This window comes from Salvelinus alpinus, chromosome 19 (genome assembly GCF_045679555.1).
Source record: "Salvelinus alpinus chromosome 19, SLU_Salpinus.1, whole genome shotgun sequence".
NCBI lineage: Eukaryota > Metazoa > Chordata > Actinopteri > Salmoniformes > Salmonidae > Salvelinus > Salvelinus alpinus.
The window spans coordinates 1,258,653-1,330,741 of record NC_092104.1 but is presented as its reverse complement, the minus strand read 5'-3'; the positions used below and the strand labels follow the sequence as shown (position 1 = coordinate 1,330,741).

At 44.9% G+C, this 72,089-nt stretch overlaps 1 protein-coding gene across 10 annotated transcripts; it reads left to right on the top strand.

The window, feature by feature from the left end:
• Window positions 1–15,296: 15,296 nt before the first annotated feature.
• On the top strand, window positions 15,297–66,548 carry rufy3 (RUN and FYVE domain containing 3). Of its 10 annotated transcripts, none has more exons than XM_071352007.1 (17): window positions 15,298–15,593; window positions 30,016–30,189; window positions 32,384–32,501; window positions 37,258–37,359; window positions 37,567–37,690; window positions 40,069–40,133; window positions 41,181–41,319; window positions 41,464–41,556; window positions 44,824–44,910; window positions 45,346–45,513; window positions 45,646–45,743; window positions 55,773–55,892; window positions 58,131–58,257; window positions 58,333–58,409; window positions 58,582–58,609; window positions 61,503–61,580; window positions 65,401–66,548. In XM_071352007.1, exons 1-17 carry the CDS (start codon window positions 15,308–15,310, stop codon window positions 65,542–65,544), a joined length of 2,028 nt encoding a protein of 675 aa, XP_071208108.1. In that variant the 5' UTR covers window positions 15,298–15,307; the 3' UTR covers window positions 65,545–66,548. The 10 variants fall into 10 exon arrangements, with proteins under 10 accessions (XP_071208114.1, XP_071208108.1, XP_071208113.1 ...); XM_071352008.1 differs by having other exon boundaries at window positions 15,299–15,593; window positions 41,181–41,316; XM_071352009.1 differs by lacking the exon at window positions 15,298–15,593 and adding an exon at window positions 26,175–26,868.
• Window positions 66,549–72,089: the final 5,541 nt, after the last annotated feature.

The following is a 72,089-nucleotide window of genomic DNA, read 5'->3' as shown; positions in this document are numbered from 1 at the left end:
GAGTCAATGAGGAGGCTATATACAGGGGGTACCGGTACAGAGTCAATGTGGAGACTATATACAGGGGGTACCGGTACAGAGTCAATGTGGAGGCTATATACAGGGGGTACCGGTACAGAGTCAATGTGGAGGCTATATACAGGGGGTACCGGTACAGAGTCAATGTGGAGGCTATATACAGGGGGTACCGGTACAGAGTCAATGTGGAGACTATATACAGGGGGTACCGGTACAGAGTCAATGTGAAGGCTATATACAGGGGGTACCGGTACAGAGTCAATGTGGAGGCTATATACAGGGTGTACCGGTATAGAGTCAATGTGGAGGCTATATACAGGGGGTACCGGTACAGAGTCAATGTGGAGGCTATATACAGGGGGGTACCGGTACAGAGTCAGTGTGGAGACTATATACAGGGGGTACCGGTACAGAGTCAATGTGGAGGCTATATACAGGGGGTACCGGTACAGAGTCAATGTGGAGGTTATATACAGGGGGTACCGGTACAGAGTCAATGTGGAGGCTATATACAGGGGGTACCGGTACAGAGTCAATGTGGAGGCTATTTACAGGGGGTACCGGTACATAGTCAATGTGGAGGTTATATACAGGGGGTACCGGTACAGAGTCAATGTGGAGGTTATATACAGGGGGTACCGGTACAGAGTCAATGTGGAGGCTATATACAGGGGGTACCGGTACAGATTCAATGTAGAGGCTATATACAGGGTGTTACGGTACAGAGTCAATGTGGAGGCTATATACAGGGGGTACTGGTACAGAGTCAATGTGGAGGCTATATACAGGGGGTACCGGTACAGAGTCAATGTGGAGGCTATATACAGGGGGTACCGGTACAGAGTCAATGTGGAGGCTATATACAGGGTGTACCGGTATAGAGTCAATGTGGAGGCTATATACAGGGGGTACCGGTACAGAGTCAATGTGGAGGCTATATACAGGGGGTACCGGTACAGAGTCAATGTGGAGGCTATTTACAGGGGGTACCGGTACAGAGTCAATGTGGAGGTTATATACAGGGGGTACCGGTACAGAGTCAATGTGGAGGTTATATACAGGGGGTACCGGTACAGAGTCAATGTGGAGGCTATTTACAGGGGGTACCGGTACATAGTCAATGTGGAGGTTATATACAGGGGGTACCGGTACAGAGTCAATGTGGAGGCTATATACAGGGGGTACCGGTACAGAGTCAATGTGGAGGCTATATACAGGGGGTACCGGTACAGATTCAATGTAGAGGCTATATACAGGGTGTTACGGTACAGAGTCAATGTGGAGGCTATATACAGGGGGTACTGGTACAGAGTCAATGTGGAGGCTATATACAGGGGGTACCGGTACAGAGTCAATGTGGAGGCTATATACAGGGGGTACCGGTACAGAGTCAATGTGGAGGCTATATACAGGGTGTACCGGTACAGAGTCAATGTGGAGGCTATATACAGGGGGTACCGGTACAGAGTCAATGTGGAGGCTATATACAGGGGGTACCGGTACAGAGTCAATGTGGAGGCTATATACAGGGGGTACCGGTACAGAGTCAATGTGGAGGTTATATACAGGGGGTACCGGTACAGAGTCAATGTGGAGGCTATATACAGGGGGTACCGGTACAGAGTCAATGTGGAGGCTATATACAGGGGGTACCGGTACAGATTCAATGTAGAGGCTATATACAGGGTGTTACGGTACAGAGTCAATGTGGAGGCTATATACAGGGGGTACTGGTACAGAGTCAATGTGGAGGCTATATACAGGGGGTACCGGTACAGAGTCAATGTGGAGGCTATATACAGGGGGTACCGGTACAGAGTCAATGTGGAGGCTATATACAGGGGGTACCGGTACAGAGTCAATGTGTAGGCTATATACAGGGGGTACCGGTACAGAGTCAATGTGGAGGCTATATACAGGGGGTACCGATACACAGTCAATGTGGAGGCTATATACAGGGGGTACCGGTACAGAGTCAATGTGGAGGCTATATACAGGGGGTACCGGTACAGAGTCAATGTGGAGGCTATATACAGGGGGGTACCGGTACAGAGTCAATGTGGAGGCTATATACAGGGTGTTACGGTACAGAGTCAATGTGGAGGCTATATACAGGGGGTACCGGTACAGAGTCAATGTGGAGGCTATATACAGGGGGTACCGGTACAGAGTCAATGTGGAGGCTATATACAGGGGGTACCGGTAGAGAGTCAATGTGCTGGGGTACAGGTTAGTTGAGGTAATATGTACATGTAGGTAGAGGTAAAGTGACTATGCATAGATAATAAACAGAGAGTAGCAGCAGTGTAAGAGAGGAGTCTGGTAAGCCCTTTGATTAGCTGTTCAGGAGTCTTACGGCTTGGGGGTAGAAGCTGTTAAGAAGCTTTTTTGACCTCGACTTGGCACTCCGGTACCGCTTGCCGTGCGGTAGCAGAGAGAACAGTCTATGACTTTAGTGGCTGGAGTCTTCGACAATTTTCAGGGCCTTCCTCTGACACCCCCTGGTATAGAGGTCCTGGATGGCAGGAAGCTTAGCCGCAGTGATGTACTGGGCCGTACGCATTACCCTCTGTAGTGCCTTGCGGTCGGAGGCCGAGCAGTTGCCACCAAACCAGACAGTGATGCAACCAGTCAGAATGCTCTCGATGGTGCAGCTGTAGAACCTTTTGAGGATCTGAGGATCCATGACAAATATTTTCAGTCTCTTGAGGGGGAATAGGCTTTGTCGTGCCCTTTTCACAACTTTTTCAGTGTGCTTGGACATTGATAGTTTGTTGCAACTTGAAGCTCTCAACATGCTCCACGACAGCCCTGTCGATGAGAATGGGGGCGTGCTCGGTCCTCCTTTTCCTGTAGTCCACGATCGTCTCTTTTGTCTTGCTCACATTGAGGGAGAGGTTGTTGTCCTAGCACCACACGACCAGGTCTCTGACCTCCTCCCTATATGCGGTCTCATCGTTGTCGGTGATCAGGCCTGGTACAAATCATTCCCTAAATTCTAGACCTCAGCTGAATCTGGTAATGAATGGTGTGGCTGTTGAACAAGTTGAGACTAAATTACTTGGCGTTACCTTAGATTGTAAACTGTCATGGTCAAAACATATAGATTCAATGGTTGTAAAGATGGGGAGAGGTCTGTCCATAATAAAGAGATGCTCTATTTTTTTGACACCACAGTCCAAAATGGAAGTTCTGCAGGCTCTAGTTTGATATAATCTTGATTATTGTCCAGTCTTGTGGTCCAGTGCTATGTAGTTCTGCCCTTTTTGGGGTTTGAACCGATTCATAACATTATTTTGCTGGCCAACAACTGACAAGTGTGTAAAGTAACACAAATGTAGACAAGAATGTAACTTTCTCCAGGGAAACAACCCAGGACTTTTATTCGGGGAAAGAAACAGAATGCACCACCGTGATAACAGCAAAACCAAAACAAAGCCTAGCTCAGTCTTTGAGCCTTTCTACACGGGTCTTCCCGTCCCTCTCTGCTACCGGACAGCTAAGCTGTTTACCGGAGTATCTGGCAAAAGAAAGCAGAAATTCAACAGGCATGTCCTTACTTGGGTAAGGACAAGACCCCAAAATATCTCTGGCCAAAGCCAGGTTAAAATAGCCACCACACAAGCTCCAAACGAATTAAATTGTTATTAGGCTCTTACCCTTCTGGGCCTTTCTCTCTCCTGGCCAACAGATGTAGCCAACGAGCAGGAATATACCGCCCTGTATATTCCTGTGTTGCTACCATGTTGTTGTCATGTTGTGTTTCTACCATGCTGTGTTGTCATGTTTTGCTGCCTTGCTATGTTGTTGTCTTAGGTCTCTCTTTATGTAGTGTTGTCTCTCTTGTTGTGATGCGTGTTTTGTCCTATATTTTTTTAATCTCAGCACCCTTTTGCCTTTTGGTAGGCCGTCATTGTAAACAATAACTTGTTCTTAAAACTTCTTATGGCTCAAATCCCGTTAACGGGATCGATTCGACAACATCCGGTAAAATAGCAGAGCGCCAAATTGAAAAAAAATATATACAAAATATTTAACTGCAATAAACCAAATTACAGCTGAACTTCTTGTTAATCTAGCCACCATGTCAGATTTCAAAAAGGCTTTACGGCGAAAGCAAACATGCTAGCATGCTATTATCTAAGGACAGCACCCCATCAAACAAACACAGACAATCATATTTCATCCCGCCAGGCGCGACACAAAAGTCAGAAATAACTTACCTTTGAAGAACTTCTTCTGTTGGCACTCCAATATGTCCCATAAACATCAGAAATGGTCCTTTTGTTCGATTAATTCCGTCGTTATATCTCCAAAATGTCCATTTATTTGGCGCGTCTAATTAAAAAAAACACAGGTTCCAACTCGCGCAACATGACCTGATTAAAGTTACCTGTAATCTTGATCCAAACATTTCAAACAACTTTCCTATTACAACTTTAGGTATTTTATAACGTAAATAATCGATAAAATTTAAGACGGGATAAAATGTGTTCAATACCGAAGGAAAACAAAGAAAGTGCATTCCAGGTCGCGCGCATCAAAACATTAGAGAGCTGGACCCTCGTTCTGGACAGCCGTACTTCTTCATTTCTCTAAAGAAAAACATGAACAAATTTCTAAAGACTGTTGACATCTAGTGGAAGCTATAGGAACTGCAAGCATATTTCTCTTAAAACGGGTTTACCATAGAAAACCAATGGAAAACAGATTGACCTCAAAAAATATTTTCCCTGGATGGATTGTGCTCGGGGTTTTGCCTGCCAAATCAGTTCTGTTATACTCACAGACATTATTCAAACTGTTTTAGAAACTTTAGAGTGTTTCTATCCAAATCTACCAATTATATGCATATCCTAGCTTCTGGGCCTGAGTAGCAGGCAGTTTACTTTGGGCACACTTTTCATCCAGACGTGAAAATAGCGCCCCTAAGCCTGGAGAAGTTTTAACTGTCTTGCCTAGTTAAATAAATAAAAATAGGCTTGATGTGCATTCCTGGTAATTCACCCGTGTCCCCCGCAGACCGTTTCGTACATAAGGCATCCTCCATTCAGGCTGCAGAAGCATAATTTTCCTCCTCGACTAGCTTCAACGGTGAGAAGGCCGGAGAATAACAGGGAAAATATGCATAATTTCTTCATGAAACACTATTTTCCACCACCATTGTTGTATTTTTGGACAATGTAGGATGTTGCACACGCTTGGCTGAATGCACTAAGTGTAAATGTGAAGGAGATGTGTCACGCTGCATGAGGCAAACGGTGGTCACACCAGATACTGACTGGTTTTCTGATCCACGCCCCTACCTGTTTATAAAGGTATCTGTGACCAACAGATGCATATCTGTATTTCCAGTAAAGGAAATTGTGGCTTTACTTGCAAACATTTTTCTGTTAATCTCTCTTTACCTACCATCAACACCAACTTCTCTGCAATCCTCCTCCGTGCCATTGACCTCCATTGACCTTCTGATTTTGTCTCTGTATTCTTCATTCGTTCTCAGTAAATAAACAAGGTAGAATTACAGTGCTCCCTACACCACATTATTTCCCTTTTTGATATTTATAATTAGCCAACACATTGCCAGCTGATTGTTTTCATGTACAGTACTGTATCTAGACAGTGGTGTAAAGTACTTAAGTAAAACTACTTTAAAGTACTACTTAAGTATTGTTTTGGGGTATCTGTACTTTACTTTACTCTTTATATTTTTGACCTTTTTTTTTTTTTTTACTTCGCTAGATTCCTAACGAAAATAATGTACTTTCTATTCCATATATTTGCCCAACATTTTCTAAAAATCTGTTTTTGCTTTGTCATTATGGGGTATTGTGATGTCATTATGGGGTATTGTGATGTCATTATGGGGTATTGTGATGTCATTGTGGGGTATTGTGTGTAAATTGATGAGGACATTTAAAAAATATATATACATTTTAGAATAAGGCTGTAATGTAACAAAATGTGGAATAAGTCAAGGGGTCTGAATACTTTCTGAATGCACTGTATCATGGCAGAGATGAAAAGGGCAATAGGTAAGGCTGGGTTAACTTTACCTGGGAAAGATGAGGTGTGCTATGTTATGTTGACCCATCTTAGTGATGAGGCACTGGATAAGGTATTGGTGTTGAACAACAGAGTGTGGGAGGAGGGGAAACTACCAGACAGCTGGAAGGAGACAGTAGTGGGACCAATCAACTACCAGACAGCTGGAAGGAGTGGGACCAATCAACTACCAGACAGTTGGAAGGAGACAGTAGTGGGACCAATCTACTACCAGACAGCTGGAAGGAGACCAATCAACTACCAGACAGTTGGAAGGAGACAGCAGTGGGACCAATCAACTACCAGACAGCTGGAAGAAGACAGTAGTGGGACCAATCAACTACCAGACAGATGGACGGAGACAGTAGTGGGACCAATCAACTACCAGACAGCTGGATGGAGACCAATCAACTACCAGACAGCTGGAAGGAGACAGTAGTGGGACCAATCAACTACCAGACAGCTGGATGGAGACCAATCAACTACCAGACAGCTGGAAGGAGACAGTAGTGGGACCAATCAACTACCAGACAGCTGGAAGGAGACAGTAGTGGGACCAATCAACTACCAGACAGATGGAAGGAGACAGTAGTGGGACCAATCAACTACCAGACAGCTGGATGGAGACAGTAGTGGGACCAATCAACTACCAGACAGCTGGAAGGAGACAGTAGTGGGACCAATCAACTACCAGACAGCTGGATGGAGACCAATCAACTACCAGACAGATGGAAGGAGACATTAGTGGGACCAATCAACTACCAGACAGATGGAAGGAGACAGTAGTGGGTCCAATCAACTACCAGACAGCTGGAAGGAGACAGTAGTGGGACCAATCAACTACCAGACAGCTGGAAGGAGACAGTAGTGGGACCAATCAACTACCAGACAGATGGAAGGAGACAGTAGTGGGTCCAATCAACTACCAGACAGCTGGAAGGAGACAGTAGTGGGACCAATCAACTACCAGACAGCTGGAAGGAGACAGTAGTGGGACCAATCCGGAAGCCAGGGAATGATGCAACGAGGCCAACTGCTTAGAAGCAGAGGTCAGGAAGGCGGTGAACAAGGAGACTGTTGTAGCTGTATTTTTTTGATGTGGAGAAGGCGTAGGATATGATGTGGAAGGAGGGGTTGTTAATCAAGCTTGATATTATGGGGGGTAGGAGGAAGAACATACAACTGGATAAAGGATTCCCTGTTTGGAAGGTCTGTCCAGGTGAGGGTGGGGAAGGTCTCTATCAGGCATCTACCTGGTGGATTACGGTACACCACAGGGGAGCCTGATTAGTCCTCTGTTGTTCTCAATCATGATCAATGATGTTTACTCTCAGATGCATCTGGATATTAGGAGGTCATTATTTGCAGATGATAGGGCCTTATGGAAGAGGTGAAGAAATGTGCCATATATATAGTCAGCAAGGTACAGGAAGCAATTAATGAGGTAGAGCAATGGGCATTAATGTGGGGATTCAGGATCTCTGTAGAGACAACTCAGACGGGAGGAAGGTGGGAGATGAGGTACGCTTGAGGTTCTATGGGAGACGCTTGGAGAGGGTGGGGGCCTTCAGGTTCCTTGGGGTAGAGTTTGACCCCAGACTGACCTGGGCAGAACACATTGAGAGGGTGGGGGCCTTCAGGTTACTTGGGGTATACTTTGACTCTTGTTTGATCTGGGCAGAACACATTGAGAGGGTGGGGGCCTTCAGGTTCCTTGGGGTAAACTTTGACTCTTGTTTGATCTGGGCAGAACACATTGAGAGAGTGGGGGCCTTCAGGTTCCTTGGGGTAAACTTTGACTCTTGTTTGATCTGGGCAGAACACATTGAGAGAGTGGGGGCCTTCAGGTTCCTTGGGGTGTACTTTGACTCTTGTTTGATCTGGGCAGAACACATTGCAAGAGTGGTGGGAAAGAGTAAGAAGGTACTAAATGTGATGCTCTGTCTGACGGGGAAGGAGTGGGAGGCTGGGCGTTCCTCATTGAGGACCATGTATGTTGCATTGATCCGGTCTGACGGGGAAGGAGTGGGAGGCTGGGCGTTCCTCATTGAGGACCATGTATGTTGCATTGATCCGGTCTGACGGGGAAGGAGTGGGAGGCTGGGCGTTCCTCATTGAGGACCATGTATGTTGCATTGATCCTGTCTGACGGGGAAGGAGTGGGGGGCTGGGCGTTCCTCATTCAGGACCATGTATGTTGCATTGATCCTGTCTGACAGGGAAGGAGTGGGAGGCTGGGCGTTCCTCATTGAGGACCATGTATGTTGCATTGATCCTGTCTGAGGGGGAAGGAGTGGGAGGCTGGGCGTTCCTCATTGAGGACCATGTATGTTGTATTGATCCTGTCTGACAGGGAAGGACTGGGGAGGCTGGGCGTTCCTCATTGAGGACCATGTATGTTGTATTGATCCTGTCTGGCGGGGAAGGAGAGGGGGGCTGGGCGTTCCTCATTGAGGACCATGTATGTTGCATTGATCCGGTCTGAGGGGGAAGGAGTGGGAGGCTGGGCGTTCCTCATTCAGGACCATGTATGTTGCATTGATCCTGTCTGACAGGGAAGGAGTGGGAGGCTGGGCGTTCCTCATTGAGGACCATGTATGTTGCATTGATCCTGTCTGACGGGGAAGGAGTGGGAGGCTGGGCGTTCCTCATTGAGGACCATGTATGTTGTATTGATCCTGTCTGGCGGGGAAGGAGTGGGGGGCTGGGCGTTCCTCATTGAGGACCATGTATGTTGCATTGATCCTGTCTGACGGGGAAGGAGTGGGGGGGCTGGGCGTTCCTCATTGAGGACCATGTATGTTGTATTGATCCTGTCTGACGGGGGAGGAGTGGGGGGGCTGGGCGTTCCTTATTGAGGACCATGTATGTTACATTGATCCTGTCTGACGGGGAAGGAGTGGGGAGGCTGGGCGTTCCTCATTGAGGACCATGTATGTTGCATTGATCCGGTCTGACGGGGAAGGAGTGGGAGGCTGGGCGTTCCTCATTGAGGACCATGTATGTTGCATTGATCCTGTCTGACAGGGATGGAGTGGGAGGCTGGGCGTTCCTCATTCAGGACCATGTATGTTGCATTGATCCGGTCTGAGGAGTGGGAGGCTGGGCGTTCCTCATTCAGGACCATGTATGTTGCATTGATCCGGTCTGACGGGGAAGGAGTGGGGAGGCTGGGCGTTCCTCATTCAGGACCATGTATGTTGCATTGATCCTGTCTGACAGGGAAGGAGTGGGAGGCTGGGCGTTCCTCATTCAGGACCATGTATGTTGCATTGATCCTGTCTGACGGGGAAGGAGTGGGAGGCTGGGCGTTCCTCATTCAGGACCATGTATGTTGCATTGATCCTGTCTGACGGGGAAGGAGTGGGGAGGCTGGACGTTCCTCATTGAGGACCATGTATGTTGCATTGATCTGATCTGTAATAGACTACGGTAGTAAAGCGTATGGTTCAGCAGCCCGGACCTCATCTGTAATAGACTACGGCAGTAAAGCGTATGGTTCAGCAGCCCGGACCTCATCTGTAATAGACTACGGCAGTATAGCGTATGGTTCGGCAGCCCGGACCTCATCTGTAATAGACTACGGCAGTATAGCGTATGGTTCGGCAGGCCGGACCTCATTGGAAAGGATAGATGTCATACAGGGACTCAGAATATGTAGTGGGGTGTTTCAGACCTCCCAAGTGGCTGCACTACAGGTGGAGATGGGGGATATGCCTTTGCAGATTAGGAGACAGCAGCTGGAAATTAATTATTGGGTCACCCTACAGGGACACGGGGTGTCTCATCCTACGAAAGAGATTTTACAGGCATATTGGAAACATGAGCGAGGACAGAACACGAGCTTTGGGTGAGTGGGGTAATACCCGGGCGAAGGAGATGGGACTGTATGGAAGGGAGTTTAGTCCAACGCCAGCTTTTCCTGTAAACCCACCATGACTACTCCCACCTCCAGTAGTTGATCTAGAAGTGTTGGAGAGTCTACAGAAAGATAGGGAGGGTGTTGATCCATCTGATTGGTTTAAGAGACGTCTGGATACTGTGTACCAGGATGTTGTGGCCATTTACACAGATGGTTCAAAAGATCTGAGGACAGGAAGTACTGAGTCAGCATTTTGTAGTGCCGGAATGTGGAGTTGCAGCCAGGAAATGTATTACAGAACATCTTGCTGTATATATATATATGGCTGATGGCCATACTTTTGGCCTTGCAGTGGGTGGAAGAAGTTATTATTTGCTATGATTCATATGCAGTGTTAATGAGTCTGCAGTCCTTTAGCTCACGTAACAGACAAGACCTGCTTTATGATGTACTACAAACCCATGGCAGGATGAGACAGATGGTTATACAGATAAGAGTTACTTGGGTCCCTCTGTGGGGGTGGAGGGGAACGAGGCAGTTGATGTACTGGGTTAACAAGCACTAAGTAGTGGGGATGTTGATGTACTGGCTAAACAAGCACTAAGTAGTGGGGATGTTGATGTACTGGCTAAACAAGCACTTAGTAGTGGGGATGTTGATGTACTGGGTTAACAAGCACTAAGTAGTGGGGATGTTGATGTACTGGCTAAACAAGCACTAAGTAGTGGGGATGTTGATGTACTGGCTAAACAAGCACTTAGTAGTGGGGATGTTGATGTACTGGCTAAACAAGCACTAAGTAGTGGGGATGTTGATGTACTGGCTAAACAAGCACTAAGTAGTGGGGATGTTGATGTACTGGCTAAACAAGCACTAAGTAGTGGGGATGTTGATGTACTGGCTAAACAAGCACTAAGTAGTGGGGATGTTGATGTACTGGCTAAACAAGCACTAAGTAGTGGGGATGTTGATGTACTGACTAAACAAGCACTAAGTAGAGGGGATGTTGATGTACTGGCTGAACAAGCACTATGTAGTGGGGATGTTGATGTACTGGCTAAACAAGCACTATGTAGTGGGGATGTTGATGTACTGGCTAAACAAGCACTATGTAGTGGGGATGTTGATGTACTGGCTAAACAAGCACTATGTAGTGGGGATGTTGATGTACTGGCTAAACAAGCACTATGTAGTGGGGATGTTGATGTACTGGCTAAACAAGCACTAAGTAGAGGGGATGTTGATGTACTGGCTAAACAAGCACTAAGTAGTGGGGATGTTGATGTACTGACTAAACAAGCACTAAGTAGTGGGGATGTTGATGTACTGGCTGAACAAGCACTAAGTAGAGGGGATGTTGATGTACTGGGTTAACAAGCACTAAGTAGTGGGGATGTTGATGTACTGGCTAAACAAGCACTAAGTAGTGGGGATGTTGATGTACTGGCTAAACAAGCACTAAGTAGTGGGGATGTTGATGTACTGACTAAACAAGCACTAAGTAGTGGGGATGTTGATGTACTGGCTGAACAAGCACTAAGTAGAGGGGATGTTGATGTACTGGGTTAACAAGCACTAAGTAGTGGGGATGTTGATGTACTGGCTAAACAAGCACTAAGTAGTGGGGATGTTGATGTACTGGCTAAACAACCACTAAGTAGTGGGGATGTTGATGTACTGGCTAAACAAGCACTAAGTAGTGGGGATGTTGATGTACTGGCTAAACAACCACTAAGTAGTGGGGATGTTGATGTACTGGCTAAACAAGCACTAAGTAGTGGGGATGTTGATGTACTGGCTAAACAAGCACTAAGTAGTGGGGATGTTGATGTACTGGCTAAACAAGCACTTAGTAGTGGGGATGTTGATGTACTGGCTAAACAAGCACTAAGTAGTGGGGATGTTGATGTACTGGCTGAACAAGCACTTAGTAGTGGGGATGTTGATGTACTGGCTAAACAAGCACTAAGTAGTGGGGATGTTGATGTACTGGCTAAACAAGCACTAAGTAGTGGGGATGTTGATGTACTGGGTTAACAAGCACTAAGTAGTGGGGATGTTGATGTACTGGCTAAACAAGCACTAAGTAGTGGGGATGTTGATGTACTGGCTAAACAAGCACTAAGTAGTGGGGATGTTGATGTACTGGCTAAACAAGCACTTAGTAGTGGGGATGTTGATGTACTGGCTAAACAAGCACTTAGTAGTGGGGATGTTGATGTACCGGCTAAACAAGCACTAAGTAGAGGGGATGTTGATGTACTGGCTAAACAAGCACTAAGTAGTGGGGATGTTGATGTACTGGCTAAACAAGCACTAAGTAGAGGGGATGTTGATGTACTGGCTAAACAAGCACTTAGTAGTGGGGATGTTGATGTACTGGCTAAACAAGCACTAAGTAGAGGGGATGTTGATGTACTGGCTAAACAAGCACTTAGTAGTGGGGATGTTGATGTACTGGCTAAACAAGCACTAAGTAGAGGGGATGTTGATGTACTGGCTAAACAAGCACTTAGTAGTGGGGATGTTGATGTACTGGCTAAACAAGTACTAAGTAGTGGGGATGTTGATGTACTGGCTAAACAAGTACTTAGTAGTGGGGATGTTGATGTACTGGCTAAACAAGCACTAAGTAGTGGGGATGTTGATGTACTGGCTAAACAAGCACTAAGTAGAGGGGATGTTGATGTACTGGCTAAACAAGCACTTAGTAGTGGGGATGTTGATGTACTGGCTAAACAAGCACTAAGTAGAGGGGATGTTGATGTACTGGCTAAACAAGCACTTAGTAGTGGGGATGTTGATGTACTGGCTAAACAAGCACTAAGTAGAGGGGATGTTGATGTACTGGCTAAACAAGCACTAAGTAGTGGGGATGTTGATGTACTGGCTAAACAAGCACTTAGTAGTGGGGATGTTGATGTACTGGCTAAACAAGCACTAAGTAGAGGGGATGTTGATGTACTGGCTAAACAAGCACTAAGTAGTGGGGATGTTGATGTACTGGCTAAACAAGCACTAAGTAGTGGGGATGTTGATGTACTGGCTAAACAAGCACTAAGTAGTGGGGATGTTGATGTACTGACTAAACAAGCACTAAGTAGTGGGGATGTTGATGTACTGGCTAAACAAGCACTAAGTAGTGGGGATGTTGATGTACTGGCTAAACAAGCACTAAGTAGTGGGGATGTTGATGTACTGGCTAAACAAGCACTAAGTAGTGGGGATGTTGATGTACTGGCTAAACAAGCACTAAGTAGTGGGGATGTTGATGTACTGGCTAAACAAGCACTAAGTAGTGGGGATGTTGATGTACTGGCTAAACAAGCACTAAGTAGTGGGGATGTTGATGTACTGGCTAAACAAGCACTAAGTAGTGGGGATGTTGATGTACTGGCTGAACAAGCACTAAGTAGTGGGGATGTTGATGTACTGGCTGAACAAGCACTAAGTAGTGGGGATGTTGATGTACTGGCTAAACAAGCACTAAGTAGTGGGGATGTTGATGTACTGGCTAAACAAGCACTTAGTAGTGGGGATGTTGATGTACTGGCTAAACAAGCACTAAGTAGTGGGGATGTTGATGTACTGGCTAAACAAGCACTAAGTAGTGGGGGATGTTGATGTACTGGCTAAACAAGCACTAAGTAGTGGGGATGTTGATGTACTGGCTAAACAAGCACTTAGTAGTGGGGATGTTGATGTACTGACTAAACAAGCACTAAGTAGTGGGGATGTTGATGTACTGGCTAAACAAGCACTAAGTAGTGGGGATGTTGATGTACTGGCTGAACAAGCACTAAGTAGTGGGGATGTTGATGTACTGGCTGAACAAGCACTAAGTAGTGGGGATGTTGATGTACTGGCTAAACAAGCACTATGTAGTGGGGATGTTGATGTACTGGCTAAACAAGCACTAAGTAGTGGGGATGTTGATGTACTGGCTAAACAAGCACTAAGTAGTGGGGATGTTGATGTACTGGCTAAACAAGCACTAAGTAGTGGGGATGTTGATGTACTGGCTAAACAAGCACTAAGTAGTGGGGATGTTGATGTACTGGCTGAACAAGCACTAAGTAGTGGGGATGTTGATGTGGTAGTTTCAATGAGCAAGGCAGAGGCAAACAGCCTGATGTGGACAGTGATGGTGCAGAGATGGCAGGCTAACAGCCTGATGTGGACAGTGATGGTGCAGAGATGGCAGGCTAACAGCCTGATGTGGACAGTGATGGTGCAGAGATGGCAGTCTAACAAGCCTGATGTGGACAGTGATGGTGCAGAGATGGCAGGCTAACAGCCTGATGTGGACAGTGATGGTGCAGAGATGGCAGGCTAACAGCCTGATGTGGACAGTGATGGTGCAGAGATGGCAGGCTAACAGCCTGATGTGGACAGTGATGGTGCAGAGATGGCAGGCTAACAGCCTGATGTGGACAGTGATGGTGCAGAGATGGCAGGCTAACAGCCTGATGTGGACAGTGATGGTGCAGAGATGGCAGGCTAACAGCTTGATATGGACAGTGATGGTGCGGAGATGGCAGGCTAACAGCCTGATGTGACAGTGATGGTGCAGAGATGGCAGGCTAACAGCCTGATGTGGACAGTGATGGTGCAGAGATGGCAGGCTAACAGCCTGATGTGGATAGTGATGGTGCAGAGATGGCTAGCTAACAGCCTGATGTGACAGTGATGGTGCAGAGATGGCAGGCTAACAGCCTGATGTGGACAGTGATGGTGCAGAGATGGCAGGCTAACAGCCTGATATGGACAGTGATGGTGCAGAGATGGCAGGCTAACAGCCTGATGTGGACAGTGATGGTGCAGAGATGGCAGGCTAACAGCCTGATGTGGACAGTGATGGTGCAGAGATGGCAGGAGCAGTGATACTAAGGGCAGGCATTTATTTCAAGTACAGGGGAAAGTCAGGGAGGGGAGAACAGCGGGAAGAGAGAAGAGAGGAGGCAATTTTTTTACAAGATGAAGGGTGGGACACAGCCAGATAAATATGACTTTAAATGTAATAGGAAAGCATCCAACAGAAAAGCGGGATTATTACCAGGAAACAGAGCATGTATTGATACATTGTGGGCAGTATCAGCGGGAAAGAGAGAGGATGAGATCTAGTGTGAGGGAGAAGGGGATACAGGAAATGAGTTTAAACAGTATTTTGAGTAGAACTTCTTTAGATATAGTCTCAAATATGTTGTTATCTTTTTCAAGAGCAACTGAGATGCCAGGTAGGATTTAGTTTCTCCCTGTCTCTAGCCCACACTCCAGTACAGTAGGTGACGGTAACGCACCGTAACGTTGGATCCCAACCGCCGATAAGCCCCAACAAAGAAGAAGAAGTTTCTCTCTGACTGCTGATTGGAAACGAGTCACATGCAAGTGAAGATGGCGGAGGAGCAGGGACTGTCAACACTCCCGTGTCCCATCCAGGATTCACCACTTTCACAAAGTTTGGATGCCTCGGGGCACTCTGACAGAGCTCACATTCAAGATAAAAATGGACATGTTGCTAGCACCCCGGACGAGTCATTCTCTCCGACTTCTGTCATCTATTTTAAAGAGGCTCTGAGTTCGGCGAACATTTCTTTTGCGAAGCCTGGACTGTCATCTCCTACTTCTTCTGTTCAATATGAACTCAATATCAAGAGTACTTCGAAGAGTGAGTGTTTCAATACTTTACCTACCCTTTTAACTAGTCAACTTGCTAGCTGACAATGAATAGCTGTCTGACTCAAAAAGCTTAGCTGCTGTACCAGCTAGCTAGTTAGCTAACGTTAGCTATTTGTCAACAACTAGTGAACCGCCAACACCACCTGACTGTTGACTCAAATCTACCTAGCCAACAAGCAAACAGAGTTGCAGTAGGGGATATGAAGCTCCTTGTCTTAACTAGCAGCTAGTTAGCCAGCCAAAGACAACTTTCAGATTTGATTAACTACAGTACAGAAAGAAGATGTTCCCGTTATATCAGGGCTCGCTAACTCTGTTCCCGGAGAGCTAATTTACCGTCCTGTAGGTTTTTCTCCAACCTCAAGATAGTTGACCTGATTATAATACTTCACGTCACCTGCTTGATACATTGAATCGGGTTAGTTACTGGAGTTGAAACGAAAACATACAGGAAGGTACTGTATTTATTTAACCAGGCAAGTCAGTTAAGAACACGTTCTTATTTACAATGACGGCCTACCAACACATCCGATTGATGTAACAGTCAGATTAGGCTACAGGTAAAATACATTAGATTGATGTAACAGTCAGATTAGGCTACAGGTAAAATACATTAGATTGATGTAACAGTCACCTAATCTGGTGACTGATGTACCTGTAGCCTAATCTGACTGTTACATCAATCTAATGGGTTTTACCTGTAGCCTAATCTGACTGTTACATCAATCTAATGGGTTTTACCTGTAGCCTAATCTGACTGTTACATCAATCTAATGGGTTTTACCTGTAGCCTAATCTGACTGTTACATCAATCTAATGGGTTTTACCTGTAGCCTAATCTGACTGTTACATCAATCTAATGTGTTTTACCTGTAGCCTAATCTGACTGTTACATCAATCTGATGGGTTTTACCTGTAGCCTAATCTGACTGTTACATCAATCTAATGTGTTCATAATAACACAAGGCTACTACAACAATAAACTGAAGTTACAGGCTTTCTATTCAACTGGTTAACCAGCTCCTGGTAGGCTACACATTGAGTTACAGGCTTTCTATTCAACTGGTTTACCAGCTCCAGGTAGGCTACACATTGAGTTACAGGCTTTCTATTCAACTGGTTAACCAGCTCCAGGTAGGCTACACATTGAGTTACAGGCTTTCTATTCAACTGGTTAACCAGCTCCTGGTAGGCTACACATTGAGTTACAGGCTTCCTATTCAACTGGTTAACCAGCTCCAGGTAGGCTACACATTGATTTGCAATGACTCCAGTGATAGTCATTTCAACATATGTATTGTATCAAATGGTAGCCTACAATGGCATGTATATTAAGGTTAAGGTACTTGATGGTCAACTGAGGCAAATGTATCATTCTCCACATTTAGCCTCATGTCAGTTTCATTGAGGACCCCCCCCCCCCCATAAAAATAACCACGAGGGAGTTCCATAACTTCCGTTTCAAATTTCCCCTCGGGCTGCCCCCCCCCCCCCCCCCGAGAACCAGGAACTGAGCATGCATAAAGCACTTCGCATTGATACTGTTTTCTTTAAGCAGTTGTAACAGTTTAACTTTAGTCCGTCCCCTCGCACCGACCCGGGCGCGAACCAGGGACCCTCTGCACACATCAACAACAGTCACCCACGAAGCATCGTTACCCATCGCTCCACAAAAGCCGCGGCCCTTGCAGAGCAAGGGGAACCACTACTTCAAGGTCTCAGAGCAAGTGACGTCACCGATTTGAAAGGCTATTAGCGTGCACCACCGCTAACTAGCTAGCCATTTCACATCCGTTACACAGTCAACATTAGAATGCAGTTTAAACCACCTCAGCGTGGATTTATGTAATGCGTCCTAGTGGGCCCAAAGTCTTTTTCCAGTGCTTTGTCTCCATTATTTCTTGATTATTATCATTATTATTCCATTATTTATTATCAGCTCTAGAGTATTAATGTTTTATGGAAAAAGGTTTGGAAATAGGTGCCTCCATAATGACAATCTAAATAGCCAAGTCCTACAACTGGTAAGAAGTTGTCATGACATGTGAGGCGTGCTGCTCTCTCCTCTCGCTCACATGACTCAGCCAATAGCTGTAGTGCTCTCTCAACACAGACACACCCCTCCGGTCCTCCCCACCATCCACTCAGCAACAGCCTGCCTCACTGCCTGACAGTCAGCATCAGGTCAGCAGGGAAATATATTTTTAAGAGAAATGCCACGGTGCAACCTAGAAATAGCACAAAAAACCCGCAACCCTCGACAAATACATTTTCACCCGCGACATCGTTTTCAAAGTAGGCCAATTTTGTTGGAAAACCGCGAACACTGCAACACTGCTGTTTTGTCATGTCAGTAGTTCAAGCTTTCCCATTTGGTACTGCCCCCCCCCCCCCCTCTTGGTGCACTTTTTGTTTTTTGACAAGATGGCGACACTGAAATTACATTTCCTGATGATCAAATACGCCACCAGGCATTCTCATAGGACACAATGGGGTGACGTCATCGATGGCTTCCTCCATATTTTTTTTTACAGTCTATGAGCTAGACTGACAAGATACGATGTAGAATGACAAGATGTGGAAGACGAGATGTAGAATGATGTAGCAGACAAGATGGCTACAGTGAAATGCTCAGGCCTCTTGTGATTTCAATCCATCCTGATTCCTGAGTTGTGTTTTTATGTTGAGTTAAATTGGTGTGACTGAAATAACCTTGGATGAGTGGAATTTCTAGTATTTGTGTTCAAATACTGCACAGAAGTTCAGTCCGGAGTCAGTGTTGACTGCCTGACTCAGTGTGGAAACACTGACATTGTCATGGGGATGTGTGGTTCGAAGGGCCTTCGGTGATGAGTAACCTTCTCTCTTCATTTATAACCGTGGCATAAACGTTACACGTAATATCTGCGTGATCTATTTCTAAAAAAATATATTTTACATGTTTAAACTTGACGCACGCTTCCTGTGTGCTGTAGCCCTATCTCTCTGTTACATACGCATGCTTCCTGCTATAAATCAGACGTGTCGTAAAACGTGAACGAGCGTTTATAACAACGGCTGATCATTCCCCGTCGTTCAGCGTTTATGGTGACAAAAACGCCCTTATTTTGCTCTGTAAATATTGGAATTAAACAGTATCTATAGGAAATAGCAAAGGCAAAGTCTTTGGGGGTGTTGACATTGTTTTATTTGCCAGTGAAATGTGCTTTAACAAGTCACATAATAAGTTGCGTGGACTCACTCCTTGTGCAATAATAGTGTTTCACATCATTTTTTGAATGACTTCCTCGTCTCTGTACCCCACACGTACAATTAGGTCCCTATGTCGAGCGGTGAATTTCAAACACAGATTCAACCACAAACACCAGGAAGGTTTTCCAATGCCTCACAATGAAGGGCACCCATTGGTAGATGGGTAATAATATAAACAGACATTGAATATCCCTTTTGATCAAGGTGAAGTTATTAATTACACTTTGGATGGTGTATCAATACACCCAGTCACTACAAAGATACAGGCGTCCTTCCTAACTCAGTTGCCAGAGAGGAAGGAAACCGCTCAGGGATTTCACCATGAGGCCAATGGTGACTGTAAAACAGTGAGTTTTTAATGGTTGTGATAGGAGAATTTTGAGGATGGATCAACAACATTGTAGTTACTCCACAATACTAACCTAAATGACAGAGTGAAAAGGAGGAAGCATGTACAGAATACAAATATTACAAAACTAGTGATGCACCAATATGACATTTTTGGCCGACACGATAACCGATATTTAAAATTTTAGCTGCCTTTTTAAGATTTCTAGTATAGGTAAATAGTTCACACACATTGACACAGCGGTCTAAGGCACTGCCTCTCAGTGCAAGAGGCGTCACTACAGTCCCTGGTTCAAATCCAGGCTGTATCACATCTGGCCGTGATTGGGGTTTGGCCGTGGTAGGCCGTTATTGTAATTAAGATTTTGTTCTTAACTGACTTGCCTAGTTAAATAAAGGTCACACACACTGACCAAAAAGTTATTTTGTTGGCATTTACGTATTTCCCCATTACCAGTAAAACATAATCAAAACCTATTTCTTTCACTTACTTGCTGTGCAGTTTCGTTGTTCATTTGTTCAGTCGTTTCATTTTCAACCAGGATTTCTATGGAATGCAGTTTGGGTCTTTGCGTATCAAAAAAGATACACATCACATAACACTTTGACGTGTCAAATAAGCTTGTTGACCAATCAGGACCTGAATATGACTGCACGTCATAACAATTTAAAGCTTTTCTACATTTTTTTACACAGTTATTACACAATCACTCGTATTTCATATGTCACAACGATTCATCGATACTTATGCTACGATGCTGGTAAAGTTGTCTCGCGCACCTGCAGTGCTGGTCATAAATAAAAGCTAGCTAGCTCATGGATACAAACAATGTTCTTCCCCAAAAACACAGCAAAACGACATCTGTTTCAGTAGCTATAGTTAGCTAGCTAACTATATAGCTAGGTGTCATCTAAAGTAACCCTCATTTATAAGACCGTTCTTATTTGATTAATGGAGGACCCATCGATGTGAAGCTAGCCACAATAAGGATTAGCCACAATAGTGGACTTTGCGGTTAGTCTTCAAAATAAAAGTATTGCATAATTCTACTATTTGTATTCATTTGCATCACTGTCAGTGACATGCTTTTATTTTGAAGGCATACCGCAAATTCCACTTGTGCCTAATCCTTATTGTGGCTAGCTTCACAGCACATAACCCGGTCCGGTCGAGCTTCACTAGCCAGATGAAGCTAGCTGGTCACTTATAACGTTAGCTTTGGGCAACAGGGTTTAGTAGCTGACTAACTATTTATTTTCATGAACTGAAGTTCAATTTCAATAGTCGAACAACAAGTGTCTACCTAGCTAATACTTACTCACAAGGATTCCTAAATCATTGCTAAGAATAATGAAAATGACTGCAGTTTCTACTGGTCATTGTTTTCAGGCTGGTTGTAATGGTGCTAGCTAGATACCAAGCTAAAGCTAGCGACCCCAGAAGTTGCGGTCGAACAATGATGCTTTATTACCAACGCGGTATTGTAAACACATCGTTCATGGCCGGTGTTTGCTTGTTTGCAGATGTTTTTGTACAGCTTTGACAGTGCTACTGTATCTTTTGACACGCAAAGACCCAAACGGCGTTCCATAGTATGTATGTGGTGAAGCTAATAGCAGTGACGCTACTACCGTGTAACTCCGGTAGGGAAACATCTGAAAAATAGCGCATTTGTTAGTGTGTACTGGTGCTTGACCAGTCGGCGAAAGCCAACATCACCCACGACGAACGGTTGATTGTCAAGGGCAATGGATCCCATTATCGTGGCTTTAATGTATTTCGCCTTTGAGTTGTCTCTCTGAAATGTTCTTACCGTTTCAAATGACTGATGGACTTGTTGTCTGCTCGATCCACACAGCAGACATTGTGGGCTAGGTTAAGAATGCTGTGTTACACGTGTAGCGCCACATTTTACGTGGCGTCGTTACGTCACGTACCTACGTTATATAGGTATGGACGTCAGCTTTGACGTCGATTTTGCACATCGGCGTTAAACTAGACATCGGCCGATACCGATGTTGGCATTTTTTTTTAGCTAATATCAGCCGATTCCATTATGTTCACCGATATGTCGTGCATCCCTATCCAAAACATGCATCCTGTTTGCAACAAGGCACTAAAGTAAAACTGAAAAAAATATGGTAAAGAAATTAACTTTGTTCTGAATACAAAGCATTATGTTTGGGGCCAACACATCACATCACTGAGTACCACTCTTCATATTTTAAAGCATGGTGGTGGCTGCTTCATGTTATGAGTATGCTTGTCATCGGTAAGGACAAGGGAATTCTTTAGGATACAAAAAAATGGAATAGAGCTAAGCACAGGGAAAACCTAGTTGAAAACCTGGTTGTCTGCTTTCCACCAGACACTGGGAGAGGAATTCACCTACAGCAGGACAATAACCTAAAACACAAGGCCAAATCTACACTGGAGTTGCTTACCAAGACGATGTTGAATGTTCCTGAGCGGCCTAGTTCCAGTTTTGACTTAAATCTGCTTAAATCTATGGCAAGAATTTTTAAAATGGCTGTCTATCATGATCAACAACCAACTTGACAGAGGTTGAACATTTTTAAAAAGAATAATGTGCAAATATTGTACAATCCAGGTGTGCAAAGCTCTTAGAGACTTACCCAGAAACACTCACAGCTGTAATTGCTGCCATTCTTAAGGTGTGTGAGAACTTATGTAAATGAGAGATTTCTTTATTTCATTTTCAACAAATTTGGCAACAATTTTTGTATATATATTTTTTACTTTGTCATTATGGGGTATTGTATGTAGATGGGTAAAATCTATTTAAAATTCAGGCTGTAACAAATAATTGTGTATTTATAAGAGTCATCATACACTGACAGGCCAGTTGAATTAGGTACACCACCCCGTTCACGAAAAATGGATCGCTCCTACAGACGAGTCACGTGGCTGGGGCTTGATGAGACAGGTCGAAGGAGAATGGCAAGAATCGCGCAAGCTAAGATGCTGGCCACAAACAGACAAATAACAGTGGTGTGCAGAACAGCATCTCAGAACGCACAACTCATCAATCCTCGTCACAGATGGGCTGTTGCCCCAGACGACCACACCGGGTTCCACTCCTATCAGATAAAAACAAGAAGAAGAGGCTCCAGTCGTCACGCGATCAACAACACTGGACAACTGAGGAGTGGAGAAACAACAGTTTATCTGAGTGTCCTGGTCAGTCCCCAGAACTCAACATTTACATTTACATTTAAGTCATTTAGCAGACGCTCTTATCCAGTAGACCATCTATAGGATGAGATGGAACGGGCTGTTAGCAGCATGAATGTACCACCGTCCAATCAGCAGCAACTGTGTGATGCCCGTCGTGTCAGCATGGACCAACGTCCCTGTGGAACGTTTCAAACACCTTTTTTGAGAATTCCCAAAGAATTCAGGCTGTTCTGGAGGCAAAGGGGGATTCCGACCCAGTTCTAAATGGGGGTACATAAGTCCCCATTAGCACAAGGATGCTACTAGGCTACCTTTGCTGCCTTGCAGTATTTCCACCACTAGAAGCTGTGTGTACTCATGGATTACGCAAAGATTGTCACGTCAAGTTTAGTTTTTATGAATGTTAACTTTTGTGTGAACTGGCGCAAGCATATTGTGTGTTTACGCAACATTTAATAAGGCTGCTGGAACCTGAGAACTTGTTAGCTACCACATCAGCATGACTCGGGTTGTTACATCAGCATGACTCGGGTTGTTAGGTCAGCATGACTCGGGTTGTTAGGTCAGCATGACTCGGGTTGTTACGTCAGCCCATGACTCGGGTTGTTACGTCAGCCCATGACTCGGGTTGTTACGTCAGCCCATGACTCGGGTTGTTACGTCAGCCCATGACTCGGGTTGTTACGTCAGCCCATGACTCGGGTTGTTACGTCAGCCCATGACTCGGGTTGTTACGTCAGCCCATGACTCGGGTTGTTACGTCAGCCCATGACTCGGGTTGTTACGTCAGCCCATGACTCGGGTTGTTACGTCAGCCCATGACTCGGGTTGTTACGTCAGCCCATGACTCGGGTTGTTAGGTCAGCATGACTCGGGTTGTTACGTCAGCATGACTCGGGTTGTTACGTCGGCCCATGACTCGGGTTGTTACGTCGGCCCATGACTCGGGTCGTTACGTCGGCCCATGACTCGGGTCGTTACGTCGGCCCATGACTCGGGTCGTTACGTCGGCCCATGACTCGGGTCGTTACGTCGGCCCATGACTCGGGTCGTTACGTCGGCCCATGACTCGGGTCGTTACGTCGGCCCTTGACTCGGGTCGTTACGTCGGCCCATGACTCGGGTCGTTACGTCGGCCCATGACTCGGGTCGTTACGTCGGCCCTTGACTCGGGTCGTTACGTCGGCCCATGACTCGGGTCGTTACGTCAGCCCGAGTCCTGTTTTTTTTGTTGCTGTTGTCGACAATCGTGTACATTCATGTTTCATTCTTTATTTAACTAGGTAAGTCTATGATAAATATTATTTACTTTGCCTATAACATATCAAGAGAGACATAATGTTGAAATACTAAACATGGTGTAGGCTAATAGACCGATGACGTGGATGTCGATTTAAGGCAGTTCCCCGCACCTCTCTGATTCAGAGGGGTTGGGTTTACTGTGGAAGACACAGCACCTCTCTGATTCAGAGGGGTTGGGTTTACTGTGGAAGACACAGCACCTCTCTGATTCAGAGGGGTTGGGTTTACTGTGGAAGACACAGCACCTCTCTGATTCAGAGGGGTTGGGTTTACTGTGGAAGACACAGCACCTCTCTGATTCAGAGGGGTTGGGTTTACTGTGGAAGACACAGCACCTCTCTGATTCAGAGGGGTTGGGTTTACTGTGGAAGACACAGCACCTCTCTGAATCAGAGGGGTTGGGTTTACTGTGGAAGACACAGCACCTCTCTGATTCAGAGGGGTTGGGTTTACTGTGGAAGACACAGCACCTCTCTGATTCAGAGGGGTTGGGTTTACTGTGGAAGACACAGCACCTCTCTGATTCAGAGGGGTTGGGTTTACTGTGGAAGACACAGCACCTCTCTGATTCAGAGGGGTTGGGTTTACTGTGGAAGACACAGCACCTCTCTGATTCAGAGGGGTTGGGTTTACTGTGGAAGACACAGCACCTCTCTGATTCAGAGGGGTTGGGTTTACTGTGGAAGACACAGCACCTCTCTGATTCAGAGGGGTTGGGTTTACTGTGGAAGACACAGCACCTCTCTGAATCAGAGGGGTTGGGTTTACTGTGGAAGACACAGCACCTCTCTGATTCAGAGGGGTTGGGTTTACTGTGGAAGACACAGCGCCTCTGATTCAGAGGGGTTGGGTTTACTGTGGAAGACACAGCACCTCTCTGATTCAGAGGGGTTGGGTTTACTGTGGAAGACACAGCGCCTCTGATTCAGAGGGGTTGGGTTTACTGTGGAAGACACAGCACCTCTCTGATTCAGAGGGGTTGGGTTTACTGTGGAAGACACAGCACCTCTCTGATTCAGAGGGTTAGGGTTTACTGTGGAAGACACAGCACCTCTCTGATTCAGAGGGGTTGGGTTTACTGTGGAAGACACAGCACCTCTCTGATTCAGAGGGTTAGGGTTTACTGTGGAAGACACAGCACCTCTCTGATTCAGAGGGTTAGGGTTTACTGTGGAAGACACAGCACCTCTCTGATTCAGAGGGGTTGGGTTTACTGTGGAAGACACAGCACCTCTCTGATTCAGAGGGGTTGGGTTTACTGTGGAAGACACAGCACCTCTCTGATTCAGAGGGGTTGGGGTTACTGTGGAAGACACAGCACCTCTCTGATTCAGAGGGGTTGGGTTTACTGTGGAAGACACAGCACCTCTCTGATTCAGAGGGGTTGGGTTTACTGTGGAAGACACAGCACCTCTCTGATTCAGAGGGTTAGGGTTTACTGTGGAAGACACAGCACCTCTCTGATTCAGAGGGTTAGGGTTTACTGTGGAAGACACAGCACCTCTCTGATTCAGAGGGTTAGGGTTTACTGTGGAAGACACAGCACCTCTCTGATTCAGAGGGGTTGGGTTTACTGTGGAAGACACAGCACCTCTCTGATTCAGAGGGGTTGGGTTTACTGTGGAAGACACAGCACCTCTCTGATTCAGAGGGGTTGGGTTTACTGTGGAAGACACAGCACCTCTCTGATTCAGAGGGGTTGGGTTTACTGTGGAAGACACAGCACCTCTCTGATTCAGAGGGGTTGGGTTTACTGTGGAAGACACAGCACCTCTCTGATTCAGAGGGGTTGGGTTTACTGTGGAAGACACAGCACCTCTCTGATTCAGAGGGGTTGGGTTTACTGTGGAAGACACAGCACCTCTCTGATTCAGAGGGGTTGGGTTTACTGTGGAAGACACAGCACCTCTCTGATTCAGAGGGGTTGGGTTTACTGTGGAAGACACAGCACCTCTCTGATTCAGAGGGTTAGGGTTTACTGTGGAAGACACAGCACCTCTCTGATTCAGAGGGGTTGGGTTTACTGTGGAAGACACAGCACCTCTCTGATTCAGAGGGGTTGGGTTTACTGTGGAAGACACAGCACCTCTCTGAATCAGAGGGGTTGGGGTTACTGTGGAAGACACATTTCAGTTGAATACATTGTAACTGGCAAGGTATCCCCTTTCCTTGATAGAACCAAGGATTAAAATGTTGTGTTTTTATGTGACATTATCCTATAAATACTGGTGGCTGAGTAAAGTGGTGCTTCTCAGCTCAGTGTTTGATTAATAGTTCTAACCTGCCAGGAAATCTGGCTGATGCCAGAGAGAGCGACGAGCCATCCATGCTTCCCTTCCTGCATCAAAGATGCCCTCCCTCTCTCCCTGCAACAAATGGGCATCAGGGGAATTAGTCCCTTCCCCCTCCCCATGCACCATCTGGTCAGGTGATGTTACTCTTTTACCCAGCTAGCTCATTATCAGGCAGCCATCTTGGTCAACACCCACTCTGCTGTCTGTCAGAGGAGCAGCGACTCACTGCCTGCACACAACCAATCCTGTGAGGGCTAGCCGAAACGAGAGGAGAGGGGCAGAGGCAGAGCCCACCAAAGGAGAGGCTGTCATTCCAGCGGAGCAGAGACCTAGCGCTGTTATCCCAGTACCCAGGCCGCGCCCAGGCAGAGACATAGCGTTGTTATCCCAGGCCCGCGCTGCGGAGGAGAGAGCAGGGCTGCAGCTTTTGTTGAGACAAGACGCACACTGGTGGCTTTTCTCCTCACTCCTCCATTAAAAACGGGAGTGCGTGAAGGGGGGAGGAGGCACGGAGAGGAAGAAGAGAAATAACACCATCCATCCTTTTTTTCCCTCTTCTATCTGGGGAGACTGCTGTCGTTCGGCACAAATTCTCTCCATCCCCCTCTGCGGCCTTTGCGTCGCCTGGACAGAGAGAGCGTTCCTGCTTTGTTGCCGTTCGTCTCTCAGCCCCGCTATTCGCTGAGTCATCATGGCAGACGTGACGCCTCAGGCCGATGCCCCGACCCCCACCACTGACAAGATCACGCAGGCGGCCCGGGAGACCATCTATCTGTGTAACTTCCGCGTGTCGGTGGACGGAGAATGGCTCTGTCTCAGGGAGCTCAACGACATCTCTCTCACCCCAGACCCAGAGCCAGCCCACGAAGGTAGGTGATAGACCGTAACATGGACAGAGGGGACCTGATCCTAGATCACCACTCCTACTGAGACTCTGTATGACCTGATCCTAGATCACCTCTCCTACTGAGACTCTTTATGACCTGATCCTAGATCACCACTCCTACTGAGACTCCGTATGACCTGATCCTAGATCACCTCTCCTACTGAGACTCTTTATGACCTGATCCTAGATCAACACTCCTACTGAGACTCTTTATGACCTGATCCTAGATCAACACTCCTACTGAGACTCTTTATGACCTGATCCTAGATCAACACTCCTACTGAGACTCCGTATGACCTGATCCTAGATCACCTCTCCTACTGAGACTCTTTATGACCTGATCCTAGATCAACACTCCTACTGAGACTCTTTATGACCTGATCCTAGATCACCTCTCCTACTGAGACTCTTTATGACCTGATCCTAGATCAACACTCCTACTGAGACTCTTTATGACCTGATCCTAGATCAACACTCCTACTGAGACTCTTTATGACCTGATCCTAGATCACCACTCCTACTGAGACTCCGTATGACCTGATCCTAGATCACCTCTCCTACTGAGACTCTTTATGACCTGATCCTAGATCAACACTCCTACTGAGACTCTTTATGACCTGATCCTAGATCAACACTCCTACTGAGACTCTGTATGACCTGATCCCAGATCAACACTCCTACTGACTCTTTATGACCTGATCCTAGATCAACACTCCTACTGAGACTCTGTATGACCTGATCCTAGAACAACACCCTTACTGAGACTCTGTATGACCTGATCCTAGATCAACACTCCTACTGAGACTCTTTATGACCTGATCCTAGATCACCACTCCTACTGAGACTCCGTATGACCTGATCCTAGATCAACACTCCTACTGAGACTCCGTATGACCTGATCCTAGATCACCACTCCTACTGAGACTCTTTATGACCTGATCCTGGTCCCGTGTGGCTCAGTTGGTAGAGCATGGCGCTTGCAACGCCAGGGTTGTGGGTTCATTCCCCACGGGGGGACCAGGATGAATATGTATGAACTTTCCAATTTGTAAGTCGCTCTGGATAAGAGCGTCTGCTAAATGACTTAAATGTAAATGTAAATGTAAATCCTAGATCACCACTCCTACTGAGACTCCGTATGACCTGATCCTAGATCACCACTCCTACTGAGATTATGGGTCCTATAGGGGGGGGGGTCCTGTATGTCCTGTGGGGGGGGGTCCTGTATGTCCTGTAGGGGGGTCCTGTGTGTCCTGTAGGGGTCTTGTGTATTGGCCGTTGAGAAGCTTTGATGCCACCAGTCGGCCATATTTCACTCCCAGTCGGAGGAATGAATGGAATTTACAGCATTTCAATTGTATCATGTATTTTGTTGTTGTAGTGGAGACAGTAACATTAGTCATCTCTATAAATATATATTTTTGTTTAGCTCATAATTAATTGTTAAAGTATGCATTAAAGTGTCTTTAATAAAATAAACATGGCAAAAACATGTAGACATTAATAAATGGATTCTTATAACTTAATAACCTAAATATATTTGACAACGGAGAGGGAGTACCAAGATGGAGGCAAGCTTCAACACAGCGCCCCCTATCTGTTATCTAGTGTATAGATAAATCATAGAATTTTACACATTCATTTATTCAACATGAATATTGTTCATTTTTAGACATGGTTTTAAACAACATACTATTTAAACACGTCACATTACCAGAGTGGGATCTCTGCTACTTTAATGATATGCTACTCTCTATCAGCAGTGAATCTGGAAATGGTCAAAGGGAACTCCCTCTGCTGGGCATTTGTTATTATTATTTAACCTTTAATTTACCCTTTAATTTACCCTTTAATTTACCCTTTAATTTACCCTTTAATTTAACCTTTAATTTAACCTTTTATTTAACTAGGCAGTTAAGAACTAATTCTTATTTACAATGACGGCCTACCCAAAAGGCAAAAGACCTCGTGCGGGGACGGGGGCTGGGATTAAAAATATAGGACAAAACACACATCACGACAAGAGAGACATCGCTATGTTGTTGTCTTAGGTCTCTTTATGTTGTAAGGCAGCCACACATGACAACACAGCAGGGTAGCAACACAACATGGTAGCAACACAACATTGTAGCAGGATAAAACATGGTACAAACATTATTGGGCACAGACAACAGCACAAAGAGCAAGAAGGTAGAGTCAGGTTTGTAGGCCTCCTTGCTCGCACACGCGTTTTCAGTTCTGCCCACAAATTTTCTATAGGATTGAGGTCAGGGCTTTGTGATGGCCACTCCAATACCTTGACTTTGTTGTCCTTAAGCCATTTTGCCACAACTTTGGAAGTATGCTTGGGGTCGTTGTCCATTTGGAAGACCCATTTGCGACCAAGCTTTAACTTCCTGACTGATGTCTTGAGATGTTGCTTCGATATATCCACATCATTTTCCTACCTCATGATGCCATCTATTTTGTGAAGTGCACCAGTCTCTGTCAACTGTGGGACCTTATATAGACAGGTGTGTGCCTTTCCAAATCATGTCCAACCAATTGGATTTACCGCAGGTGGACTCCAATCAAGTTGTAGAAACTTCTCAAGGATGGAGGGCACTGGGTTCTATTACTGATTTGAAGTATTGTTTGTCAGATCGTAGTTGGGATGTTTAGTTTTATGTTCCTTTTGATTTTCATTTCATTATGCTCAGTGACATGTTTTTTAAATGACAGTTTGTCATCAAGCCAGATACCATTATATTTGTAGGAAGGAATTCGCTCAATTTGTGTACTAGAGACGTCCTCTCTCTCTCTGTCTATTGGGAGCAGAGACGTCCTCTCTCTCTCTGTCTATTGGGAGCAGAGACGTCCTCTCTCTGTCTATTGGTAGTAGGTCCTCTCTCTCTCTCTGTCTATTGGTAGTAGGTCCTCTCTCTCTCTCTGTCTATTGGTAGCAGGTTGACGTGACAGTAGGTTCTCTCTCTCTCTGTCTATTGGTAGCAGGTCACCTTCCCTTCTCAGTTTTGATATGCTCTGCTTTCAGCTGTTGCCATGGTGACCGATGTACTTTGTACCAGGGTGTTTGTTGCTCAAATCTCTTTCTCTCCTATGTCTTCTGCCTCCTTTGTCCCTCTCTGTCCAGATCCGAAGGACCCTATAGCCATCGAGCGGTTGAACCTGATGAACATGGCTAAGCTGAGCATCAAGGGTCTGATTGAGTCGGCCCTGAACCTGGGCAGAACCCTGGACTCGGACTACGCTCCTCTACAGCAGTTCTTCGTGGTCATGGAGCACTGCCTCAAACACGGACTCAAAAGTAAGGAGATGTTACAGCTACCTATGTTATTGTTTGTTTCTAGCCTGGTCCCAGATCTGTTTGTTCTCTCTTTACCAACTCGTTTAGCGTGACAATCTGGTCCCAGATCTGTTTGTTCTCTCTTTACCAACTCGTTTAGCGTGACAATCTGGTCCCAGATCTGTTTGTTCTCTCTTTACCAACTCGTTTAGCGTGACAATCTGGTCCCAGATCTGTTTGTTCTCTCTTTACCAACTCGTTTAGCGTGACAATCTGGTCCCAGATCTGTTTGTTCTCTCTTACCAACTCGTTTAGCGTGACAATCTGATCCCAGATCTGTTTGTTCTCCTCCTTTGCAGTAATCTTTATAATAGTCGTATCCCTGCTGGACCTATACAGTTATGATAATGATTCTCAAGCCAAGGATGTACAGTGCTTTCGAAGAGTATTCACACCCCTTGAATTTTCCCACATTTTCTTGTCTTACATCCTGAATTTAAAATGGATTAAATTCAGATTTTGTGTCACTGGCCTACACACACAATACCCCGTTAATGTCAAAGGAATTATGTTTCAAATTAATAAAAAATTCAAAGCTGAAATGTCTTGAGTCCATAAGTATTCAACCCCTTTGTTATTGCCTCAATAAGTTCAGGAGTAAAAACGTGTTTTAACAAGTCACATAAGTTGCATAGACTCACTCTATGTGCAATAATAGGGTTTAGTGTGATTGTTTTTGAATGACTACCTCATCTCTGTACCCCACACATACAATTATCTATAAGGTCCCTCAGTGAATTTCAAACAGACTCAACAGCAAAGACCAGGGAGGTTTTCCAATGCCTCGCAAAGAATGGCTCCTATTGGTAGATGGGTGAAAATAAAAACGCAAACATTGAATATCCCTTTGAGCAATGAATGGCTTTGACGAAGTTATTAATTACACTTTGGATGGTGTATCAATACACCCAGTCACTACAAAGATACAGGTGTCCTTCCTAACTCAGTTGCCAGAGAGGAAGGAAACCGCTCAGGGATTTCACCATGAGGCCAATGGTGACTTTAAAACAGTTACAGAGTTTAATGTCTGTGATATAAAACTGAGGATGGATCAACAACATTGTAGTTACTCCACAATACTAACCTAAAAAGGAAGCCTGTACAGAATACAAATTTTCCAAAATATGCATCCTGTTTGCAACAAGGCACTATAGTAACACTGCAAAAAATGTGGGAAAGAAATTAACTTTATGTCCTGAATACAAAGCTTAATGTTTGGGGCAAATCCAACACAACACATCACTGAGTACTACACTTCATATTTTCAAGCATGGTGGTGGCTGCATCATGTTATGGGTATGCTTGTCATCAGCAAAGACAAGGGAATTCTTTAGGATACAAAGAAACGGAATAAAGCTAAGCACAGGGAAAACCTAGTTCAGCCTGCTTTCCACCAGACACTGGGAAATGAATTCACCTACAACAGGACAATAACCTAAAACACAAGGCCAAGTCTAGAGTGGAGTTGCTTACCAAGACGATGTTGAATGTTCCTGATGTTGAATGTTCCCTAGTTACAAGTTTTGACTTAAATTGCCTTGAAAATGTATGGCAAGACTTGAAAATGGCTGTCTATCATAATCAACAACCAACTTGTCAGAGGTTAAAGAATTTAAAAAAGAATAATGTGCAAATATTGTACAAACCAGGTGTGCAAAGCTCTTCGAGACTTACCCAGAAAGACTCACAGCTGTAATTGCTGCCAAAGGTGCTTCTAACATGTGTTGACTCAGGGGTGTGAATAATTATGAAAATTAGATATAGATTCCGTTTAATTTTCAATAAATTAGAAAAAATCTCTAACCATGTTTTCACTTTGGAGTATTGTGTGTAGATGGGTGACGATAAAAAAAAAAAAAAATGTTTTTAATCAATTTTGAATTCCGTCTGTAACACAACAAAAAATGTGCAATAAGTCAAGGGGTATGAATACTTACTGAAGGCATTGTATGAATGTGACCACTACAAGTTATTGGTTTTGTACATTTAGGCAACTTAGAAGAAGAGTGCCCTGTTTAGGCCAGAGGTTTTAAGCGTAAAAAAGGAAACTTTCTTGGTCTTAACCCAGACCCTCTGCCTAACACCAGTCATCTGCTTGTCCTCAAACCCCCTTCCTCTACCGACCCCCCCCCCCCCCCCCCCCCCCCCCCCTCAGCCAAGAAGACGTTCCTGGGGCAGAACAAGTCTTTCTGGGGGGCCTTGGAGCTGGTGGAGAAACTCACCCCTGAGGCTGGAGAGATCACTGCCAGCGTCAAAGACCTGCCAGGACTCAAGTAAGACCTTCGACTGACTAACTAATGTCATCGTAGTAGAGCGTCTCCCTATAATGTCATCGTAGTAGAGCGTCTCCCTATAATGTCGTCGTAGTAGAGCGTCTCCCTATAATGTCATCGTAGTAGAGCGTCTCCCTATAATGTCGTCGTAGTAGAGCGTCTCCCTATAATGTCGTCGTAGTAGAGCGTCTCCCTATAATGTCGTCGTAGTAGAGCGTCTCCCTATAATGTCGTCGTAGTAGAGCGTCTCCCTATAATGTCGTCGTAGTAGAGCGTCTCCCTATAATGTCGTCGTAGTAGAGCGTCTCCCTATAATGTCGTCGTAGTAGAGCGTCTCCCTATAATGTCGTCGTAGTAGAGCGTCTCCCTATAATGTCGTCGTAGTAGAGCGTCTCCCTATAATGTCGTCGTAGTAGAGCGTCTCCCTATAATGTCGTCGTAGTAGAGCGTCTCCCTATAATGTCGTCGTAGTAGAGCGTCTCCCTATAATGTCGTCGTAGTAGAGCGTCTCCCTATAATGTCGTCGTAGTAGAGCGTCTCCCTATAATGTCGTCGTAGTAGAGCGTCTCCCTATAATGTCGTCGTAGTAGAGCGTCTCCCTATAATGTCGTCGTAGAGCGTCTCCCTATAATGTCGTCGTAGTAGAGCGTCTCCCTATAATGTTGTCGTAGTAGAGCGTCTCCCTATAATGTCGTCGTAGTAGAGCGTCTCCCTATAATGTCGTCGTAGTAGAGCGTCTCCCTATAATGTCGTCGTAGTAGAGCGTCTCCCTATAATGTCGTCGTAGTAGAGCGTCTCCCTATAATGTCGTCGTAGTAGAGCGTCTCCCTATAATGTCGTCGTAGTAGAGCGTCTCCCTATAATGTCGTCGTAGTAGAGCGTCTCCCTATAATGTCGTCGTAGTAGAGCGTCTCCCTATAATGTCGTCGTAGTAGAGCGTCTCCCTATAATGTCGTCGTAGTAGAGCGTCTCCCTATAATGTCGTCGTAGTAGAGCGTCTCCCTATAATGTCGTCGTAGTAGAGCGTCTCCCTATAATGTCGTCGTAGTAGAGCGTCTCCCTATAATGTCGTCGTAGTAGAGCGTCTCCCTATAATGTCGTCGTAGTAGAGCGTCTCCCTATAATGTCGTCGTAGTAGAGCGTCTCCCTATAATGTCGTCGTAGTAGAGCGTCTCCCTATAATGTCGTCGTAGTAGAGCGTCTCCCTATAATGTCGTCGTAGTAGAGCGTCTCCCTATAATGTCGTCGTAGTAGAGCGTCTCCCTATAATGTCGTCGTAGTAGAGCGTCTCCCTATAATGTCGTCGTAGTAGAGCGTCTCCCTATAATGTCGTCGTAGTAGAGCGTCTCCCTATAATGTCGTCGTAGTAGAGCGTCTCCCTATAATGTCGTCGTAGTAGAGCGTCTCCCTATAATGTCGTCGTAGTAGAGCGTCTCCCTATAATGTCGTCGTAGTAGAGCGTCTCCCTATAATGTCGTCGTAGTAGAGCGTCTCCCTATAATGTCGTCGTAGTAGAGCGTCTCCCTATAATGTCGTCGTAGTAGAGCGTCTCCCTATAATGTCGTCGTAGTAGAGCGTCTCCCTATAATGTCGTCGTAGTAGAGCGTCTCCCTATAATGTCGTCGTAGTAGAGCGTCTCCCTATAATGTCGTCGTAGTAGAGCGTCTCCCTATAATGTCGTCGTAGTAGAGCGTCTCCCTATAATGTCGTCGTAGTAGAGCGTCTCCCTATAATGTCGTCGTAGTAGAGCGTCTCCCTATAATGTCGTCGTAGTAGAGCGTCTCCCTATAATGTCGTCGTAGTAGAGCGTCTCCCTATAATGTCGTCGTAGTAGAGCGTCTCCCTATAATGTCGTCGTAGTAGAGCGTCTCCCTATAATGTCGTCGTAGTAGAGCGTCTCCCTATAATGTCGTCGTAGTAGAGCGTCTCCCTATAATGTCGTCGTAGTAGAGCGTCTCCCTATAATGTCGTCGTAGTAGAGCGTCTCCCTATAATGTCGTCGTAGTAGAGCGTCTCCCTATAATGTCGTCGTAGTAGAGCGTCTCCCTATAATGTCGTCGTAGTAGAGCGTCTCCCTATAATGTCGTCGTAGTAGAGCGTCTCCCTATAATGTCGTCGTAGTAGAGCGTCTCCCTATAATGTCGTCGTAGTAGAGCGTCTCCCTATAATGTCGTCGTAGTAGAGCGTCTCCCTATAATGTCGTCGTAGTAGAGCGTCTCCCTATAATGTCGTCGTAGTAGAGCGTCTCCCTATAATGTCGTCGTAGTAGAGCGTCTCCCTATAATGTCGTCGTAGTAGAGCGTCTCCCTATAATGTCGTCGTAGTAGAGCGTCTCCCTATAATGTCGTCGTAGTAGAGCGTCTCCCTATAATGTCGTCGTAGTAGAGCGTCTCCCTATAATGTCGTCGTAGTAGAGCGTCTCCCTATAATGTCGTCGTAGTAGAGCGTCTCCCTATAATGTCGTCGTAGTAGAGCGTCTCCCTATAATGTCGTCGTAGTAGAGCGTCTCCCTATAATGTCGTCGTAGTAGAGCGTCTCCCTATAATGTCGTCGTAGTAGAGCGTCTCCCTATAATGTCGTCGTAGTAGAGCGTCTCCCTATAATGTCGTCGTAGTAGAGCGTCTCCCTATAATGTCGTCGTAGTAGAGCGTCTCCCTATAATGTCGTCGTAGTAGAGCGTCTCCCTATAATGTCGTCGTAGTAGAGCGTCTCCCTATAATGTCGTCGTAGTAGAGCGTCTCCCTATAATGTCGTCGTAGTAGAGCGTCTCCCTATAATGTCGTCGTAGTAGAGCGTCTCCCTATAATGTCGTCGTAGTAGAGCGTCTCCCTATAATGTCGTCGTAGTAGAGCGTCTCCCTATAATGTCGTCGTAGTAGAGCGTCTCCCTATAATGTCGTCGTAGTAGAGCGTCTCCCTATAATGTCGTCGTAGTAGAGCGTCTCCCTATAATGTCGTCGTAGTAGAGCGTCTCCCTATAATGTCGTCGTAGTAGAGCGTCTCCCTATAATGTCGTCGTAGTAGAGCGTCTCCCTATAATGTCGTCGTAGTAGAGCGTCTCCCTATAATGTCGTCGTAGTAGAGCGTCTCCCTATAATGTCGTCGTAGTAGAGCGTCTCCCTATAATGTCGTCGTAGTAGAGCGTCTCCCTATAATGTCGTCGTAGTAGAGCGTCTCCCTATAATGTCGTCGTAGTAGAGCGTCTCCCTATAATGTCGTCGTAGTAGAGCGTCTCCCTATAATGTCGTCGTAGTAGAGCGTCTCCCTATAATGTCGTCGTAGTAGAGCGTCTCCCTATAATGTCGTCGTAGTAGAGCGTCTCCCTATAATGTCGTCGTAGTAGAGCGTCTCCCTATAATGTCGTCGTAGTAGAGAGAATTATTTTATTTCAGCTTTTATTTTCTTTCATCACATTCCCAGTGGGTCAGAAGTAAATATACACAATTAGTATTTGGTAGCATTGCCTTTAAATTGTTTAACTTGAGTCAAATGTTATGGGGTAGCCTTCCACAAGCTTCCCACAATAAGTTGGGTTAATTTTGGCCCATTCTTCCTGACAGAGCTGGTGTAGCTGAGTCAGGTTTGTAGGCCTCTTTGCTCGCACACACAGGGCTTTGTGATGGCCACTCCAATACCTTGACTTTGTTGTCCCTTAGGCCACTTTGCCACAACTTTGGAAGTTTCTTTGGGGTCATTGTCCATTTGGAAGACCCATTTGCGACCAAGCTTTAACTTCCTGACTGATGTCTTGAGATGTTGCTTCAATATATCCACATAATTTTCCTCCCTCATGATTCCATCTATTTTGTGAAGTGCACCAGTCCCTCCTGCAGCAAAGCACCCCCACAACATGATGCTGCCACCCCCGTGCTTCACGGTTGGGATGGTGTTCTTCGACTTGCAAGCCTCCCCCTTTTTCCTCCAAACATAACGATGGTCATTATGGCCAAACAATTCTATTTTTGTTTCATCAGACCAGAGGACATTTCTCCAAAAAGTACGATCTTTGTCCCCATGTGCAGTTGCAAACCGTAGTCTGAACGCGTCTCCTTCCTGAGCAGTATGACGGCTGCGTGGTCCCATGGTGTTTATAGTTGCATACTATTGTTTGTACAGATGAACGTGGTACCTTCAGGCATTTGGAAATTGCTCCCAAGGATGAACCAGACTTATGGAGGTCTATCATTTTTTTTCTGAGGTCTTGGCTGATTTCTTTTGATTTTCCCATGATGTCAAGCAAAGAGGCACTGAGTTTGAAGGTAGGCCTTGAAATACATCCACAGGTACACCTCCAATTGACTCAAATGATGTCAAATGATGTCAATTAGCCTATCAGAAGCTTCTAAAGCCATGACATCATTTTCTGGAATTATCCAAGCTGTTTATAGGCACAGTCAACTTAGTGTATGTAAACTTCTGGCCCACTGGAATTGTGATACAGTGAAATAATCTGTCTGTAAACAATTGTTGGAAAAATGACTTAGGACATCTACTTTGTGCATGACACAAAGTAGATGCCAAAACTAGAAATATGTGGAGTGGTTGAAAAATGAGTTTTAATGACTCCAACCTATGTAAACTATACGACTTGAACTGTATATTGGTGGCGTAGAGATACAATTCTACAAATGTTTACATTGAGCTGAGAATTTATTTCTCTTTTGAAGCAAATGTCCTGCAATTCTATGCATTTTTGCCATGGCTAATGCACAGTGTGTATTGATATCTGATTGGTGTAAATCTCTGTCACTCACCAGAACCCCGTTAGGAAGAGGGCGGGCCTGGCTGCGATTGGCCCTGATGCAGAAGAAGCTGTCAGACTACATGAAGACCATCATCAACAGGAAGGACCTGCTCAGGTGTGTGTGTCTGAGCATGCGTTGCCAGCGAGTTGTGTGTGTGAACAGTGAGTTGTTTAACGAGGCCAATGGTGTGTGTGAACAGTGAGTTGTTTAACGAGGCCAATGGTGTGTGTGTGTGTTAACAGTATTGTTTAACGAGGCCAATGGTGTGTGTGTGTGTGTGTGTGTGTTGTTTAACGAGGCCAATGGTGTGTGCGTTAACAGTGAGTTCTACGAGGCCAATGCGCTCATGATGGAGGAGGAGGGAGCCGTGATCGCCGGGCTGCTGGTTGGGTTGAACGTCATCGATGCCAACCTCTGTATGAAGGGAGAAGACCTGGACTCACAGGTTGATGTTCTACACTATATATTTACAGTGTAGTTACAGTACACTGTATATTTACAGTGTAGTTACAGTACACTGTATATTTACAGTGTAGTTACAGTACACTGTATATTTACAGTGTAGTTACAGTACACTGTATATTTACAGTGTAGTTACAGTACACTGTATATTTACAGTGTAGTTACAGTACACTGTATATTTACAGTGTAGTTACAGTACACTGTATATTTACGGTGTAGTTACAGTACACTATATATTTACGGTGTAGTTACAGTACACTGTATATTTACGGTGTAGTTAGTACACTGTATATTTACGGTGTAGTTACAGTACACTGTATATTTACAGTGTAGTTACAGTACACTGTATATTTACGGTGTAGTTACAGTACACTGTATATTTACGGTGTAGTTACAGTACACTGTATATTTACGGTGTAGTTACAGTACACTGTACATTTACGGTGTAGTTACAGTACACTGTACATTTACGGTGTAGTTACAGTGCACTATACATTTACGGTGTAGTTACAGTGCACTGTACATTTACGGTGTAGTTACAGTGCACTGTACATTTACGGTGTAGTTACAGTACACTGTACATTTACGGTGTAGTTACAGTGCACTGCACATTTACGGTGTAGTTACAGTGCACTGTACATTTACGGTGTAGTTACAGTGCACTGCACATTTACGGTGTAGTTACAGTGCACTGTACATTTACGGTGTAGTTACAGTGCACTGTACATTTACGGTGTAGTTACAGTGCACTGTACATTTACAGTGTAGTTACAGTACACTGTACATTTACAGTGTAGTTACAGTACACTGTACATTTACAGTGTAGTTACAGTACACTGTACATTTACAGTGTAGTTACAGTACACTGTACATTTACAGTGTAGTTACAGTACACTGTACATTTACAGTGTAGTTACAGTACACTGTATATTTAGTGTAGTTACAGTACACTGTATATTTACAGTGTAGTTACAGTACACTGTATATTTACGGTGTAGTTACAGTACACTGTATATTTACGGTGTAGTTACAGTACACTGTATATTTACGGTGTAGTTACAGTACACAGAATACAGTACTATACAAGTACACCATCCTAATATTGAGTTGCTCCCCCCCTTTAACCCTCAGAACAGCTTCAATTCATCAGGACATGGACTCTACAAGGTGTTGAAAGCGTTCCACAGGGATGCTGGCCCATGTTGACTCCAATGCTTCCCACAGTTGTGTCAAGTTGTCTGGATGTCCTTTGGGTGGTGGACCATTTCTTGATACACACAGGAAACTGTTGAGGGTGAAAATCCCAGCAGCTTTGCAGTTCTTGACACAAACCGGTGCGCCTGGTACCTACTACCATACCCTGTTCAAAGGCACTTAAATATTTTGTCTTGCCCATTCACCCTCTGAATGGCACACATACACAATCCACGTATCTTGTTTCTCATGGTCTGAGAGTCCTTTCGGGGCCTTTTGGCAGACTCCAAGTGGGCTGTCGTGCATTTTACTGAGGAGTGGCTTCCGTCTGGCCACTCTAAGATAAAGGCCTGATTGATGAAGTGCTGCAGAGATGGTTGTCCTTCTGGAAGTTTCTCCCATCTCCACAGAGGAACTCTGGAGCTCTGTCAGAGTGACCATCGGGTTCTTAGTCACCTCCCTGACCAAGGCCCTTCTCCCCCAATTGCTGTTTGGCCGGGAGGCCAGCTCTAGGAAGAGTCTTGCTGGTTCCAAACTTCTTCCATTTAAGAATGATGGAGGTCACTGTTTTCTTGAGGACCTTCAATGCTGCAGAAATGTTTTGGTACCATTCCCCAGATCTGTGCCTCGACGCAATCCTGTCTCGGAGCTCTACAGACAATTCCTTCAACCTCATGGCTTGGTTTTTCCTCTGACATGCACTGTCAACTGTGGGACCTTATATAGACAGGTGTGTGCCTTTCCAAATCTTGTCCAATCAATTAAATTTACCACAGGTGAACTCCAATCAAGTTGTAGAAACATCTCAAGGATGATCAATGGACACAGAATGCGGCTCAATTTCGAGTCTAGTAGCAAAGGGTCTGAATACCTATGTAAATCAGGTATTTCTAAAAACCTGTTTTCACTTTGTCATTTATGGGGTATTGAGTATAGATTGCTGAAGATTTTTTTATATATAAAAAAAATAAAAAAGGCTGTAACATAATAAAATGTTCTGAATACTTTCCAAAGCCGCTGTATTACCTTTATTTGACCGGGACAGTCCACATCTTTTATAAAAGTGTCAGATTGATCCAGACAGCTAGTTTTCTACTGTAGAACCTTGATCCTGTGTTTCTCTTCCTAACTGAAGTGTTAATACCAGTGTCTGTTTCCTGTTTCCAGGTCGGGGTGATAGACTTCTCCATGTATCTTAAGGACGGGGGTCACAGCAGCAAGACGGTAGAAGGGTGAGTTCCTCCTCTCCTCACCTTGAGGAAACATCCCTCTGGAAGGAGACACGGCCCTAGTGAGAGCCTCGGTCTAAACATCCCTCTGGAAGGAGACAGGGCCCTAGTGAGATCCTCGGTCTAAACATCCCTCTGGAAGGAGACAGGGCCCTAGTGAGAGCCTCGGTCTAAACATCCCTCTGGAAGGAGACACGGCCCTAGTGAGAGCCTCGGTCTAAACATCCCTCTGGAAGGAGACAGGGCCCTAGTGAGAGCCTCGGTCTAAACATCCCTCTGGAAGGAGACAGGGCCCTAGTGAGAGCCTCGGTCTAAACATCCCTCTGGAAGGAGACACGGCCCTAGTGAGAGCCTCGGTCTAAACATCCCTCTGGAAGGAGACAGGGCCCTAGTGGGAGCCTCGGTCTAAACATCCCTCTGGAAGGAGACACGGCCCTAGTGAGAGCCTCGGTCTAAACATCCCTCTGGAAGGAGACAGGGCCCTAGTGAGAGCCTCAGTCTAAACATCCCTCTGGAAGGAGACAGGGCCCTAGTGAGAGCCTCAGTCTAAACATCCCTCTGGAAGGAGACAGGGCCCTAGTGAGAGCCTCGGTCTAAACATCCCTCTGGAAGGAGACAGGGCCCTAGTGAGAGCCTCAGTCTAAACATCCCTCTGGAAGGAGACAGGGCCCTAGTGAGAGCCTCAGTCTAAACATCCCTCTGGAAGGAGACAGGGCCCTAGTGAGAGCCTCGGTCTAAACATCCCTCTGGAAGGAGACAGGGCCCTAGTGAGAGCCTCGGTCTAAACATCCCTCTGGAAGGAGACACGGCCCTAGTCGGAGCCTCGGTCTAAACATCCCTCTGGAAGGAGACAGAGCCCTAGTGAGAGCCTCGGTCTAAACATCCCTCCTCTGGAAGGAGACAGGGCCCTAGTGAGAGCCTCAGTCTAAACATCACTCTGGAAGGAGACAGGGCCCTAGTGAGATCCTCGGTCTGTTAGTTGCTGCGTGTTTCAACGAGGCGTTTTCTGCTTACCACATATTTTCTATTTCCCCTCTTGTCTCCCTCCAGGGATGGACAGATCACAGCCATCCTGGACCAGAAGAACTATGTTGAGGAGCTCAACAGACACCTGAGTGCTTCAGTCAACAACCTGCAGGTCAAAGTGGACACCATGGAGAAGTCCAACACCAAGCTCACTGAAGAGGTGGTTAGTTTCTACCACCTTCTCATTTCTACCATCTGCCACTACACTATGGGGCTGACAGGTGCTCAAATCCCACTGCTGTGGTGTCTGTCCAGCTTGCAGTAGCCAACATTAGTAATGTATGTTTGTAACCTGGTGTCTGTCCAGCTTGCAGTAGCCAACAACAGGATCATCACCCTACAAGAGGACGTAGAACGAGTCAAGGAGGAGAGTTCCTACCAGCTGGAGTCCAGTCGCAAGGTTGTCCACCCCTCAACATGTTTAGAAACATCTCTTATGTAGGGTGTACTTGGCTGTAGGGTGTAGTAGGGTGTACCTGGCTGTATGTTGTAGTAGGGTGTACTTGGCTGTAGGGTGTACTTGGCTGTAGGGTGTAGTAGGGTGTACCTGGCTGTATGTTGTAGGGTGTACTTGGCTGTATGTTGTAGTAGGGTGTACTTGGCTGTAGGGTGTAGTAGGGTGTACTTGGCTGTATGTTGTAGGGTGTACTTGGCTGTATGTTGTAGTAGGGTGTACTTGGCTGTAGGGTGTAGTAGGGTGTACTTGGCTGTATGTTGTAGTAGGGTGTACTTGGCTGTAGGGTGTAGTAGGGTGTACCTGGCTGTATGTTGTAGGGTGTACTTGGCTGTATGTTGTAGTAGGGTGTACTTGGCTGTAGGGTGTACTTGGCTGTATGTTGAAGGGTGTACTTGGCTGTATGTTGTAGTAGGGTGTACCTGGCTGTATGTTGTAGTAGGGTGTACTTGGCTGTAGGGTGTACTTGGCTGTATGTTGTAGGGTGTACCTGGCTGTATGTTGTAGTAGGGTGTACCTGGCTGTATGTTGTAGGGTGTACTTGGCTGTATGTTGTAGTAGGGTGTACCTGGCTGTATGTTGTAGGGTGTACCTGGCTGTATGTTGTAGTAGGGTGTACCTGGCTGTATGTTGTAGGGTGTACCTGGCTGTATGTTGTAGTAGGGTGTACCTGGCTGTATGTTGTAGTAGGGTGTACCTGGCTGTATGTTGTAGTAGGGTGTACCTGGCTGTATGTTGTAGTAGGGTGTACTTGGCTGTATGTTGTAGTAGGGTGTACTTGGCTGTATGTTGTAGTAGGGTGTACTTGGCTGTATGTTGTAGTAGGGTGTACTTGGCTGTAGGGTGTAGTAGGGTGTACTTGGCTGTAGGGTGTAGTAGGGTGTACCTGGCTGTATGTTGTAGGGTGTACCTGGCTGTATGTTGTAGTAGGGTGTACCTGGCTGTATGTTGTAGTAGGGTGTACCTGGCTGTATGTTGTAGTAGGGTGTACCTGGCTGTATGTTGTAGTAGGGTGTACTTGGCTGTATGTTGTAGTAGGGTGTACCTGGCTGTATGTTGTAGTAGGGTGTACCTGGCTGTATGTTGTAGTAGGGTGTACCTGGCTGTATGTTGTAGTAGGGTGTACCTGGCTGTATGTGGTAGTAGGGTGTACCTGGCAGTATGTGGTAGTAGGGTGTACCTGGCTGTATGTTGTAGTAGGGTGTACCTTGCTGTATGTTGTAGTAGGGTGTACCTGGCTGTATGTTGTAGTAGGGTGTACCTGGCTGTATGTTGTAGTAGGGTGTACCTGGCTGTATGTTGTAGTACGGTGTACCTGGCTGTATGTTGTAGTAGGGTGTACCTGGCTGTATGTTGTAGTAGGGTGTACCTGGCTGTATGTTGTAGTAGGGTGTACTTGGCTGTATGTTGTAGTAGGGTGTACTTGGCTGTATGGTTTAGTAGGGTGTACTTGGCTGTATGGTTTAGTAGGGTGTACTTGGCTGTATGTTGTAGTAGGGTGTACTTGGCTGTATGTAGTAGGGTGTACCTGGCTGTATGTAGTAGGGTGTACTTGGCTGTATGTTGTAGTAGGGTGTACCTGGCTGTATGTAGTAGTAGGGTATACCTGGCTGTATGTAGTAGGGTGTACCTGGCTGTATGTTGTAGTAGGGTGTACTTGGCTGTATGTTGTAGGGTGTACCTGGCTGTATGTTGTAGGGTGTACCTGGCTGTATGTTGTAGTAGGGTGTACTTGGCTGTATGGTGTAGTAGGGTGTACTTGGCTGTATGTTGTAGGGTGTACTTGGCTGTATGTTGTAGGGTGTACCTAGCTGTATGTTGTAGTAGGGTGTACTTGGCTGTATGTTGTAGTAGGGTGTACTTGGCTGTATGTAGTAGGGTGTACCTGGCTGTATGTAGTAGGGTGTACTTGGCTGTATGTTGTAGTAGGGTGTACTTGGCTGTATGTTGTAGTAGGGTGTACTTGGCTGTATGTTGTAGTAGGGTGTACCTGGCTGTATGTAGTAGTAGGGTATACCTGGCTGTATGTAGTAGGGTGTACCTGGCTGTATGTTGTAGTAGGGTGTACTTGGCTGTATGTTGTAGGGTGTACCTGGCTGTATGTTGTAGGGTGTACCTGGCTGTATGTTGTAGTAGGGTGTACTTGGCTGTATGGTGTAGTAGGGTGTACTTGGCTGTATGTTGTAGGGTGTACTTGGCTGTATGTTGTAGTAGGGTGTACTTGGCTGTATGGTGTAGTAGGGTGTACTTGGCTGTATGTTGTAGGGTGTACCTGGCTGTATGTTGTAGTAGGGTGTACTTGGCTGTATGGTGTAGTAGGGTGTACCTGGCTGTATGTTGTAGTAGGGTGTACTTGGCTGTATGGTGTAGTAGGGTGTACTTGGCTGTATGGTGTAGTAGGGTGTACTTGGCTGTATGTTGTAGTAGGGTGTACTTGGCTGTATGTTGTAGTAGGGTGTACTTGGCTGTATGGTGTAGTAGGGTGTACTTGGCTGTATGTTGTAGGGTGTACCTGGCTGTATGTTGTAGTAGGGTGTACTTGGCTGTATGTTGTAGTAGGGTGTACTTGGCTGTATGTTGTAGTAGGGTGTACTTGGCTGTATGGTGTAGTAGGGTGTACTTGGCTGTATGTTGTAGTAGGGTGTACTTGGCTGTATGTTGTAGTAGGGTGTACTTGGCTGTATGGTGTAGTAGGGTGTACTTGGCTGTATGTTGTAGTAGGGTGTACTTGGCTGTATGTTCTAGTAGGGTGTACTTGGCTGTATGTTGTAGTAGGGTGTACTTGGCTGTATGGTGTAGTAGGGTGTACTTGGCTGTATGTTGTAGTAGGGTGTACTTGGCTGTATGTTCTAGTAGGGTGTACTTGGCTGTATGTTGTAGTAGGGTGTACTTGGCTGTATGTTGTAGTAGGGTGTACTTGGCTGTATGTTGTAGTAGGGTGTACTTGGCTGTATGTTGTAGTAGGGTGTACTTGGCTGTATGTTGTAGTAGGGTGTACTTGGCTGTATGTTGTAGTAGGGTGTACCTGGCTGTATGTTGTAGTAGGGTGTACTTGGCTGTATGTTGTAGTAGGGTGTACTTGGCTGTATGTTGTAGTAGGGTGTACCTGGCTGTATGGAGGGTGAATGTGTGACGTGTCTTTTTATAAAGCTTTATAACTGTGATATGTAGTGTGTAATAATTGCGTTGTGTAATGTGCTCCATGATGTCCAGGCGTCCCGGTCAGGGGACGGCTTGGCAGACGGCCAGGTGCTGGGGGAGGCACGCAAACAACTGAAGGAGGAAACTCTGCTACGATTGGTCAGTTTCTCACTCAGGGCTCTAAAGCGCACTCCACTACACACTACACTCAGGGCTCTAAAGCGCACTCCACTACACACTACACTCAGGGCTCTAAAGCGCACTACACTACACTCAGGGCTATAAAGCGCACTCCACTCCACACTACACTCAGGGCTCTAAAGTGCACTACACACTACACTCAGGGCTCTAAAGTGCACTCCACTACACACTACACTCAGGGCTCTAAAGTGCACTCCACTACACACTACACTCAGGGCTCTAAAGTGCACTACACACTACACTCAGGGCTCTAAAGCGCACTCCACTCCACACTACACTCAGGGCTCTAAAGTACACTACACCCCCCCCTCTCCCTCATTCATCTGTCCTTCCTCCGTCTCCCCCTCTCCCTCCGTCTCTCCCTCTCGCTCATTCATTCCTCTCTCCCTCCAGGATGTAGAGAAGGAGTTGGAGGTTCAGATTGGTATGAAGCAGGAAATGGAGCTGTCTATGAAGATGTTAGAGACGGATATGTGTGAGAAACAGGATGCTCTGGTGGAGCTCCGACAACAGCTAGATGATCTGCGGACCCTCAACCTGCAGCTGGCGCAGAAGTCCCAGGTACACGGAGCGCCTTGGGTGTGAGAGAGGCTCTGTAGAAACGTATTATTATTTTTACAAAGACCGACACGGGTATTGGAATTTCAGTTAAGTGAATTGAAGTGTACTTGATCCCAACCCTGGCGTCCACAGAGCTCGGAGGTGAGCGCCAAGCAGAAGAGTGAGGTCATCAGTCGCCTAGAGGAGAAGACCAATCAGATGGCTGGGACTATAAAACAGCTAGAGATCAGGTGGGAGGGAACCCCATCTTCACACTACACACTACACTCAGGGCTCTAAAGTGCACTACACTCCACACTACTCAGGGCTCTAAAGTGCACTACACACTACACTCAGGGCTCTAAAGTGCACTACTCTACACTCAGGGCTCTAAAGTGCACTCCACTCCACACTACACTCAGGGCTCTAAAGCGCACTCCACTACACACTACACTCAGGGCTCTAAAGTGCACTACTCTACACTCGGGGTTCGAAGGTGCACTCCACTCCACACTACACTCAGGGCTCTAAAGCGCACTCCACTACACTCAGGGCTCTAAAGCGCACTCCACTCCACACTACACTCAGGGCTATAAAGTGCACTCCACTCCACACTACACTCAGGGCTCTAAAGCGCACTCCACTACACACTACACTCAGGGCTCTAAAGCGCACTCCACTACACACTACACTCAGGGCTCTAAAGCGCACTACACTACACTCAGGGCTATAAAGCGCACTCCACTCCACACTACACTCAGGGCTCTAAAGTGCACTACACACTACACTCAGGGCTCTAAAGTGCACTCCACTACACACTACACTCAGGGCTCTAAAGTGCACTCCACTACACACTACACTCAGGGCTCTAAAGTGCACTACACACTACACTCAGGGCTCTAAAGCGCACTCCACTCCACACTACACTCAGGGCTCTAAAGTACACTACACTCAGGGCTCTAAAGTGCACTACACACTACACTCAGGGCTCTAAAGTGCACTACACACTACACTCAGGGCTCTAAAGTGCACTACACACTACACTCAGGGCTCTAAAGTGCACTACACACTACACTCAGGGCTCTAAAGTGCACTCCACTACACACTACACTCAGGGCTCTAAAGCGCACTCCACTACACACTACACTCAGGGCTCTAAAGCGCACTACACACTATACTCAGGGCTCTAAAGTGCACTACACACTACACTCAGGGCTCTAAAGTGCACTACACACTACACTCAGGGCTCTAAAGTGCACTATACACTACACTCAGGGCTCTAAAGTGCACTCCACTACACACTACACTCAGGGCTCTAAAGTGCACTCCACTTCACACTACACTCAGGGCTCTAAAGTGCACTACACACTACACTCAGGGCTCTAAAGTGCACTACACACTACACTCAGGGCTCTAAAGTGCACTACACACTACACTCAGGGCTCTAAAGTGCACTCCACTACACACTACACTCAGGGCTCTAAAGTGCACTACACACTACACTCAGGGCTCTAAAGTGCACTACTCTACACTCAGGGCTCTAAAGTGTGAATAGTTTAGTTGCATATGCTCCTAAATATTTTGCTGTGAGACCTGGAATATTTATTCGGGCGCACCAGTGAGACTAGGAAAAACTACCACCCAGAATAGTTGTTGTTAAGATCGGGCTTCACTGTACCGCTGCCTGAGTGTCATAAGACCCGGGCTTCACTGTACCGCTGCCTGAGTGTCATAAGACCCGGGCTTCACTGTACCGCTGCCTGAGTGTCATACGACCCGGGCTTCACTGTACCGCTGCCTGAGTGTCATAAGACCCGGGCTTCACTGTACCGCTGCCTGAGTGTCATACGACCCGGGCCCGGAAAACAAATCAAGTGCACCTATAGGCCTATGGCTGGCCAATCAGATGGTTCAGATTACGGTGTCTGCAGTTTCCTTGAACGCACAGAAAATGTGATACTCTGAGATTTAAAAAAAAATGAAGTTTAAAACCAGTCCTAGAGACTGTCAACGAATTCAGCAACGAGCTGCTGTTTTTATGAGTAAGTTCATGTTTGTTGTTTTTCAACACTGACAATATATTTATGAGCCATAAAATGCGTGGTCTCCCTATTCCCGCTGCAGATGAATGTATAGCGATAACCTCCACTTGTTATTATTAGCGACTTGTCTTTTTAATATCGAGGAATATTTCACTTTCTCTGGTCATAGGAGTAACAACAGGAATTTGTGCATTGAGGCAGAAATATCAAATCACATTTTATTAGTCACATACTACAACAGGTGTTATAGTGGAATGCTTACTTACGAGCCGCTAACTAACAACGCAGTTTAAAAAAATAGGAATAAGAAATAAAAGTAACAAGTAATTAAAGAGCAGCAGTAAAATAGCGAGACTATATACAGGGGGGTACTGATACAGAGTCAATGTGCGGCGGCACCGGTTAGTTGAGGTAATATGTACATGTAGGTAGAGTTATTAGTGACTATGCATAGATGATAACAACAGAGAGTAGCAGCGGGGTAAAAGAGGGGGGGGGAAATGCAAATAGTCTGGGTAGCTATTTGACTAGATGTTCAGGAGTCTTATGGCTTGGGGGTAGAAGCTGTTTATAAGCCTCTTGGACCAAGACTTGGCGCTCCGGTACCGCTTGCCGTGCGATAGCAGAGAGAACAGTCTATGACTAGGGTGGTTGGAGTCTTTGACAATTTTTGGGCTTTCCTCTGACACCGCCTGGTATAGAGGTCCTGGATGACAGGAAGCTTGGCCCCAGTGATGTAATGGGCCGTTCGCACTACCCTCTGTAGTGCCTTTGCTGTAGGAGGCCGAGCAGTTGCCATACCAGGCAGTGATGCAACCAGTCAGGATGCTCTCGATGGTGCAGCTGTAGACCCTTTTGAGGATCTGGGGACCCATGCCAAATCTTTTCAGTCTCCTGAGGGGGAATAGGTTTTGTCGTGCCCTCTTCACGACTGTCTTGGTGTGCTTGGACCATGTTAGTTTGTTGGTGATATGGACACCGAGGAACTTGAAGCACTCAACCTGCTGCACTACAGCCCCGTCGATGAGAATGGGGGCGTGCTCGGTCCTCCTTGTCCTGTAGTCCACAATCAGCTCCTTTGTCTTGGTCACGTTGAGGGAGAGGTTGTTGTCCTGGCACCACCCTGCCAGGTCTCTGACCTCCCTATAGGCTGTCTCGTCGTTGTCGGTAATCATCAACACGTAAAACATCAGCCTTCTTCTCCGGCGATATCTTAGTCAAAATAATGCGACTCGAGTTTCGCAGTCAGCTGGAAGACAGTGTCCCTCTTTTGGTCAGTTTCAGTGGAGGGAGGGACAGATGGTGAGAGGAAGATCCTCTGCTGCTCTCTCCCTCCCTCTGTTTAAACTGTCCATCAGATGCAGGCACCATCAGTCCATTAAAATAAAAAATGTAATTTATGCTCACTCAGCTGTGCCTCACAAGTAATAGAATAATTGTCTAATTGTCTATCTATTACTGGTATCTCAAGTTAAATGGTCTGAGAATAAAAACATTGGCAGAGCAATTCAAGCATAGCCAATTTGCGGTGATAATGTATTGGGCCTATAGCTTACTGCACAAAACCTCATTGCTACAGAACTGGTTTGAATAAGTCATGTGTTTTTACATGTTTTATTAGACCAGTAGATCTCAGCTTACATTTTGACTCAGAAAATGTTACTGACCACTGCAATAAAGGAATGACTGATCTCTCTTGTGATGTCACTCACAAACCTGATGTTCTTAAAGAGACAGTGTTCCATTTAAATGTACTGCATCTCAATAGGAAAATAGTTTTTTTTTTTTTTTCTTCACAATGTGGAAACCTTATATTCCACAAATAACTTTAATTTCAAATGTCAGGTTTTTGTATCAACATAAACAATGTTTTAAAAGGGTCATTTGTTTCTAGCACATAGCATGTGCTTCAAAAGTAGCTACATTTCATATAGGCTCAATATAGGCTTTATCAATCAATTCAATATAGGCTTTATCAATCAATTCAATATAGGCTTTATCAATCAATTCAATATAGGCTTTATCAATCAATTCAATATAGGCTTTATCAATCAATTCAATATAGGCTTTATCAATCAATTCAATATAGGCTTTATCAATCAATTCAATATCGGCTTTATCAATCAATTCAATATAGGCTTTATCAATCAATTCAATATCGGCTTTATCAATCAATTCAATATCGGCTTTATCAATCAATTCAATATCGGCTTCATCAATCAATTCAATATCGGCTTCATCAATCAATTCAATATCGGCTTCATCAATCAATTCAATATCGGCTTTATCAATCAATTCAATATCGGCTTTATCAATCAATTCAATATCGGCTTTATCAATCAATTCAATATCGGCTTTATCAATCAATTCAATATCGGCTTTATCAATCAATTCAATATCGGCTTCATCAATCAATTCAATATCGGCTTTATCAATCAATTCAATATCGGCTTTATCAATCAATTCAATATCGGCTTTATCAATCAATTCAATATCGGCTTTATCAATCAATTCAATATCGGCTTTATCAATCAATTCAATATCGGCTTTATCAATCAATTCAATATCCGCTTTATCAATCAATTCAATATCGGTTTTATCAATCAATTCAATATCGGCTTTATCAATCAATTCAATATCGGCTTTATCAATCAATTCAATATCGGCTTTATCAATCAATTCAATATCGGCTTCATCAATCAATTCAATATCGGCTTTATCAATCAATTCAATATAGACTTCATCAATCAATTCAATATAGACTTCATCAATCAATTCAATATCGGCTTTATCAATCAATTCAATATAGACTTCATCAATCAATTCAATATCGGCTTTTCTGGTGCGCCTACGTTTTCTGTTGTGATTTAACTTTTTACATTTGGGAGCACCAGTGAAAATGGTTCATTGAGAGCCCTGACTACTTTAGTCTACTACTCTACACCGGTAGTCTACACTACTCTACACCGGTAGTCTACACTACTCTACACCGGTAGTCTACACTACTCTACACCGGTAGTCTACACTACTCTACACCAGTAGTCTACACTACTCTACACCAGTAGTCTAGACTACTCTACACCGGTAGTCTACACTACTCTACACTAGTAGTCTACACTACTCTACACCAGTAGTCTACACTACTCTACACCAGTAGTCTAGACTACTCTACACCGGTAGTCTACACTACTCTACACCAGTAGTCTACACTACTCTACACCAGTAGTCTAGACTACTCTACACCGGTAGTCTACACTACTCTACACCGGTAGTCTACACTACTCTACACCAGTAGTCTACACTACTCTACACCAGTAGTCTAGACTACTCTACACCGGTAGTCTACACTACTCTACACCGGTAGTCTACACTACTCTACACCGGTAGTCTACACTACTCTACACCGGTAGTCTACACTACTCTACACCAGTAGTCTAGACTACTCTACACTAGTAGTCTACACTACTCTACACCGGTAGTCTACACTACTCTACACCGGTAGTCTACACTACTCTACACCGGTAGTCTACACTACTCTACACCGGTAGTCTACACTACTCTACACCGGTAGTCTACACTACTCTACACCGGTAGTCTACACTACTCTACACCGGTAGTCTACACTACTCTACACCGGTAGTCTACACTACTCTACACCGGTAGTCTACACTACTCTACACCGGTAGTCTACACTACTCTACACCGGTAGTCTACACTACTCTACACCGGTAGTCTACACTACTCTACACCGGTAGTCTACACTACTCTACACCGGTAGTCTACACTACTCTACACCGGTAGTCTACACTACTCTACACCGGTAGTCTACACTACTCTACACCGGTAGTCTACACTACTCTACACCGGTAGTCTACACTACTCTACACCGGTAGTCTACACTACTCTACACCGGTAGTCTACACTACTCTACACCGGTAGTCTACACTACTCTACACCGGTAGTCTACACTACTCTACACCAGCAGTCTACTACTCAGAATAATAGGACTGGAGTTTACCCAAAGCATTTGGGATGGATTTCATGGACCCAGATGAAGACCAATCCTGGATTGAGAGAGAATCTGACAATGCTTTGGACAGACTCTTGCCAGTGTTTTAGACTCTCAGATCTAATCTAAACATGTGTTCTTTTCAGGGCTTAATAACTACCTTCTTTCACTCTCTTTCTGTTCTATCCACCGCTACTTTCTTTTATCTTTCCATTTCTCCATCCCTTTAATTTCTTGGTTCTTTACCTCTTCCTCCGCTATCTCCTCCTCACAGTGAGGAAGACTGTGTGAAGCAGGCCAGAAGCTTGAGTTCCAACGCAGAGAAGCTGCTTCAGAAGCAGCAGTAGTCCCCCCCCGCCCTCTCCTCTGTTCCTCAGAATGACACCCACATCATAGTTTCATAAACCCTGATCCAAATCAGAAAAACAATATTTGCATAATATAGAAATGACTTTAAGGGATACTTCAGGATTTTGGCAATGAGGTCCTTTATCTACTTCACAGAGTTAGATGAACTTGTGGATACCATTTTGTATGTCTCTGTGTTCAGTTTGAAGGAAGTTGCAAAGTAGCGCTAGCGCAATTGCTAACTAGCGTTAGGGCAATGACTGGAACGCTATCGGGTCTGCTAGCATATACCATAGACTTCCAGTCATTCTGCTAATGCTAGTTAGCAACTTTCTTCAAACTGCACACAGAGACATAAAAATGGTATCCCCGAGTTCATCTAACTGTAGGGAAGTAGATAAAGGACCTCATTGCCAAAATCCTGGACTATCCCTTTAACTAGGTTACTTATTTTTTTTGGTATGACATCTGTTACGGTTCCTTTCCTTCTCTAGTGTTAAATTACATTTTCTTTCCTAAACCTCTACTCTCCTGACTGAGACGGCCTCGTTGTCTGTTCTTCCGTGTGTTTTCTGTTCTTCCGTGTGTTTTTACGTTGGTATACTAGCAGTGCAGAGGGGGCTCCACTCTGCTCGCTGGGTTTCAGGACTTTAGCTTGGGTTCATTCCGAAACGAATAAAGATATCAGATCCCCCCCCACATGTAATAAATGTTTTCGGGAAGAGAGAGGTGTACTGTTCTGAAAAAATATAAATTGGATGCCGTTGTTTCTTGTAAATCGACTCCCTGAAGCCCCCTACAGTCAAGAATTGGCAAAAAATGACAAAATACCATAAAGATCAATGTATCAAAAATAAACGACAAAATACTTAAAATACATGTATTTTGTATTTGTATACAGAAATACATTTGCAAGTAGGCGGTCTGAACAGCAACAACATCCTCAGCAATTGTTCCAGAAACGTTTTACTGTGATATGTTGTTATCTACCTTAGTTGAACTGACTGTAAAGGCGTCCGTATGCTTCCCTTCCCAAACGCTTCGGACGGTTCATGCATGTATATTATGATGACATTTTGGGCTGTTTTTTTCTAAAATTGCGGGACTAGGATCTCCTCGGCAAAAAACGCCAATGACGGATTTCTTGAGTTATCTTAGATCCATTCGAACTATTTTGAGGAAGTGGCTACGGCATCTTAAGATGGACAAACAGTACTATTGCCACTTTTTTTCCCTCGTTTTTCAAGGAAAGGACTTAAGGAGGTATGCGAGCACACTAGTTTAGCCAGGCGCCAGCCAAACCGAAGGATGCGGAAGGCTTGAGTGACCAAAATGAACTGCAAAGCACACTGGGTAGTATTATTATTTTTCCTTTTTTTTTCTGGGGCGGAGCTCATTCAAATAATACTCAGCATGCTTTGCAATTCTTCATTTTTACATATACACGTATGTTTAGTTCATTCAGCAGACGTTCTCATCACACCGTAGTGCCATCAGACTACTGATACCAATTCAGGAAGAAAGGAGACACAAAATCGATGAATCGCTATTAAAATAAATGGTATAGAAAAGTATTTTGTATTTTCAAAAATACAAATTACATCTTTCGAAAGTATCTCGTTACAGTTTAGGCCGGTGAAATACAAATTTACGAAATACTTAAGTAATTGAAACACATATTTCAAATACATGTAACAGAAATATAGCCCATCTCTGCCAACGGTAGCATAGGTCCTAAGCTTAGGCTATAAGGACCCCGTAGGCTATAAGGACCCCGTAGGCTATAAGGACCCCGTAGGCTATAAGGACCCCGTAGGCTATAAGGACCCCGTAGGCTATACCTCAGAGCCGTTTACTATATAGATACAATGGGGTCTGAAAGTATTGACACGCTTCAGTAAGATGAGCACTAATTACCGTATAAAATAAATCATACTGAGCTATATTGTATAGTCCAAAAAAATGGATTATTTTATACAAATATACAATTGCTCAGAGAATGACATTTTGTTTAACAAGTAATCTATTTTATTTTGTGGCTAATTTACCATTTCTTAGTGGATTTTGTCGTGTGCTTGGGGTTATTGTCTTGCTGGAAGATCCACTTGTGGTCTTGTTCCAGTCTCCTGTCAGATGCAGCCAGGTTTTTGGCTAAAATGTCCTGGTACTGGTTACATGTCATGATGCTATTGACCAGAGGAAGCAAAATAGCCCCAAAACATCAAAGATCCACCATGAATATTGTACAGTAGTTACGGGTTTATTTTCTGCTCATACATTCTCATTTAGACACCAAACCCACCACTGGTGTGTGGCCAAGGTGCTCTATGTTCCTGTCATCCAACAAATGTAAACGTCGGGAGTTTGATAAACGACATTTGCACTTGGATTGTAACCGGTGCTCTGGTCAGATGACATGAACATAGAAGATGTTGCTTCCACTGGTCCTGAGGCCCTTGTTGAGGTCAGTGACATCATGGAACTCTAGCCCTTGTTAAGGTCAGTGACATCATGGAACTCTAGCCCTTGTTAAGGTCAGTGACATCATGGAACTCTAGCCCTTGTTAAGGTCAGTGACATCATGGAACTCTAGCCCTTGTTAAGGTCAGTGACATCATGGAACTCTAGCCAGTAGCCAGTCTCTGGATGTGAAACCCATTGAAAACATCTGATTTGAATTCAAAAGGGCAGCCTGACTGTATCCCACTTCCCTATTGAAAACAGGGTGGTAATAATTTTGACCCCTACCTTTTTGAGAAAAAAATACTTGTTTAAACAAAATCTATTTTTCTGAGCGAATTTTAAATTAGTTTAAAATATCTATTTTTGTTGCATACAATATCTCAATATTTTAATTATTTAATATGTAGTCACTTATTTATTATGTATAGTCACTTTTGCACATCTTTATCAAAGGTGTCAATAATGTAGGACCCCACTGTAAATACCATAGGAATGTATAGTGCTCCGGTGTACAGCCTATGGTCTAAGAGCAGCCCTACAGACATCGGTCCTTAGACCAGCCACCAAGCCCAACTCAAGTCTAAACCCCAAAGGTTAAAAAAGATCTGGGCTCCTGAAACATAACACAGTAATTATAGTATAATGACGTCTGACTCCATACAGTACACACAGGTTGTAGTTCTGCTTCCTCCTCTAATCTGCTTCCTCCTCTAATCTGCTTCCTCCTCTAATCTGAATTTCATCAAAACAAAATAATCATCTTTAGCATTCAGATCATCGTTGTTCTATTGCCTACCGATGGGTTTAACAAGGTCTTACTGCTAAAGATATATATATATATACATTTTGTTTTTGGGAATCTCAGAGCACCGAACAGCACATCTACCGTTGAACAGCAACCCAAATCAGCAGGATGTACTGGTTGTGTGAAAGGTCAGAATGAGAATGCTAAAGTATTCCCAGAGAAAAGCAAGTTTAAAAGGAAATGCCATGTATGTTGATCTATTTACCTTAGCTGTCAACTGTAGTCAATACTAGCATAATAAAAACATATTCAATACAAAACTTCTGGTCTGCTTCTGGATGATGGGAGGAGGAGTCTTTGTTCACTTCGCTTCCTTTTTGACGTATCCTAGTTTTTATTTTTAGGTCTCTTTTCTGTTTCTCTCCCTTTTCTGTTGAAATGGAGTCTCTCTACCCACCATGTTTTCTTCTTTTCATTTAGCATGAGTTTTCGTTGTGGCCGTCTTCTTCATTTAATTTGACCTGAAGTTCACAAGTTCTTCTTTAGTTTCATTTCTCAGTTCTGTCGTTTTCATTTGAAGTTTAGTTCATGAGTTGTTGTTTTAATTTTAATTTTTACCATGAGTTCATTTTACCCCCCCCCCGCCGTTCACCTTGCCCCCCCCCCGGTGCAGATCCCGTCAGGCGGAGAGGGAGCGGGACCAGGCTGGGGAGGATAATAAACTGTTTAAACAGGAGTTTGGAGACAAGATAGACTCTCTACAGTTGGAGGTGGAACGACTACGGAAACACAGGTAATTATCAGGATCAATACATTTGATTTGGATTTATATACACTGAACATTACAACAACAGAAAAACGCTACAATTTTACTGAGTTACAGTTCCTATAAGGAAATCAGTCCATTTGAAATAAATTCATTCGGTTCTAATCTATGGATTTCACATGACTGGGAATACAGATATGACTCTGTTGGTCACAGACACCTTAGAGAAACAGGTAGGGGCGTGGATCAGAGAACCAGTCAGTATCTGGTGTGACCACCATTTGCCTCATGACACGGGGCTGTGGATTAGCATGACACGGGGCGTGGATCAGAGAACCAGTCAGTATCTGGTGTGACCACCATTTGCCTCATGACACGGGGTTGTGGATTAGCATGACACGGGGCTGTGGATTAGCATGACACGGGGCTGTGGATTAGCATGACACGGGGCGTGGATCAGAGAACCAGTCAGTATCTGGTGTGACCACCATTTGCCTCATGACACGGGGCTGTGGATTAGCATGACACGGGGCTGTGGATTAGCATGACACGGGGCTGTGGATTAGCATGACACGGGGCTGTGGATTAGCATGACACGGGGCTGTGGATTAGCATGACACGGGGCTGTGGATTAGCATGACACGGGGCTGTGGATTAGCATGACACGGGGCTGTGGATTAGCATGACACGGGGCTGTGGATTAGCTGAAACATGAGGTGATGGGGGCGGATGAACGGCTATTTTGTAAATGACATCGCCGAAGTCGAGGATCGGTAGGATAGTCAGTTTTACGAGGGTCTGTTTGGCAGCGTGAGTGAAGGAGGCTTTGTTGCGAAATAGGAAGCCGATCCTAGATTTAATTTTGGATTGGAGATGCTTAATGTGAGTCTGGAAGGAGAGTTTACAGTCTAGCCAGACACCTAGGTATTTGTAGTTGTCCACATATTCTAAGTCAGAGCCGTCCAGAGTAGTGATGCTGGACGGGCGGGCGGGTGTGGGCAGCGATCGGTTGAAGAACATGCATTTAGTTTTACTTGCATTTAAGAGCAGTTGGAGGCCACGGAAGGAGAGTTGTATGGCATTGAAGCTCGTTTGGCGGTTTGTTAACACCGTGTCCAAAGAAGGGCCAGATGTATACAGAATGGTGTCGTCTGCGTAGAGGTAGATCAGAGAATCACCAGCAGCAAGAGTGACATCATTGATGTATACAGAGAAAAGAGTCGGCCCGAGAATTGAACCCTGTGGCACACCCTCATAGAGACTGCCAGAGGTCTGGACAACAGGCCCTCCGATTTGACACACTGAACTCTGTCAGAGAAGTAGTTGGTGAACCAGGCGAGGCAGTCATTTGAGAAACCAAGGCTGTTGAGTCTGCCGATAAGAATACGGTGATTGACAGAGTCGAAAGCCTTGGCCTTGGCCAAATTTCTGTTTGAAAAGATAGCCTTTGCTTTCCTTAAATGACTGTGTTTATTGGTTCCTGACTTCCCTGAAAAGTTGCATATCTCGGGGGCTATTCGATGCTAGTGCAGTCCGCCACAGGATGTTTTTGTGCTGGTCGAGGGCAGTCAGGTCTGGAGTGAACCAAGGACTATATCTGTTCTTAGTTCTACATTCTTTGAATGGGGCATGCTTATTTAAGATGGTGAGGAAAACACTTTTTTAAAGAACGACCAGGCATCCTCTACTGACGGGATGAGGTCAATATCCTTCCAGGATACCTGGGCCAGGTCGATTAGAAAGGCCTGCTCGCAGAGGCAGTCTGCGGTTGTAAGCCCAGTTGAACGTACTGCCGAATTTTCTAAAATGACATTGAAGGCAGCTTATGGTAGAGAAATTAACATTTTAATTATCTGGTTACAGCTCTGTTGAACATTCCTGCAGTCAGCATGCCAATTGCAAGCTCCCTCAAAACTTGAGACATCTGTGGCATTGTGTTGTTGTGACACAACTGCACATTTTAGAGTGGCCTTATTGTCCCCAGCTCAAGGTGCACCTGTGTAATGATCATGCTGTTTAGTCAGCTTCTTTATATGCCACACCTGTCAGGTGGATGGATTATCTTGGCGAGGATGATGCTCACAAATTCGTGCTTAAAATTTGAGAGAAATAAAAATGTTCGTTTTGATCATTTCTGTGATCTTTTTATTTCATGAACAAGGGACCAACACTGCGGCTCGTACTGCTCTATAGACTCTGCTCTAAAAACATATTCATTATTTGTTCAGATTTCAAGGTTTTGTACTTGATATAAAAACGTATTAGATGGAGTCTGGAGCAGGAGCTGAGGAAGGAGAGAGAGCAGGGAGGTGGTGGCCTGTACATACACCCTGGGGAGAAGAGGGCCTCAACACCCCAGGGAGACCCCAGACAGGTGGACGACATCAGGAAGGTAGACCCAACATGAAAACCACCCTGAAGTCTCTGTCTATTCAAGGACTGACATGGCCACGTTGTTCTGTCATAGGAACTGGAGGCCGTCAAAAAGGAGAAGGAGCAACTGTGCAAAATCTTGGAGGACAAGAGCAGTCTGGGCTCAAACATGTAAGCACGGTTTAGTCCTGAATACATGTCTCTTTGGTTTAGTCCTGAAAACATGTCTCTTTGGTTTAGTCCTGAAAACATGTCTCTTTGGTTTAGTCCTGAATACATGTACAGTGTTGTCCTACTGCATCGCCTTACGAACCAATAGCTTGACATCTCTCTCTCTCTCTAGGTCATTCTCACAAAACCAGGATGAGCAGGTAAGATTCCTGAAGTCTCTTCAAACTACGGTATTTCTAGATGTACAAGGGTGTTTCTACCATTTTGAACTGTTAAATACAGTTGAAGTCGGAAGTTTACATACACTTAGGTTGGAGTCATTAAAACTCGTTTTTCAACCACTCCACAAATTTCTTGTTAACAAACGATAGTTTTGGCAAGTCTGTTAGGACATCTACTTTGTGCATGACACAAGTCATTTTTCCAACAATTGTTTACAGACAGATTATTTCACTTATAATTCACTGTTTCACAATTCCAGTGGGTCAGAAATTGACATGCACTAAGTGGACTGTGCCTTTAAACAGCTTGGAAAATTCCAGAAAATTATGTCATGGCTTTAGAAGCTTCTGATAGGCTAATTGACATCATTTGAGTTAATTGGAGGTGTAACTGTGGATGTATTTCAAGACCCATCTTCAAACTCAGTGCCTCTTTGCTTGACATCATGGGAAAATCAAAATAAATCAAAAATTGGAGTCTGGTTCATGCTTGGGAGCAATTTCCAAATGCCTGAAGGTACCATGTTCATCTGTACAAACAATAGTACGCAAGTATAAACACAATGGGACTACGCAGCCGTCATACCGCTCAGGAAGGAGACGTGTTCTGTTTCCTAGAGATGAACATACTTTGGTGTGAAAAGTGCAAATCAATCCCAGAACAACAGCAAAGGACCTTGTGAAGATGCTGGAGGAAACCGGTACAAAAGTATCTATATCCACAGTAAAACGAGTCCTATATCGACATAACCTGAAAGGCCACTCAGCAAGGAAGAAGCCACTGCTCCAAAACCGCCATAAAAAAACCAGACTACGGTTTGCAACTGCACAAGGGGACAACATCGTACTTTTTGGAGAAATGTCTTCTGGTCTGATGAAACAAAAATACAACTGTTTGGTCATAATGACCATCGTTATGTGTGGAGGATAAAGGGGGAGGCTTGCAAGCCGAAGAACACCATCCCAACCGTGAAGCACGGGGGTGGCAGCATCATGTTGTGGGGGTGCTTTGCTGCTTGAGGGACTGGTGCATTTCACAAAACAGATGGCATCATGAGGATGGAATATTATGTGGATATATTGAAGCAACATCTCAAGACATCAGTCAGGAAGTTAAATCTTGGTCGCAAATGGCTCTTCCAAATGGACAATGACCCCAAGCATACTTCCAAAGTTGTGGCAAAATGGCTTAAGTACAACAAAGTCAAGGTATTGGAGTGGCCATCACAAAGCCCTGACCTCAATCCTATAGAAAATTTGTGTGCAGAACTGAAAAAGTGTGTGTGAGCAAAGAGGCCTACAAACCTGACTCAGTTACACCAGCTCTGTCAGGAGGAATGGGCCAAAATTAACAATTTAAAGGCAATGCTACCAAATGCTAATTGAGTGTATGTAAACTTCTGACCCACTGGGAATGTGATGAAAGAAATAAAAGCTGAAATAAATCATTATCTCTGCTATTATTCTGACAAAATATTTTTTTTACAAGTTTATAAACAGTAAAAACTATCACATTTCCATAAGTATTCAGACCCTTTACTCAGTACTTTGTTGAAGCACCTTTGGCAGTGATTATAGCCTTGAGTGGTCTTGGGTATGACGCTACAAACTTGGCACACCTGTATTTGGGGAGTTTCTCCCATTCCTCTCTGCAGATCTTCTCAAGCTCTGTCAGGTTGGATGGGGAGCTATTTTCAGGTCTCTCCAGAGATGTTCGATCGGGTTCAAGTCCGGGCTCTGGCTGGGCCACTCATGGACATTGAGACTTGTCCCGAAGCCACTCCTGCATTGTCTTGGCTGTGTGCTTAGGGTTGTTGTCCTGTTGGAAGGTGAACCTTCGCCCCAGTCTGAGGTTCTGAGCACGCTGGAGCTGGTTTTCATCAAGGATCTCTCTGTACTTTGCTCCGTTCATCTTTCCCACAGCATGATGCTGCCACCAACATGCTTCACTGTAGGGATGGTGCCAGGTTTCCTCCAGATGTGATGCTTGACATTCAGGACAAAGAGTTCAATATTGGTTTCATCAGACCAGAGAGTCTTGTTTCTCATGGTCTGAGTCTTTAAGGCAAACTCCAAGGAGGCTGTCATGTGCCTTTTACTGTGGAGTGGCTTCTGTCTGGTCACTCTACCATAAAGGGCTGATTGGTGGAGTGCTGCAGAGATGGTTGTCCTTCTGGAAGGTTCTCCCATCTCCACAGAGGACCTCTGGAGCTCTGTCAGAGTGACCATCGGGTTTTTGGTCACCTCCCTGACCAAGGCCCTTCTCCCCCGATTGCTCAGTTTGGCCGGGCGGCCAGCTCTAGGAAGAGTCTTGCTGGTTCCAAACTTCTTCCATTTAAGAATGATGGAGGTCACTGTTTTCTTGAGGACCTTCAATGCTGCAGAAATGTTTTGGTACCATTCCCCAGATCTGTGCCTCGACACAATCCTCTCTCGGAGCTCTACAGACAATTCCTTCGACCTCATGGCTCGGTTTTTCCTCTGACATGCACTGTCAACTGTGGGACCTTATATAGACAGGTGTGTGCCTTTCCAAATCATGTCCAACCAATTGAATTTACCACAGGTGGACTCCAATCAAGTTGTAGAAACATCTCAAGGATGATCAATGGAAACAGGATGCACCTGAGCTCAAATTCGAGTTTCATAGCAAAGGGTCTGAATACTTATGTAAATAAGGTAACTGTTTTTTTAAATGTGCAAAAAGCCTGTTTTCTCTGTCATCATGGGGTGGTGTGTGTAGATTGTCGTGGTTTTTATTTAATCCATTGTAGAATAAGGCTGTAACGTAACTAATGTAGAAAAGGGGAAGGGGTCTGAATACTTTCCCACTAATGTTAAATATACCTAATGCAGACGTTCTCGTTTCCAGGACCAGTCTTGTCTTGAGATCCACCAGGCATCCATCTGCTCTCTATGTGAACAGGACGAGTCCATGACTAAGACCAAGGTACTCCACCACCACTTCTTCTTCAGACATAATGGCTTCCTCAAACTGATACACTGACCTTGTTTGTACATCCTCATGATCTTCCCCACGGAGCGCCACTACAAGAGTCCATGTGGAAGTGGTGCATCTCTGCAGTTGTCTCCAGTCTCTGGCTCAAACTGGGAACTGAACATCAAGTTCTGCATTAACACAGTAACTGTTTCTCTTCTCTCTATAGAGACGGTGTAGTGACTGTTTCTCTATGGAGACGGTGTAGTGACTGTTTCTCTATGGAGACGGTGCAGTGACTGTTTCTCTATGGAGACGGTGTAGTGACTGTTTCTCTATGGAGATGCTGTAGTGACTGTTTCTCTATGGAGACGGTGTAGTGACTGTTTCTCTATGGAGACGGTGCAGTGACTGTTTCTCTATGGAGACGGTGCAGTGACTGTTTCTCTATGGAGACGGTGCAGTGACTGTTTCTCTATAGAGACGGTGCAGTGACTGTTTCTCTATGGAGACGGTGTAGTGACTGTTTCTCTATGGAGACGGTGCAGTGACTGTTTCTCTATGGAGACGGTGTAGTGACTGTTTCTCTATGGAGACGGTGCAGTGACTGTTTCTCTATGGAGACGCTGTAGTGACTGTTTCTCTATGGAAACGGTGTAGTGACTGTTTCTCTATGGAAACGGTGTAGTGACTGTTTCTCTATGGAGACGGTGTAGTGACTGTTTCTCTATAGAGACGGTGTAGTGACTGTTTCTCTATGGAGACGGTGTAGTGACTGTTTCTCTATGGAGACGGTGTAGTGACTGTTTCTCTATGGAGACGCTGTAGTGACTGTTTCTCTATGGAGACGGTGCAGTGACTGTTTCTCTATGGAGACGGTGCAGTGACTGTTTCTCTATGGAGACGGTGTAGTGACTGTTTCTCTATGGAGACGGTGTAGTGACTGTTTCTCTATGGAGACGGTGTAGTGACTGTTTCTCTATGGAGACGGTGTAGTGACTGTTTCTCTATGGAGACGGTGTAGTGACTGTTTCTCTATGGAGACGGTGTAGTGACTGTTTCTCTATGGAGACGGTGTAGTGACTGTTTCTCTATGGAGACGGTGTAGTGACTGTTTCTCTATGGAGACGGTGTAGTGACTGTTTCTCTATGGAGACGGTGTAGTGACTGTTTCTCTTCTCTCTACAGAGACGGTGCAGTGACTGTTTCTCTATGGAGACGGTGTAGTGACTGTTTCTCTATGGAGACGGTGTAGTGACTGTTTCTCTATGGAGACGGTGTAGTGACTGTTTCTCTATGGAGACGGTGCAGTGACTGTTTCTCTATGGAGACGCTGTAGTGACTGTTTCTCTATGGAGACGGTGTAGTGACTGTTTCTCTATGGAGACGGTGTAGTGACTGTTTCTCTATGGAGACGGTGTAGTGACTGTTTCTCTATGGAGACGGTGTAGTGACTGTTTCTCTATAGAGACGGTGTAGTGACTGTTTCTCTATGGAGACGGTGTAGTGACTGTTTCTCTATGGAGACGGTGTAGTGACTGTTTCTCTATGGAGACGCTGTAGTGACTGTTTCTCTATGGAGACGGTGCAGTGACTGTTTCTCTATGGAGACGGTGCAGTGACTGTTTCTCTATGGAGACGGTGTAGTGACTGTTTCTCTATGGAGACGGTGTAGTGACTGTTTCTCTATGGAGACGGTGTAGTGACTGTTTCTCTATGGAGACGGTGTAGTGACTGTTTCTCTATGGAGACGGTGTAGTGACTGTTTCTCTATGGAGACGGTGTAGTGACTGTTTCTCTATGGAGACGGTGTAGTGACTGTTTCTCTATGGAGACGGTGTAGTGACTGTTTCTCTATGGAGACGGTGTAGTGACTGTTTCTCTATGGAGACGGTGTAGTGACTGTTTCTCTATGGAGACGGTGTAGTGACTGTTTCTCTTCTCTCTACAGAGACGGTGCAGTGACTGTTTCTCTATGGAGACGGTGTAGTGACTGTTTCTCTATGGAGACGGTGCAGTGACTGTTTCTCTATGGAGACGGTGTAGTGACTGTTTCTCTATGGAGACGGTGTAGTGACTGTTTCTCTATGGAGACGGTGTAGTGACTGTTTCTCTATGGAGACGGTGTAGTGACTGTTTCTCTATGGAGACGGTGTAGTGACTGTTTCTCTATGGAGACGGTGTAGTGACTGTTTCTCTATGGAGACGGTGTAGTGACTGTTTCTCTATGGAGACGGTGTAGTGACTGTTTCTCTATGGAGACGGTGCAGTGACTGTTTCTCTATGGAGACGGTGCAGTGACTGTTTCTCGATGGAGACGGTGCAGTGACTGTTTCTCGATGGAGACGGTGCAGTGACTGTTTCTCGATGGAGACGGTGCAGTGACTGTTTCTCGATGGAGACGGTGCAGTGACTGTTTCTCTATGGAGACGCTGCAGTGACTGTTTCTCTATGGAGACGCTGCAGTGACTGTTTCTCTATGGAGACGGTGTAGTGACTGTTTCTCTATGGAGACGGTGTAGTGACTGTTTCTCTATGGAGACGGTGTAGTGACTGTTTCTCTATGGAGACGGTGCAGTGACTGTTTCTCTATGGAGACGGTGTAGTGACTGTTTCTCTATGGAGACGGTGCAGTGACTGTTTCTCTATGGAGACGGTGTAGTGACTGTTTCTCTATGGAGACGGTGTAGTGACTGTTTCTCTATGGAGACGGTGTAGTGACTGTTTCTCTATGGAGACGGTGTAGTGACTGTTTCTCTATGGAGACGGTGTAGTGACTGTTTCTCTATGGAGACGGTGTAGTGACTGTTTCTCTATGGAGACGGTGTAGTGACTGTTTCTCTATGGAGACGGTGTAGTGACTGTTTCTCTATGGAGACGGTGCAGTGACTGTTTCTCGATGGAGACGGTGCAGTGACTGTTTCTCTATGGAGACGGTGCAGTGACTGTTTCTCTATGGAGACGGTGCAGTGACTGTTTCTCTATGGAGACGGTGCAGTGACTGTTTCTCTATGGAGACGGTGCAGTGACTGTTTCTCTATGGAGACGCTGCAGTGACTGTTTCTCTATGGAGACGCTGCAGTGACTGTTTCTCTATGGAGACGCTGCAGTGACTGTTTCTCTATGGAGACGGTGTAGTGACTGTTTCTCTATGGAGACGGTGTAGTGACTGTTTCTCTATGGAGACGGTGCAGTGACTGTTTCTCTATGGAGACGGTGCAGTGACTGTTTCTCTATGGAGACGGTGCAGTGACTGTTTCTCTATGGAGACGGTGCAGTGACTGTTTCTCTATGGAGACGGTGCAGTGACTGTTTCTCTATGGAGACGGTGCAGTGACTGTTTCTCTATGGAGACGGTGCAGTGACTGTTTCTCTATGGAGACGGTGTAGTGACTGTGTCTCTATGGAGACGGTGTAGTGACTGTTTCTCTATGGAGACGGTGTAGTGACTGTTTCTCTATGGAGACGGTGCAGTGACTGTGTCTATGGAGACGGTGTATTAAATGTTTCTCTATGGAGACGGTGCAGTGACTGTTTCTCTATGGAGACGGTGCAGTGACTGTTTCTCTATGGAGACGGTGCAGTGACTGTTTCTCTATGGAGACGGTGCAGTGACTGTTTCTCTATGGAGACGGTGCAGTGACTGTTTCTCTATGGAGACGGTGCAGTGACTGTTTCTCTATGGAGACGGTGTAGTGACTGTTTCTCTATGGAGACGGTGTATTAAATGTTTCTCTATGGAGACGGTGTAGTGACTGTTTCTCTATGGAGACGGTGTAGTGACTGTTTCTCTATGGAGACGGTGTATTAAATGTTTCTCTTCTCTCTACAGAGACGGTGTGCTAACTGTCGAGGGGTGTTCTGTGACCTCTGTCTGACCAATGAGCTTCCTCTTCCCTCTTCCATCAACCCTGAACACGTCTGTGACACCTGCTACTCTCAGCTACTGCAGCAGTATGCCTCCAGCCCATCCTGAGACTCACACTTCCTCATCTCTCTCTGGAATGCAGTGTCATTCACTGACAAAATATCTAAAAGGGACAGACTAACTTTCTGTCTGACAACTTAACGCTGCGATATGAAACTTTTTGGGCGGTTTGACCGATTTCACATAGAAATGCGAGTTATAGATCTGTCCTTCTCATTGAAAGCCAGTCTAAGAAGCGGTAGATGTGTTCTATGCGGACTATTTCTATGCTTCCCATTTTGTTTTTGCATCTTTCACTTTCATTTTTTTTTTTTTACACCAGCTTGAAAATACAATATATTTGGTTATGGAAAAGATATTTCACTGGTTTGGATTGAACAATGATTCCTCTACACTATATATGATTGTTTTGTCACAAACTGAAATTAGGCCAACTATTAGAATTTTAGCAATAAGGAAATAGCGGAGCGATTTCTGCACAGTGCAGCTTTAACTTAATGGAAAACGGACTTTAAGCTTCTCATCTCGAATGGTTTCAGACGTCTGATGAACTTCAATGACTCCATGAAAAGGTATATATTTTCATAGCCTGGTCCCAGATCTGTTTGTGCTATTCAAACCATGTTTGGCATATGGCTAAGAGTGGAATGATTTGCACAAACCGTTCAGGTCCCAGGTTGTGTTTTCATGTTCTCTAGGTTAGGTGAAAAGTATTTTGCATCATGTGTAGGTATCTGAACTTTTTACTCAAAACATTTATTGTGACACATTCAAAGTAGGATTGATATTTTATCAGATATGACATTTTGGTGAAACATTGAATTGTTTTTGTTCATGGTTGATCTAAACCTGGTGCAAAGCTTTGGTTTGACAACAGTGGGACAAAATGCAACATTGTCTAACTTTTTAATTAAGAAATTAAAATTTAAAAAAGGGATTCTATTGATTATCTGCCAGCTCTGTAATTATCTGGGTGATGTTAGAGACAGAATTTATCTGATTCTCAAGATGTAAATGTTTCTTTACTCAACAATAAACTGAAGTTTTTCCAAGCCTGGTTTTTATTTATATTGTAATGATCTATGATATCTCCTCTCTGACATCACCATCCACTGAGATTAGGAACCGTTAGTCAACTCAGACTGAATCATAACATGTTCCTGACAGTAAGTGACTCTGGATCAGAGAGTCTGTTAAATGACTCCCTACTGTAGTGACTCTGGATCAGAGAGTCTGCTAAATGACTCACTACTGTAGTGGCTCTGGATCAGAGAGTCTGCTAAATGACTCACTACTGTAGTGGCTCTGGATCAGAGAGTCTGCTAAATGACTCACTACTGTAGTGACTCTGGATCAGAGAGTCTGCTAAATGACTCACTACTGTAGTGGCTCTGGTCAGAAAGTCTGCTAAATGACTCACTACTGTAGTGGCTCTGGATCAGAGAGTCTGCTAAATGACTCACTACTGTAGTGACTCTGGATCAGAGAGTCTGCTAAATGACTCACTACTGTAGTGTCTCTGGATCAGAGAGTCTGCTAAATGACTCACTACTGTAGTGGCTCTGGATCAGAGAGTCTGCTAAATGACTCACTACTGTAGTGGCTCTGGATCAGAGAGTCTGCTAAATGACTCACTACTGTAGTGGCTCTGGATCAGAGAGTCTGCTAAATGACTCACTACTGTAGTGGCTCTGGATCAGAGAGTCTGCTAAATGACTCACTACTGTAGTGGCTCTGGATCAGAGAGTCTGCTAAATGACTCACTACTGTAGTGGCTCTGGATCAGAGAGTCTGCTAAATGACTCACTACTGTAGTGACTCTGGATCAGAGAGTCTGCTAAATGACTCACTACTGTAGTGACTCTGGATCAGAGAGTCTGCTAAATGACTCACTATTGTAGTGGCTCTGGATCAGAGAGTCTGCTAAATGACTCACTACTGTAGTGGCTCTGGATCAGAGAGTCTGCTAAATGACTCACTACTGTAGTGGCTCTGGATAAGAGAGTCTGCTAAATGACTCACTACTGTAGTAGCTCTGGATCAGAGAGTCTGCTAAATGACTCACTACTGTAGTGGCTCTGGATAAGAGAGTCTGCTAAATGACTCACTACTGTAGTGGCTCTGGATAAGAGAGTCTGCTAAATGACTCACTACTGTAGTGGCTCTGGATCAGAGAGTCTGTTAAATGACTCACTACTGTAGTGACTCTGGATCAGAGAGTCTGCTAAATGACTCACTACTGTAGTGGCTCTGGTCAGAAAGTCTGCTAAATGACTCACTACTGTAGTGGCTCTGGATCAGGGAGTCTGCTAAATGACTCCCTACTGTAGTGGCTCTGGATCAGAGAGTCTGCTAAATGACTCACTACTGTAGTGGCTCTGGATCAGAGAGTCTGCTAAATGACTCCCTACTGTAGTGGCTCTGGATCAGAGAGTCTGCTAAATGACTCACTACTGTAGTGGCTCTGGATCAGAGAGTCTGCTAAATGACTCACTACTGTAGTGGCTCTGGATCAGAGAGTCTTCTAAATGACTCACTACTGTAGTGGCTCTGGATCAGAGAGTCTGCTAAATGACTCACTACTGTAGTGGCTCTGGATCAGAGAGTCTGCTAAATGACTCACTACTGTAGTGGCTCTGGATAAGAGAGTCTGCTAAATGACTCACTACTGTAGTGACTCTGGATCAGAGAGTCTGCTAAATGACTCACTACTGTAGTGGCTCTGGATCAGAGAGTCTGCTAAATGACTCACTACTGTAGTGGCTCTGGATCAGAGAGTCTGCTAAATGACTCACTACTGTAGTGGCTCTGGATCAGAGAGTCTGCTAAATGACTCACTACTGTAGTGGCTCTGGATCAGAGAGTCTGCTAAATGACTCACTACTGTAGTGGCTCTGGATCAGAGAGTCTGCTAAATGACTCACTACTGTAGTGGCTCTGGATCAGAGAGTCTGCTAAATGACTCACTACTGTAGTGACTCTGGATCAGAGAGTCTGCTAAATGACTCACTACTGTAGTGACTCTGGATCAGAGAGTCTGCTAAATGACTCACTACTGTAGTGGCTCTGGATCAGAGAGTCTGCTAAATGACTCACTACTGTAGTGGCTCTGGATCAGAGAGTCTGCTAAATGACTCACTACTGTAGTGGCTCTGGATAAGAGAGTCTGCTAAATGACTCACTACTGTAGTGGCTCTGGATCAGAGAGTCTGCTAAATGACTCACTACTGTAGTGGCTCTGGATCAGAGAGTCTGCTAAATGACTCACTACTGTAGTGGCTCTGGGTCAGAGAGTCTGCTAAATGACTCACTACTGTAGTGGCTCTGGATAAGAGAGTCTGCTAAATGACTCACTACTGTAGTGGCTCTGGATCAGAGAGTCTGCTAAATGACTCACTACTGTAGTGGCTCTGGATCAGAGAGTCTGCTAAATGACTCACTACTGTAGTGGATCTGGATAAGAGAGTCTGCTAAATGACTCACTACTGTAGTGGCTCTGGATCAGAGAGTCTGCTAAATGACTCACTACTGTAGTGGCTCTGGATCAGAGAGTCTGCTAAATGACTCACTACTGTAGTGGCTCTGGATAAGAGAGTCTGCTAAATGACTCACTACTGTAGTGGCTCTGGATAAGAGAGTCTGCTAAATGACTCACTACTGTAGTGGCTCTGGATCAGAGAGTCTGTTAAATGACTCACTACTGTAGTGACTGGATCAGAGAGTCTGCTAAATGACTCACTACTGTAGTGGCTCTGGATCAGAGAGTCTGCTAAATGACTCACTACTGTAGTGGCTCTGGATCAGAGAGTCTGCTAAATGACTCACTACTGTAGTGGCTCTGGATCAGAGAGTCTGCTAAATGACTCACTACTGCAGTGGCTCTGGATCAGAGAGTCTGCTAAATGACTCACTACTGTAGTGGCTCTGGATCAGAGAGTCTGTTAAATGACTCACTACTGTAGTGACTCTGGATCAGAGAGTCTGCTAAATGACTCACTACTGTAGTGGCTCTGGATCAGAGAGTCTGCTAAATGACTCACTACTGTAGTGGCTCTGGATCAGAGTCTCCTAAATGACTCACTACTGTAGTGACTCTGGATCAGAGTCTCCTAAATGACTCACTACTGTAGTGACTCTGGATCAGAGAGTCTGTTAAATGACTCACTACTGTAGTGGCTCTGGATCAGAGAGTCTGCTAAATGACTCACTACTATAGTGGCTCTGGATCAGAGAGTCTGCTAAATGACTCACTACTGAAGTGGCTCTGGATCAGAGAGTCTGCTAAATGACTCACTACTGTAGTGGCTCTGGATCAGAGAGTCTGCTAAATGACTCCCTACTGTAGTGGCTCTGGATCAGAGAGTCTGCTAAATGACTCACTACTGTAGTGTCTCTGGATCAGAGAGTCTGTTAAATGACTCACTACTGTAGTGGCTCTGGATCAGAGTCTCCTAAATGACTCACTACTGTAGTGACTCTGGATCAGAGAGTCTGTTAAATGACTCACTACTGTAGTGGCTCGATCAGAGAGTCTGCTAAATGACTCTACTAGAGTGACTGGATCAGAGAGTCTGCTAAATGACTCACTACTGCAGTGGCTCTGGATCAGAGAGTCTGTTAAATGACTCACTACTGTAGTGGCTCTGGATCAGAGAGTCTGCTAAATGACTCACTACTGTAGTGGCTCTGGATAAGAGAGTCTGCTAAATGACTCCCTACTGTAGTGGCTCTGGATCAGAGAGTCTGCTAAATGACTCACTACTGTAGTGGCTCTGGATCAGAGTCTGCTAAATGACTCCTGTCGTGGAAAATCATTTCAAATACAACGCTTATCAGAACTTGTAAATTCAAACATGCTCTTTATTTCAACTGTACAGCCAACTGGCATGTCCCCGCGGAACACACCCCGCGGAACACACCCACCACCAGAGCCTTAGCTCCTATATTTATACACACATAGCACTATGTCCATCCCTTATGCAAATGAAGTCTCCCTTCTCAAGTCATTCGCCACCACTATCCTCTAGTTCAAGCTTCCCGCTTGTTCACGCCCAATAACGCCCACATCTGCTCTCAGCTAGACTACAATGGTGGCCGGACCCTCCATCCTAGTGTGTCAGCAGATTCTGTGTCTCTTCCTTTCATCAATGTGTCAATGCACTTTGCCCCCATTGGAATCAGCAGATTCTGCCTTATAGGCCTTCTTTTTAGAAGCAGCTGACTATGGATCCCTCTATCTTTAGTGTGTCAGCATAATGTGTCAATGTACTCTTTGTTTTGTTTGCCTTTATTGGAATCAGCAGATTCTGTCCTATAAACCTCTGTTTAGAAGCAGCTGACTATGAATCTCTTTATCATTAGTGTCAGGTCAGCAGACCATGTGTTCTCTCCCTTTCATTAGTGTCAGGTCAGCAGACCATGTGTCTCCCTTTCATTACTGTGATCTATTTTTAATGTTCAGCCATTTTATACATCTATGTGCTGTCCTATACATCTCATTTACTCCTACAAATCCCTCCTCTGGGGCTAATTAGCCACATAAATTATACAAACAAGACTTTGGGATAGTAAATGAGAATACCTATGATAAACAAGAAAATACAAAAAATAAAAACAAAGTGAAGCAGATAAACCAACTAGACCAAACATCTCCAATGTGAAATAGGAGTAAAAGATCCAATCAGAAACATTAAAGAAAACCTAACTAGACCAAACATCTCCAATTGTCATAAGAGTAAAAGATCAAATTAGGTATAAAAAATAAAAGAAAATACAATGAATATAATAATAAATTGAATATGAGAAAACCAAAGACCTACATGCAGTTACAAAACACCTCTCTAATAAGACACCTCTCTAATAAAGTGATATCAATGATACCAACCTTTGTTTAGAAGATTAAGGACATGGTCCATAGACACTTGTAACCGGAATACCCTCTGTCACCTAACATGTTTTTGAAATTAACCTAGTTCTTTAGAAGGCATAACTAGTATTAATTAAAGGAAACCAGATATATTCATTGATATACATATCTAAAAATTCAACCAAACATACAAAAACACAAGGCCTTAAACAAATATAGATATACTAAAATCCTTACATAGGAACACATTCCTCATCCTTACAGATACTACAATCTCCTCTTTGACATTTCACGCAAAACACGGGTTCTCCGTGATGGTCATGGCCTTCCACAATAAATTTTTGCACCACTTGCACTTACGGCGCAAATGACACTGTTCGTGGACATGTACAAGTAGACATTCATCTGAATTTGGGAATACAGCATATACAGGTAGACCATCCTTACGAAAATCATGGCAAGCATAACCACCTCCCTGCACCACTCCACGTAGACAATTTGGATTACCAAACGGGCAGTCTAGAGGTCCACCAACCACATTGCAGGGCTATCCATTTTTGTCAGTATACTGACCTGGTCTCCCAGGTACAGGACTAATTATCACAGGAGGGTCAACTCTCCTTACAGACATCTGTTTAACTGTTGTCTGGACCACAAGTGATTTTACCAAGGGTAAAACACAACAAAATACAATACCCAGAGCCAATAACCCTCCTCCCAGCATAAT

Coding starts and splice junctions, on each gene's coding strand:
- rufy3 (XM_071352007.1), top strand. CDS start 15,308: ATGCAAGTGAAGATGGCGGAGGAGCAGGGACTGTCAACACTCCCGTGT. Junction 41,320..41,463: donor CCAAGCTCACTGAAGAGGTG/GTTAGTTTCTAC, acceptor GTGTCTGTCCAG/CTTGCAGTAGCCAACAACAG. Junction 45,744..55,772: donor ATAAAACAGCTAGAGATCAG/GTGGGAGGGAAC, acceptor CCCCCGGTGCAG/ATCCCGTCAGGCGGAGAGGG.